General features: G+C 35.1%; 4 protein-coding genes and 1 long non-coding RNA gene across 10 annotated transcripts; 2 read left to right on the forward strand and 3 right to left on the reverse strand.

The window, feature by feature from the left end:
• Positions 1-363: 363 nt before the first annotated feature.
• Positions 364-1,640, forward strand: LOC100244380 (uncharacterized). The gene has a single exon (XM_002279401.4). The coding sequence runs from the start codon at positions 787-789 to the stop codon at positions 1,366-1,368; it is 582 nt and encodes a 193-aa protein (XP_002279437.1). The 5' UTR covers positions 364-786; the 3' UTR covers positions 1,369-1,640.
• Positions 1,641-21,553: 19,913 nt separating this feature from the next.
• On the reverse strand, positions 21,554-23,280 carry LOC132254844 (uncharacterized). Its single transcript, XR_009467228.1, has 3 exons — positions 23,198-23,280; positions 22,524-22,988; positions 21,554-22,434 (listed from the first exon to the last, which is right to left on the reverse strand). It is a non-coding gene; the product is annotated as an uncharacterized LOC132254844 (long non-coding RNA).
• LOC100258187 (WUSCHEL-related homeobox 7) lies at positions 22,610-23,288 on the forward strand. Its single transcript, XM_059741412.1, has 2 exons — positions 22,610-22,937; positions 23,086-23,288. Exons 1-2 carry the CDS (start codon positions 22,610-22,612, stop codon positions 23,286-23,288), a joined length of 531 nt encoding a protein of 176 aa, XP_059597395.1.
• A 3,052-nt stretch (positions 23,289-26,340) lies between these two features.
• Positions 26,341-34,090, reverse strand: LOC100249540 (eukaryotic translation initiation factor 3 subunit F). The gene is made up of 6 exons (XM_002279311.5): positions 33,685-34,090; positions 30,516-30,595; positions 28,812-29,041; positions 27,285-27,406; positions 27,086-27,199; positions 26,341-26,740 (listed from the first exon to the last, which is right to left on the reverse strand). Exons 1-6 carry the CDS (start codon positions 33,904-33,906, stop codon positions 26,651-26,653), a joined length of 858 nt encoding a protein of 285 aa, XP_002279347.1. The 5' UTR covers positions 33,907-34,090; the 3' UTR covers positions 26,341-26,650.
• A 930-nt stretch (positions 34,091-35,020) lies between these two features.
• LOC100254815 (uncharacterized protein YKR070W) lies at positions 35,021-48,938 on the reverse strand. Of its 6 annotated transcripts, XR_002031632.2 has the most exons (13): positions 48,702-48,891; positions 48,419-48,522; positions 48,048-48,083; positions 47,079-47,152; positions 46,908-46,948; positions 45,735-45,830; positions 45,436-45,637; positions 38,388-38,483; positions 37,870-37,937; positions 36,356-36,560; positions 36,135-36,218; positions 35,494-35,620; positions 35,021-35,288 (listed from the first exon to the last, which is right to left on the reverse strand). XR_002031632.2 is itself a non-coding variant. In XM_002279225.4 (12 exons), the coding sequence occupies exons 1-12, from the start codon at positions 48,788-48,790 to the stop codon at positions 35,238-35,240; spliced, it is 1,122 nt and encodes a 373-aa protein (XP_002279261.1). In that variant the 5' UTR covers positions 48,791-48,938; the 3' UTR covers positions 35,021-35,237. The 6 variants fall into 6 exon arrangements, 5 of the variants coding, with proteins under 5 accessions (XP_002279261.1, XP_010658468.1, XP_010658469.1 ...); XM_002279225.4 differs by lacking the exon at positions 35,494-35,620 and having other exon boundaries at positions 45,735-45,806; positions 48,702-48,938; XM_010660166.3 differs by lacking the exon at positions 35,494-35,620 and having other exon boundaries at positions 48,702-48,938.
• Positions 48,939-51,872: the final 2,934 nt, after the last annotated feature.

The following is a 51,872-nucleotide window of genomic DNA, read 5'->3' on the forward strand; positions in this document are numbered from 1 at the left end:
AAGATAAACACCTATAAAAGGAAATTTCTTTTCCATGAAAAGGAAACCTTAAACAATGAAATTTACTTTATTTCACAAAATTTCTCAATTATGAAAAGGAAACTATAACCCTAAACACCTAAAATTTATTTTTCCTAGATTTTCTCAGTTATCAAAACGAAACCCTAATCCTAAACCTTGAAACACTCAAAATTTATTCTTTTTATCAATATTTTTCTTAGCCATAAAAGAAAAAAACATAAGTAAAATATTGCCAAAAAAAAATTATTGTTAAAATCTATCTTCACTTTGGGTGATTCAAATTACAAATCTACGCTCACTTATTAAGTCCAGTCCACCACATATGACATTTTTGTCTAATCAAACTAACACTGTCCAACAGATAAAATTTTATTATTTGAATTTTCTGGCTCAATTCTACTTGCTCCGTGTCTTTCTAAATTCATGTCATTAGTAAAGTTTAATATGAGTTTACCGGGTAAGAAAGGGTTTTAAGTAAAATAAAGCAAAATTAGTAAGAATATGCAGGAAACGCATGCCCTAACCCCCTTTCTCTTCCCCCCTTCAGTGGGTAGAGTGCAATCTCTCAGGAACAAGAATTTTTCTGAATCAGAATTCCAGAAGTGCTCGCATAGAGTTTTTGCAGAGGAGATCGAGATGGAGGCGCCAATCTCTGTAGTCGAATCCGTGTTTCGACTCTTTTGATGGAACTCAGATTTCGAGTTGAGCTTGAGGAATTTGCAGAGCGATTGCTGATTTGTTTTAGTTGCTAATGAGAAAGTTGCAATGAGGAGAGGCTGGTGTATGAAGGATTCAATCGCTTTTGTTTGTGTAATGGTCACCGTTTGTAGCCTTATGGTTGTGATCGTGACAATGCTGAGACTCCCCGAGGTCTCAACAAGGCAAAACAGCGCAATCAGAGAGGGGTTCAATGACGAGAGCATAGGAAAGTTCGGGGAGATGATGCTTGAAATGTTGCCACAAGATCTGGCTTTCACGATCTTCGTCCCTTCAGAAAAAGCTTTCCAACGGGATTTGAGGCTACAAGTGAATCGGAGTCTGGCGGCAGAGCAGATGAACGATACCTACGCCGTGCTTTCTCGTGTACTTGGTTTCTCGGCCGTTCCCCGGCCGCTGTATTCCAAAACGATGCTCTTTGGAAAAGAAATGTGTTTTGATTCATTGTCTGGATTTGAATTGTGCATTTGGAAAGAGTCCGATGGAGCGATTATAGTGAATAGAGTTCGATCGGCACGGATGGATATGCGGAAGGGGGAGATTGTGGTTCATATTATGGATGGAGTGATCATGGACTTCGAATTTGAGCAATCATTTCAGCTTGATTATAGTGAAGAGGAAGAGCACTGAGCGGAACTCAGCTCTCTTGATTTCAGACGCATCCCTCCTTTGTACCTCTCACTTCACTCTTCATGCTATTCCCTTCTGCTTTTTCATCTTCCTGGAACGGAAAACCATAATCCAAATTTGAATTCAATAAGATGAGATGAATGATGCAGATTCTGTGGAAACATCAAAATAGATCTATATGTAATTACATTGAATGAAAATTAACATTTGTGGCTATGGAAGGATACCAATATTCACATTGCAATACTATATATGTATATAGTTCTTGATTATGTTTCTCCTAGCTGAATCACTTCAACTCCTCTCTTGGTGATTCTCGCTTGACTTCCCAGCCGGATCTTTTAATCAAAAACATTTATAAAACCTATGACCTTATACTGGCGTAGCAAAGCTACTATAGTATAGCAGTTCTAGGGTCGAACTCAGGGATGGGTTTTCACTCTACCAATGATAGACTCTAAATTAGAAATTGATTCTGATGATTTCCTTTAGCACAAACTTGAAGTTTAAAAGAAAATAAAATTGTTTTGAAAGTGGTGATTTAAACTAAACTCACATAGAACTACGTAAAAAGTGTAAGAAAGAAAGTCTCCCGGAGCTAAAGGTTGCTAGGTTCAAGTTCCAGATGCAAAGTGGAAAATTCCGGATTTTTCTCCTCGCATTGGGGATTTAACCTATAGTTATTTCCCGAACCGGTATAGGTTTGACAATGAAGTTTTAATCCATAAAAAGTCACTAGAGATGGTAGTCAAGGTCCATTAATGGCTTAAGACACTATGGGCTATCACCTTGAATCACTTTCCAATGGCTCGTACATGATAACTAATGGACTGATATGGATCTAGCAATAAGCATCCACAGAGACCTTAAGCTTACCATGTATTGGCCAGTCAAAGTGATTCGAAGGGATTTAAGGCAAAACCTTGGCTTTAAAAACCATTTATGGACTCCAACTACCTGAATTTAATGCACGGAAACTTTCCACCTTTTAATCTGGACTTTTCACCTAGCTTCCTTTAATCCAAGAAACTGTTGTTTAGCCTCTCATCCTCTGGGAAAACATCCTCAGAGGGTGTTTGGCTTGCAAGAAAATAGAAAATAGAAGAGAGAAAATAAAAGCAAAAGAGATCTCTGTATTTCACTAAGTAACAAATTTACAAAAGTTGGTCTCCTGGAGAAAGCTCCCCGAAAGATATCTTTTCAGTGATTACAAGAGAATTTATATAGAAAGGTAGTTTTACCCTTCCTTGGATACTTCCTAGCTAAGGAATTACATGGTTGGTTGAATACAAGGAGAAAATGGAAATTTAAACACAAAAATATCAGAAGAAAAAAAGAGTCGGCAAAAATATCCAATTTTCGCACGCTGAGTTCCAATTTCGCATGTTGGTTTGAGGTGTGCGAAATTTTCGCACAGTGGACTGAGGATTTCGCACCTTAAACAGTGGTGTGCGAAATTGTCCCTCAGCTTGATGCAGTTGTCTTCCGAAGTCCATATCTTCCTCATTTCAGCTCCAAATCATACGTGGTTTGAACCATTGGATTCTTGACTTTCTGAGCTTCAAAATGGTATATAGAATGTAAAGAATAGACTTCGGGAAGTACTCCAAAAGTGCACTAAAAGACTGCAGCTGTGTCCCCTGTTTTCATCCCCTGTTTTCTTCTTCTCCATTGTTTCTTCCTTGTAAACTTTGAACGATTAAGGCAAAGGATTATGAGGCTCCATAGCTTGATTTCTTCAAAAATCAAAGCTTCCAAAAGCTTTGCCATGAACTATAAATAGCTCTCCCTCATTCTTAAATTGCTTTGGTGGGCATAAAGCTATCAAAAAGCACCAAAACTTAACACAATTGTTAGAAATCTGATTGCAAGGGTCCCTAACATGTTAATCGAGTTAAAAGGTAATAATTACTACTCAAGAGTGTTTAAGAGAGCTAATTACAAGCTACAAAATAGCATGTTTTGAGTAGTAATCACTCCCCCCAACCGACATATTGCTAGTCCCTTAGCAATTAAGGAGAGAAAAACTAAGCAAACGTAATAATATATATAAAAGAGGTCATGCAATTCATTCCAAAAAATAATTGAGTGGCATGACTGATATCCAAACACCTCTCACCTGGTGAACTAAAGATACGAAGATTCAAAATGTAATAGGAGTTGTCAAAGCTAAAACTTAAACAAAAAGTACAAAGAGTGGAGATTATGCAATTAAGTATCAAAAGAATCTCTACTCTCAAGGTTCCGGATCAAACTCTTCCATAATGAGCTAAGTGTTAATGAGATTAGCTTCCGGATATAGTATGCACAACTATCCTCTCCCCCCAACCTAAGCTTTTCTCGGACATTGGCAAAATTAACCAACTCTTAATAGGTTAGGAACGCACCTTCTTATTCACAATTCTTTTTACTCACTAAACTTAACCAATTCACCTATGTAGCAAGCAGAGGATCGATGACTCCCAACCAATCAAGGTTTAGGGCATCGGGTTTTAAAGGGTTTCGCCACCCCTTCGGATCATGCTTAGGTTTCAAGGAAAGAATAGAAGCTTATTCTCTTTTTCTTTTTCTAAGACTCATTGGTCTTTTTCTAAGACTCATTGGTCTTTATGAGGTGTCCCAACACTATTAAAAAGAGGTTAAGTAATAAACCAAGTCAAAATTTTCCTAAGCTTAGAAAGTGAGAAAGTTTTACATCTTATATCCGGGATCTAATGTGCACAGTGTGTGTAAAGCTCGAAATGGAAGAAGAAAGTTCAAAATCAAAGAGGCTTCAATAGATTATCAACTTTGAAAGCATAAAACAAACTCTAAGACTTAAATAATTAAGTTAAAACTCGACTTATCCTATTTTATTTTTGAGAAATTATCTTTAACAACCAGAGAGAATGATTCAAAAAACTTTTAAAAATTTTAAATTTTAAGCAAAAATCAACTAAAATACCAAAATAACTTAATATTGACAACAAAACTTCCTTTCTCAATTCTCCCCCCCAACCAAGTTGAACATTGTCCCCAATGTTTCAAAAGCGATTAAAAATAAAGGGAGGAAGTGGTACCTCCTGAGTGAGACAAAGTCTGAGTGTAAAGGAGGTATGGAGTACCTTAAACCACATGTTCCAAGGACAAAAGAGTAATGAGAAAAGGGAATATAATCAAAAAGGATATATATATATATATATTACTTGTAAAAGAAATATACAATGTATGATTTCAAGTAATACTTCCAATCCCAATTTATAACACATGCAAAAGATGGGATTTACAAGTCTAAAATAAAAAACAAGTAAAACATAAAAAGATCAGATATGAGTAGGGTCATGTGATGGCTCTGCTCTGATCTCCTCCTCTGGTATAGGCTGCTCAGCTGGCAAGCTCTCCTCATCTGGCACTAGAGGCTCGGATGGTGCAGACCTATCATGCCCAAGAGGAGTCTGCATACTCAGATGCTGCTGAATCTGATGAAGGATCGTGGTATGCTGGGCCTGAGTAGCAATGATCTGATCCTGGTGTGCCCGAATAGTGGCCATCTGGTGGATAATAGAATCCTGAGCAGTGCTCAGTGTCCGCAATGAACGCTCTAAGCCTCTGAATTCCGTAAGAGAAACGGTGACAGTGGGCTCAGATGAAGGAGGAGGTGCTGGGGTAGCTGGTACGACTGGAGGAGCACCCTGAGTGATAGGAGAAATAGGATGTATAGGCTCAGGAATATGCTCTGAGGGGTGTGCTGCAGGGGCAGGAGGTGGTGTCTCTGTGAGAATCTCATCCTGCTGGGCCTGAGGTATCTGCTCATCTCGGGGTAGCTCTGGAGGTGCAGGCACAGCTGGGGCTCCCTGGGGTGCAAAGTAGGCTACCAAGTGATGCCATTTGTCGAGAGAGAAGTCCTCTCGGCAATGGCGGCGCCTCTCAAGACGGGGCTCTTCAGGATAGCCCAAGTGCTCTAAAATCTGGCAGAGGAGCCTCGGAAATAGTAATGGGATGCCATCTGCCCTCTGCAGCTTCTTCTGATGGACTTTCTCTTCAAAATGAAGAAGAGAAGTCATAATCAAATGATGAGGGCCGAAGAAATAGCCCTCAGAAATCCTGAATAATGCCTCAAGTATAGCTCCTCTCCTCTGAACTTTATGCTGAAGGGGGAATAGGTTGGCACGCAGGAGCACATCAATGACGAGCATCCCAGATGGAAGCTCTCTCCTAGTCAATACCGAGGCTGTAGAAGTCCCCCTGGACAAAATGCGGACCATGTCGCTCTGAGAGAATGAGGACCACTCCCTGAAGTCTGCCTGAAACACGGGCTCATAAGGTATACGGAGGGTCTCAGCAATGTGGCGAGCTCCAATGGCACCCTGGCGTCCGTCTATGGTAAATTGGATGAGGGTAGGATTGCGGAGACCTCGAGTAGTCATAGATTGATAAAAATCTATAACTACTCTGGGATAGTAGAATTGCCTAGGAGTGAGAAAAGACTCCATGTGATACCTCTGCAGTAGTCGGAATGAATCTCGGAGCTCTGGCTGCTGTCTGAGGGCCTCTATATCAAAATAGATCTCGGAGTGGAAGGGTCGATCTCTGCAATCCAAGTTACCCTCAATCGGCGGTCCGGCTATCATGGGACGCCTGATAATGGTCTCGGGAGTATTCTCTACAGGAATCTGAGGCTCCTCTGTAGCTGGCTCTGGCTGAGGTGCGTGGGATGGCTCTCCAGGACCCGAGAACTTGGTCCTCTTCGCTGGTGGCCGAGAAACAGGGCTCGTGGCCTGATCGACTGGTGGCACAGGGTCCGCGGGTGGCCTCCTGGTGGGGTATCGACGCTGAGAAGGAACTTCCCCCTCAGATGGGGGAATAGCCGGGGCCTGAACAGGTGGTGAAGGTGCGGCTCCCATGGCGACTCGTTGTGGTCGAGGTGTCGGTGAGGACGGGGAGGCGGAAAGGCCTCCTCTGGTCTTCACCATGGCCGAAATGAAGGGAGGTGGGTGTTCGGGATTCCAGAGGTGTCTTAGCTTGTGCGCGGGGGAGACTGTTGAGTTCCTGGGCTTTTGGACCTCAAGGGTTTATATAGGAATGAGGTTTAAGGGTTTCTGATATTTTAAAATTTTCCAAGGCAACCGAAAAGTCGTTTTTGGACGTTAGGCGCAATTTCGGGGGTAAAATTTTAATTTAAAAGTCCGTTTTAAATTTTTAGAACTTAAAATTTTACCGTGCTAAATTTTCGCACCTTGGTCTGCAAATTTCGCACCTTGGAATTGGGTGTGCGAAAATGGCACCTCTTCAATTGAAGATTTCGCACCTTGGAATTGGGTGTGCGAAATTTTCGCACCTTGAACAGTGGTGTGCGAAATTTTCGCACACCGTTTCGCACAGTGCGAAAATTAGCTTGGGGTGTGCAAAATTGGCACACGTGTGCCAGGAGAGGATTTCGCACCTTCCACAGTGGTGTGCGAAATTGGATTTTAGGAAATTCGCACCTTGAAAACGGATTTTGCACCTTGAAATTGATTTCGCACCTTGAGGTAGGGGTATGCGAAATTTTCTTCCTTTGGTCCAAGGATTTCGCACCTTGGTTTTGGGTGTGCGAAATTTTCGCACCTTGAAATCAGGTGTGCGAAAATTTGGCACCTTGCTCTGCTTCCTTGGTTTGACTCCCCTGTTCTGCTTTTGAAGAGCTCTCCTCACCTTTCATGATTTTTTCTGCAATTTATCATCAAAATTGACTTGAATTAAGACAAAATAAACTAAGCTTGAGGAAAAATTATAATAAAAAGAAATAAAATTAATGATATAACTATAAAACTATAACAAAAAATTCATGGACTTATTTAGCCCATGATACCCTGTTTTTACTCAGAGTTGTGGTGGTTCAAGGAGGTTGATCTCCTCCTTGTCTGTACTGTAAGGCTCTATGAATGGCTTGAGACGATGGCCATTGACTTTGAAGGTTTGATTGCCTGTGGAATTGAATATTTCCACCACTCCGTTGGGATGCACTTCATGAATTATGAAAGGACCCGTCCACCTTGATTTCAATTTACCTGGAAAGAGATGAAGTTTAGAGTCATAAAGTAAAACTTTTTGTCCTTTGGTAAAATTCTTCTGATTTACCAACTGATCATGCCATTTTTTCAATCTTGCTTTTGCAATTTTTGAATTGAGGTATGCATCATTCCTCAATTCCTCTAATTCATTCAAATCTAAACATCTCTTTAACCCGGCTCTTGACAAATCCATGTTGAGCTTTTTGATTGCCCACCATGCTTTATACTCAATTTCCACTGGAAGGTGACATGCTTTGCCATAAACAAGGCGATAGGGAGACATTCCTAGAATGGTCTTGTAAGCGGTCCTATAAGCCCATAAGGAATCCAGGAGCTTGATAGACCAATCCTTCCTATTCACATTGACCACCTTCATCAATATATTCTTGATCTCACGGTTGGCTAACTCAACTTGGCCACTAGTTTGAGGGTGATAAGGCGTAGCTACCTTGTGCTTAACCCCATATTTGGCTAGAAGAGTCTCAAAAGGTTTATTGCAAAAGTGGGTTCCCCCGTCACTTATAATGGCCTTTGGCACTCCAAATCTTGCAAAGATGTTGTCCTTGAGGAATTTAAGTACCACTTTATGATCATTGCTCCTACATGGGATTGCCTCTACCCACTTAGAGACATAATCCACTCCTACCAAGATGTAGGAATGTCCAAATGACATTGGAAATGGTCTCATAAAGTCTATACCCCAGACATCAAAGATATCCACTATTAAGATGGGGTTCAAGGGCATCATATTTCGGCGTGTTAGCTTACCAAGCCTTTGACACCGATCACATGCCTTACACATAGAATGGGCATCCTTGAAAATAGAGGGCCACCAGAAGCCTGATTGGATCACTTTCATTGCTGTTTTCTGGGAGGCAAAATGACCTCCACAAGCACTATCATGGCAATGGGAGAGAATTCCCGATTGCTCTTGCTCAGGAACACATTTCCTTATAATTTGATCTGCACAATATTTGAAAAGAAAAGGTTCCTCCCAATAATAGGCATGGATCTTAGCCAAGAAATGCCTCTTGTCTTGAGCACTCCACTCACTTGGTACTTCTCCAGTAACCAAAAAGTTTGCAATGTGAGAATACCATGGAGCTAAATCTACTGACATGAGAGACTCCTCAGGGAAGTCATCATTGATAGGTAGACCATGTGAGTCATGTGCTATCACTAGTCTGGACAAGTGGTCAGCTACCACATTTTCTACCCCCTTTTTATCCCTGATTTGGAGATTGAATTCTTGGAGCAAAAGAATCCATCTTATCAATCTTGCCTTGGCATCCTGCTTGGTTAGCAAGTACTTCAAAGCAGAATGGTCAGTGAACACTACTATAGAGGACCCTACCAAATAAGCACGAAACTTATCCAAGGCAAAAACTACAGACAACAACTCCTTCTCAGTAGTTGTGTAGTTTTTTTGAGCCTCATTCAAAGTTCTGCTTGCATAATAGATCACATAGGGCTTTCCATCTTCTCTTTGCCCTAAAACAGCCCCCATAGCAAGATCACTTGAATCACACATTACCTCGAAAGGTAATTTCCAATTTGGGGCTCTCACTATTGGTGCAGTTGTGAGGAATTGCTTCAATTCCTCAAAACTTCTCTAACACTTCTCATCCCACACAAACTTGGCATCCTTTACCAAAAGCTCACACAGAGGTTTTGAGATTTTTGAGAAATCCTTAATGAACCTCCTATAGAATCCTGCATGTCCAAGGAATTGCCTAATTCCTTTAACATTTGTGGGAGGTGGCAACTTAACAATAAGTTCCACCTTTGCCTTATCTACCTCAATGCCATTTTTGGAGATGATATGTCCTAAGACAATTCCTTTTTGTACCATAAAATGGCACTTCTCCCAATTTAGCACTAGGTCTTTCTCAATACATCTATGGAGAACAGCTTCTAAATGCATCAAACACTCCTCATAAGAACTTCCATATACAGTGATGTCATCCATGAAAACTTCCATGATGCGTTCGACCATGTCACTGAAGATGCTTAGCATGCATCTTTGGAAAGTTGCAGGAGCATTACATAGACCAAAGGGCATTCTCCTATATGCAAAAGTACCAAAGGGACAAGTGAAGGTTGTTTTCTCTTGATCTTCCAAATCAATTTCTATTTGGAAGTACCCTGAATAACCATCTAGAAAACAATAGAAAGGATGTCCTGAGACTCTCTCAAGGACTTGGTCCATGAAAGGCAATGGAAAATGGTCCTTCCTAGTCACTGAATTCAACCTTCTATAGTCTATACACACCCTCCATCCTGAGGTAGGACGTGTAGAGACTTCCTCCCCTTTCTCATTCTGGATCACAGTGATTCCAGCTTTCTTTGGGACTACTTGGGTGGGACTCACCCACAAGCTGTCTGAAATGGGATATATGATCCCAGCTTGAAGTAGCTTCAAAACTTCACTCCTCACCACCTCTTGCATGTGAGGATTCAGTCTCCTTTGGGGTTGCCTCACTGGTTTTGCATCATCCTCCATATAAATATGATGGGTGCACACCAAAGGGCTAATCCCTTTCAGATCAGAAATTTGCCATCCAATGGCTTTCTTACATTTTCTGAGGACTCCTAAAAGACTATCCTCTTGATCACTAGTGAGGGTTGAGGAAACTACCACTGGACATTTCTCATCATCCTCCAAGTATGCATACTTCAACTCCAGAGGAAGTGGTTTTAAAATAAGCTTTGGAGGGTCCTCCACAGCAACTCCTTCAGAGTCTTCATGGTTGAACAGTGGTAAGATCTCTTCCCATCTCCTCCAAGGAGACATAATGGCTAGCACATCCGAGGGTTCAGGGAACCCATCTTCAAGGACTTCCAGGTTTTCATTCAAGCTCTCCTCTAAACTCTTGTCACAGTGCTCTTCAACCAAAGTGTTGATCAAGCATACTTCCTCAAATCCTTCTTCCTCTTCAGGGTAAAGGTGCCTCTTACATAAGTGGAATATGTTTACTTCCAAAGTCATGTTTCCAAATGTGAGTTGCATCACCCCATTCCTACAGTTAACGATGGCATTTGAGGTAGCTAGAAAAGGCCTCCCTAGGATGATTGGCACATAATTTTCTTCCTTGACAGAGGAATCAGTATCAAGCACCACAAAATCCACAGGATAGTAGAATTTGTCCACTTGAACTAGAACATCCTCTATCACACCCCTTGGGATTTTGACTGACCTATCAGCTAAAGAGAGGGTCATGGTTGTAGGCTTTAATCCTCCTAGTCCCAATTGTTTATAGACAGAGTATGGGAGCAAATTCACACTTGCTCCCAAGTCTAGTAAAGCTTTTTCCACATGTGTCCCTCCAATGTTGACTGATATGGTGGGACATCCCGGATCTTTATATTTAACTGGGGACTTACTCTGGATGATAGCACTCACTTGCTCAGTGAGGAATGCATTCTTTGTCACCTGTAAACCTCTCTTGACTGTGCACAAGTCCTTTAGAAACTTTGCATATGTGGGGACTTGCTTGATCATATCAAGTAAAGGTATATTCACCTTCACTTGCCTCAGTACTTCAAGAATTTCTGATGAATTCTTGATTTCTTTCTTTCCATGTAAAGCTTGAGGAAAAGGGGGAGGCATATGTTTCTTCATCATATCCTCCTTAATCACTATCCTTGGTTCTTCCTCAATGCTTGATTTGGATGCACTTTTCTTCCCACTCTGCTCTTCTTGGTTTTTGCCCTCTTTAATCAAGGGTCCCTTTGATCTAATTTCTTCATCAGGGCCCACGTTAGGCAAGGGTTGATCAACCTCCTTCCCACTTCTCAAAGTGATCACAGCTTTGACCTCTTTCAAATTTGAAGACTCACCATCTTGGGTTTCAACTTCATGAACACCCTTGGGATTTTGGCTTGGTTGAGAGGGGAACTTTCCCTTCTCAATCACTGTGTTTAGGTTGGTAAGCCTAGAGATGGAGTACTGAATATTATCTATCTTCTGAGATAGATCATTTTGCATCCCCTCCATTCTTTTAATTTGAGAACTCTCAACATTTTCAATGTTTTGATGCAATTGGGAGTTGATTGCCTTTTGTTCACCCACAAAGTCACCCATGACTTTACTCAGGTTTACAATGGCTTGCTCCACTGAAGATGGTTGCTGAGGTGCTTGGGTTTGGCCTTGTGGTTGGTATGGAGGTGGTCTTGGTTTCCAAGAAAAATTTGGGTGGTTTCTCCAGCTTGAATTATAGGTGTTACCATAGGGTGCATTGGTGTTAGGCCTAAATTGCCCCACAACATTGGCTTGATCACCTAACATTTCTCTCACGGCTGGCATGGTTGGGCACTCATCTACCACATGATCACATGATTGGCAAATGGTGCATGGCATGGCATGGGCTTGAGTCTCGGAAATGGCTTGGACTTCATGCATCTTTTTCAACTCAAGTTCTTCCAACCTCCTTGCTATTGTTGCCACTTTAGCCTTCATGTCCACGTCTTCACTCAACATGTACATTCCAGCCTTTGGATTTTGGGTTTGTTGAGAGGGAAACTTTCCTTTCTCTCTTGAGTTGGGCTCATCCCATCCTCTTGACACCTCAGCCACATAACTTAAAAAGTCCATGGCTTCATCAGGATTCTTACTCATAAAATCTCCCCCACACATGGTCTCAAGAATTTGCTTCATAGAAGAGGACATTCCATCATAAAAATAGCTCACTAGGAGCCATGTATCGAAACCATGATGAGGACAAGCATTGATGGCTTCCATATACCTTTCCCAACACTCATGAAACTTCTCATTTTCTTTAGCAGAAAAATTTGAGATTTGTCTTTTCAACCCATTGGTCCTATGGGTGGGGAAAAATTTTTTCAAAAACTCAGCCTGAAGATCCACCCAATTCCTTATGCTTCTTGGCCTTAAAGAATTAAGCCATATTTTTGCCTTGTCCTTTAAAGTGAAAGGGAATAGCTTGAGTCTCATCAAGTCTATTGAAGCTCCTCCCTCTCTAAAAGTATTACATACCTCCTCAAATTCCTTAATGTGAGAATATGGATTCTCACTCTCCATTCCATGGAAAGTTGGTAGGAGGGGTACAATATGGGGTCTTATAACTAACTGCTCAAGAGGGGGCAGGATGCATGAGGGTGCACTCATCCTTGGGGGATGCATTCTATCCCTCATGGATAGGTATGCATTGGGATTACCCCCTTGACCTTGTTGAGAATTCTGATCCTCTGGTGGAGGGTCCATGATATTTACACAAATATCCAACTCTGTGTCTTGAGGATTCTCAATCCTTACTAATCTTCCCTCTTGGTCCCTAATCCAATAGGGCATGCACAAGTTACAATACCTGAAATAAGACAAAAACAACAAAAACAAAAGGAATCTAGAAAAAAGGTTAAAGTTAGGAAGAAAATGAAAATAAAATTAAAAACAGGAAAATGAAAGAAAATGAAATTAGTGAAAAAGGAATTCACCAAACTTGGGATGGAAATCACAAGTAGCCTCTAAAAGGTTGTATCACTGTATTGTGGCACCATCCCCGGCAACGGCGCCATTTGATTCTCGCTTGACTTCCCAGCCGGATCTTTTAATCAAAAACATTTATAAAACCTATGACCTTATACTGGCGTAGCAAAGCTACTATAGTATAGCAGTTCTAGGGTCGAACTCAGGGATGGGTTTTCACTCTACCAATGATAGACTCTAAATTAGAAATTGATTCTGATGATTTCCTTTAGCACAAACTTGAAGTTTAAAAGAAAATAAAATTGTTTTGAAAGTGGTGATTTAAACTAAACTCACATAGAACTACGTAAAAAGTGTAAGAAAGAAAGTCTCCCGGAGCTAAAGGTTGCTAGGTTCAAGTTCCAGATGCAAAGTGGAAAATTCCGGATTTTTCTCCTCGCATTGGGGATTTAACCTATAGTTATTTCCCGAACCGGTATAGGTTTGACAATGAAGTTTTAATCCATAAAAAGTCACTAGAGATGGTAGTCAAGGTCCATTAATGGCTTAAGACACTATGGGCTATCACCTTGAATCACTTTCCAATGGCTCGTACATGATAACTAATGGACTGATATGGATCTAGCAATAAGCATCCACAGAGACCTTAAGCTTACCATGTATTGGCCAGTCAAAGTGATTCGAAGGGATTTAAGGCAAAACCTTGGCTTTAAAAACCATTTATGGACTCCAACTACCTGAATTTAATGCACGGAAACTTTCCACCTTTTAATCTGGACTTTTCACCTAGCTTCCTTTAATCCAAGAAACTGTTGTTTAGCCTCTCATCCTCTGGGAAAACATCCTCAGAGGGTGTTTGGCTTGCAAGAAAATAGAAAATAGAAGAGAGAAAATAAAAGCAAAAGAGATCTCTGTATTTCACTAAGTAACAAATTTACAAAAGTTGGTCTCCTGGAGAAAGCTCCCCGAAAGATATCTTTTCAGTGATTATAGGAAGGTAGTTTTACCCTTCCTTGGATACTTTCTAGCTAAGGAATTACATGGTTGGTTGAATACAAGGAGAAAATGGAAATTTAAACACAAAAATATCAGAAGAAAAAAAAAGTCGGCAAAAATATCCAATTTTCGGACGCTGAGTTCCAATTTCGCATGTTGGTTTGAGGTGTGCGAAATTTTCTCACAGTGGACTGAGGATTTCGCACCTTAAACAGTGGTGTGCGAAATTGTCCCTCAGCTTGATGCAGTTGTCTTCCGAAGTCCATATCTTCCTCATTTCAGCTCCAAATCATACGTGGTTTGAACCATTGGATTCTTGACTTTCTGAGCTTCAAAATGGTATATAGAATGTAAAGAATAGACTTCGGGAAGTACTCCAAAAGTGCACTAAAAGACTGCAGCTGTGTCCCCTATTTTCATCCCCTGTTTTCTTCTTCTCCATTGTTTCTTCCTTGTAAACTTTGAACGATTAAGGCAAAGGATTATGAGGCTCCATAGCTTGATTTCTTCAAAAATCAAAGCTTCCAAAAGCTTTGCCATGAACTATAAATAGCTCTCCCTCATTCTTAAATTGCTTTGGTGGGCATAAAGCTATCAAAAAGCACCAAAACTTAACACAATTGTTAGAAATCTGATTGCAAGGGTCCCTAACATGTTAATCGAGTTAAAAGGTAATAATTACTACTCAAGAGTGTTTAAGAGAGCTAATTACAAGCTACAAAATAGCATGTTTTGAGTAGTAATCACTTGGCTTCCTGCCTTTTCCAAATTGTTCCTGATGGAAGATTGCTAGAAGAGGCTGTAAGCGTTTTTGAAGTGATGGAGCAAACCTTGGTTAACATGCTGTAAATTTTTATCATTTTGAAAAATAAAAGTTGAATCTCAAGATTGTAAAACATTATGTCAAAATCATTTATATCGATTTCCAATCTATCAAATTAAAGGATAACAGTTTCTGTTATACTCGGATTTTTTTAGTATTGTTTGATCGTTCAGACTTTGATCACAATTACAATTTTTCAAGTTTTTCCAAATAATTCTACATTATTTGATGATTTTAAAACCTTAATATTGAAGCTCTTTCTCCGGACGAGGAGACAATTACGAGAGCTGAGTGAATCTTTCTTGAGCTTCAAGTTCTTTACCTATTTTGGGGGTATTTGGTTTGAAAGAAAATGTTACAGGTTTTGGGCTAATAATCAATTTTTGAATAAGAAATTTTCTTTCAAAATGAGTTGATTTAGTGTGTTCTTCATCCTAACTCTCATATTCAACATACTTAGGATAAAATCCAAATTTCTTTTTGAGTGGATTTAAGTAAAAACCAAGATCAAAGCTTGGCGTGAATTCCAAGTATTCTCTAAAAGAATAAAGTGGGTAGTTGAAGCTTAAAGGTTCTAAGCAAGTGGTCTAAGAGAGGATGAGAGATTTGGATTAAGTAAATCCTTATACTCAATTAATTTTCTTCATAGTAGATGATTTGGTTGCTTGAGACCCGTGGTTTTTTATCTCTTTAAATGTTTTTCATGTTAAAATATTGTGTTATTGTCTCTATTCCATCTCATCTTTTAATTAGTTTTTCATTAATTTATGATATTTACAATGAGTTATTTTGTTTATTAATTTAGATATGCGCTAAAATTAAACTATTGAAGTTTCCAAGAATATGGTACATTTCAGTTTTTTATGTTCATGTCAAGGGACATAAGAAAATATGATTTTCTATTAATGCAATGTTTTATATATCATGATTAAAGAACGTTGATTCATTTGTATGTGATTTGCATTTAAAATTATTAAGAAATATATAATTATTGAATTAAATGTGTCATATTCTAGTCATTCTTCAACCCATTACAAAAATCGAAAGAAAGGAAAATGCTTATAGTTACTCCTACCAATTTTTCTATTATTTATTAAGTTATGTTGGGTTCTCGAAAAGTATTATCAAAGAAAGAAAAAAAAATATTAAGGAAAATGATTTTTTCATATTTGGTTTTATCATATAAAATACGGAAAAAAAATCAAATATAATTAAAATTATTAAGAAATTTATATATTTTTAAATTATTTAATCTTTATATAAAAGAGTTAAATTCATGAAAAATGTTTGAAATAGTATATAAAAATAATTTATTGATTTTAAATTTATTTACTATTTTTTTTCACTTTTGTTTTTCTCTTTTTTATTTCTATTCTCTTTCCCTCACATTTTCCTTCTAACTTTTCGCAACCAAACATAGTCTTAATGTTGGAGTAAGAGAAATAAAGATAGACAAAACCTATGGATTGTAGGTACAAAGAGAATTCAAAGGGATTGACATACTTGCTACCTTCAAATTACCACCTCAGCCCGGGCCGGACTGCATTGTGGCCAAAATTACTCCTTATATGAGTAGGCCAAGTCAAAACAATCCCGGCCCGCTCACTATACTTTCAGGCCTAATGGAGAATATTTTGGTTCAACTGTTTCTCAATTGGAATGGGATGTATAAACCCCACAAGCTCTGAAAGTGTTCTCTTTTAAATAATTTTTTTATAATTTTCTTATTAAGATAACGTTTTGTGAAAAACCCTTCTATCATTATGAAGAAAATATTCTGTTATAGAAATCTTTGATAATTACATAATTAGTTTTTTTTTTTTGAATATGATTAGGAAAAATATAGTAAAAAAAACAATTTTTTTTTTAAATAATTGAGGTTTTGGAATTTGATAAGTCATAAGGTGATGTTTGTTTTTTTGGCTATTTGACTTTTTCTATTAAACTAAAATAATATTTTAATATTAACTAACATAACTAATTTGAACATGTTGATATATAATAAAATCATAAATGGTTGTATACTTGACGTGTTTTCTGTTTTTCATTCTCTTCATTTTGTTTTCCAACCAACTAGTATCAAAGCTAAATTCATTGACTTAAAATCATAAACAAAGTTCAAGTTGAAAAGTTTAATGAAAGACATGATTTTTTATTATGGTGTGTTAAAATATATATCTTGCATATTTGATGTGGATTGTCCAAAGCACTAAAAGACAGAACACTTCGTAACATGCTATTACATTTCCTAACATTTCATTTGGTTTGCGGTATAACTTGCAACTTTTCCTCATGCTCCAATTCAAATTGTATTGCTCTTTCAATTGCAAATGTCTCATTTCGATATGTATTGGGAGGATTAAGAATGAAATGCAACTCAAATTCTATAGTTTTGAAAATAAAAGTGGACGAAATTTCATACCATCTATGCTACTTCTTCTATGGATGGTGTTGCATTGAAAACTTTAATGCAAATAATGTTAGCTTAAGAATAAAAAAATAAAACAATTCATATAAAGATGTACGAGGTTTTAATGTGGTTCGACTATTCATGTTTACATCTAAAGATAAGAAAGAATTATTCTATTATATCATAAATGATATTACAAAGGACAAAAACTAGATGTAACTAATTAGGAATCTATACTAAATAGAAATTTAAAACACTTCTCAATAATCTTCATTTTAAATCAAATTTCATTAAGTCAATCTTCCATCTCTTTATAATACACTTTTTATTTCACATTGCGAGACTCCTTCAATTAAAATTTCTTTTGTCATCATCTTATGTGTTTTATTCTTTTTGGCTCTTCCAAAAATCTTCATCTTGACCTTTGATACCTATTTGTTGACTATGCAAAAGCTTTGATACTAATTTGTTGTGACAACGAAAGTTTTAATGCAAACAATGCTAGTTCAAAAATGTAAGAATAAAACAGTTTATATGAGGTTTTAATATAGTTCAATCAACTATGCCTACATCCACAAATAAGATAAAATTATTTTACTAAACCATAAAGAATGTTATAAAGGATAGAAATCAAATAAAACTATTGATTTCTAAAACATCTCATATTCTTTTACTCATTGTATTTATATGAACTACAAATCCCTTCATTCCATCAGCGTCTCATACCATGTATAGTCTTTACTAATTCATTTCCATTTCATAACATTTTCCAACATAAAATATTCATATAAATAATCCTAATAACTTTCCTTATTTTATAAAGAAATCTAAAATTACAACATATTTACATAAGAAATATTCTACGTAATATTTTTACAAAAAGAAAAAAAATATAGTATTTAAGAATTTTGGACATTCTCCGATGGATGGCATAAAAGCAATTTGTGTAAATTCATCGAGGCAAAGATATGCGTCATTGTTAGGCCTAACTCCCCCTTGGTTCCTCTACACTTGCTTTTTGTGCCCCTGAAAAAGGGGCGAGTAGTCAATTCGGCCCACAAGCCTCCATGCCTAAGTTAGGTCGGGAAGCGACCTAACAATGATGCGTTAACAGAAAATTAATTGATCCATGTAGGAAAGGATTTTGATTGACGGGATTTTCGGGTATAAAGCTTAAATATAAGCTACTGTAATCGACTTTCTGTAGCAAGCTGAATATAACTTTTCAAAAACTTCAAGATTGCCTTAATTTGTTTTCCAAAATATATATATTATTACATCTAATACTTCTCATTTCCCCTTCCCCTTCCCCTTCCCCTTTCTTAAGGTCCCTTTTTTTTTTCTCCCCAAAAGGTAAAACCTAGACTAGAGCCTAAATTTTTTTTCCTTCAGAGCATAGCTTCCAAGCGATTCAACAAGTCCTTTTTTTTTTTTTTTTTTTTTGTATTTTAAGCCCAATAACATAATTTCCTTAAGTTGAACAGATCTAGTATTATGAAAAACGAAGGAGTTGATGTAACACCAATTCTTTTATACATGACTGGTAGTAACTAGAGGTGGAAAAAGGTGCTGAAAATGCGTTAAAGGAAAAAAAATTTCATTTAATCATGGTAAAAATTTGTGATAGAGGCAGTGATATAGTTAACATTTTCATACGAGAAAATGTTTGTAGAAAGAAAAATGATTTTCCCTTACCTCCTTTCTTCTCCTAATAGCCCCAAGTAGGTGAGAAAATTTTAGAGATGGCCTACAGTCTTTAGTATCCATTATGTATTGGTGGAGTTCATAAAGCAAAATCAACACTAAAGAGGTGACACGAATTCCTACTACTTTCAATGCTCAAAGCAAACTAACAAGTCCATGAGCAAAGGCACTTCCGGAATGAAGAAATTAGCACGAGGAAGTTGCATCGGAAGATAGCTAATTAATGCCATCTTACCTAAACGCCAATATATTAATTAACAAGAAGAGGAAGAAGGTCGAGTGCAACAGTTACCGACAAAGGTAGCGAAGACAAGAGAGAAAAGACGGAAAGCAGGGCGGCCTAGATTTCACGCGTGCCTATTTCTTCCACTTTTAGAGGCTTAGACTTCTCTCGTTTCTCACTGAATCACATTTCCAGTGTTTGTGCATGTCGGATCTCTCTCCACTTGTCTATCTTTAAACGCTAGGGCCGAGGAAGTGCTAGCAGTATCTACTTGGACCACTACCATACACAATGAATATCCAACACATGGCATTTCTTTACTTTAAATTCTACCTTACCCCTCCACCCTAGCTAGCAGTTTCCTACTAAGCTAGCTTCGTAAATCATATGGTTTTCTTCTTCCGTTTTGCATCTTCAAACGCAACAACTACCGAAACATTAGTCAATGCAATGCATGCACAGCATGATAGCCAAATCTTTTCTAATGCACGCCATTTCTTATTTTTCCCACCATTAACCCTAGACAAGTTCGTCTTTCCAACTTGTGAACAAGTAGTAAGGCAATCTGATTTAAGATTCTAAGTTTATTACGTTAGACCATCTATCAAGTTTCAGGTTTTGCCTTCTTATCATGGCCTCTCTCTCTCTCTCTCTCTCTCTCCATATATATATATATATATATATATATATATATATATATATTGATGAAAGAAGTTCGCTAAATGGAGCACATGCATGTGGAAATGGAAGTTGAGAGAACATTTAAAAAATTCTGTTTTTGAGAAAATATAAGCTACTAGGTCTGAGAAACTGCTTAGGAGTTAGAAGAGTTAGAAGAGAGGAAGATGTAGTGCCAAATGCTATCAGACAAATCAAACCTGTAGATGTCGTGAAGAAAACATCCTGGGGAATTGTAGAAAAAGCACGCAAAACAAATTGACCGTGCACTTTCCTCACTAAAGAACTAGATGTGAATCTATTACTCTAATCCATGTGTTCGGCCGGATTAAAGAATAAACAAAACAATTGGAAAGATGACTACTAATTAATTAGTATTGAAAACATGTCTCTCTCTCTCTCTCTCTCTCTCTCTCTCTCTCTCTCTATATATATATATATATATATATATATATATATATGAAGGGAAAGGGTAGCCAATTTGAACTCTATTATCTTGAAATTTTGCCACCAATCCAACGTCTTACACAAAGGAGATGTAATAATTTCGCTAATATTTATGCATACTTAAAGGGTATAGCCTAAGAGCATTAGTTTGATATAAGGTTATAAGTCAATGTAAAAGATTAAGTTCTTAAGCACTAATGGGCTCGTCTATGTGAGTGTGGTAGAGATTCAAACTAACAACTTCCCTAAAATCAAGGCTCTTGTATCATACTATCTTATAAATTTAATATCAAAAATTAAGTTATAAAGTAATAATAGATCAACAATAATATTGTTGATGTAGCTCCCCTACTAAAGCACCAACACAGACATTTCAAGCTATAGTCAATGCCTATGCACTTAATTACCATCCTGGGCACTGACAAGGAAGTGCATGCATTCATAGTACTTCATGCAAATGTAACTAGTTTTTTGGTCATGAAATTAACAAAAAGTCTATAATCATTCATGGGCGCTAGCTTTATCTTACTTTCTCCATTTATCGTTTCCCTATGGTTGGAGATTGATGTGCATCACTGTGTCAGTGGATGAAGATCATCACGACTCACACTCTTGATCAGTTTATGTTGTAAGTTGAGTGCTGCTGCATGGCATCAAAAAAGTAGTAAAATATAATGGTGGAATATATATCTCTAATCTTTCTTTTTTTAAACTTTTAATTTAGACAGCTTATATAAAGGCTTATGATCACCTGAAAATATATTAACGACTGTTGTGATAGTGATACATAATACATATAAGCCACTACTAGGGAGAGGTTAAAAGAATTCTTGTTCAACATTAACATAGATTTTGTTTGTATGTTAGTTTTCTTCTTTTTTTCCTTTTTTTCTTCTCAGCTAGAGTGAATGCAAAAATTATATTATTTACACTTTGAATTGTCTTTCACACTTCAAATTTTTAGATGAAAGCTTAAAATTTTTTTACTTATTTTTATGTTTGAATAAAATATTTAAAAATAAGATTTAATTTTAAAATAAATTAATTTTTATACCTTTTTGAAATAGTTTTCAATTTTTAGCTTTAACTGAAAATTGAAATATTTAAGCCAAAATCATAGATGTTAAAAAGTTTCATTAAATATTAAAATAAAATTCTTGCATAATTCAAAATAGAATTTGTATTAAAAACAATACTTTCTTCACTTTTACGTTCACAACATTTTCTTAACTTCTACATTAAATTCTTTTAAATGATAAGTTATTTGAACAAAATTATTAAAACAAGTATAAAAACTCTTGCAGAACTTAAAAAAAAATATCTTTCGGCTCAAAAATAGAATCAAATAGTAAGGACCAAAAAAAAAAGTAATAAAAGTTTTAGATAATTACAACTTATGATTTATCATCGCACTAAACATGAATTTGAAAGTTATTGTACATGAAATTAACTCTCAATTTATCTTGTCTCATGTCAGAAGTTGCATTGTTTCTCATGGTTGCCAATCTCTCAAGAGGTTTAAAACTGCTAAATACCAAGACTGGTCAAATTAGAGGATCAAACATGAAAACAGTTTACTTATCTATGATCAAAATAGGAATGAAAATCTGTCATTTTCAAGTTCATTAAATAAACCAAAAGATGAAGCCACCATGAATAAACAAAGGATAAATATCTATATGCATAGAACTGGTAGAGACAAGAGGCACAATACATAAGAAAAGCCAAATTGCTTACCTTTTAGTTGGTCATGAGTTGTCTCTCCCAAATCTCAGTTTTATGGCTTCATTGTCTTCTGATTTTTTGTCCTACATCGTTAAAAGAAGGTTTAACCCTACATCTTTTGTCTGCAATCGTGTGTCAGTAGTTTCGATCACAACCGTCCAGCTAAGATCAGACAATACTAACTTTGACTTTCCACTCACATCAATCTTCTTCCCCAATCATCCATTCAATTTGAACAAATGATCTTTAGCAGACATCTACTAGTTTATAGACAAAGCTTGGATGTACTCATATGTCCTCAAGTCATTTACTGGCAGCAAGTGCCACATCCGGATGCCGACTCAAACCTAGAGAATATTTATATAATGAAATTGGAATAAATAATTGAAAATGTGTGAAGCTTACCTCTTGTCTGCGCGCCGACCGAAACGTTGAACAGTGGCAGCTTTTGCGCATGTCTCCGCTCTCTCACAAAAAACCAGGCAAAAACAAAGCGATCGAATCCTCACAGTTCCATCTCACATTCCCTAAAATCAAAGCACCACTGGTATAAACAAAAGCCCGATTCTGCTCTTCTTCGATCTGCGATTCAATAAATAAATAAATAAAAACAACAAAAGATAATTACAACATTGAAGAAAATTTGAAATAAACTATTCATGAATCTGTACTATATATTATGCACACGAACTAGTATCTTTTGAGTTCAGAGGCTCAGAATCAAAAGTTGAGACTTGAGAGTTGAAGAAGATCGAATATGGACGAGGCTATGTCAGGCTTTGTTATTAAAGCTGGTGGAGGTGGCTGCGGCAATGGCGGTGGTGGAACCAAGTGTGGGCGTTGGAATCCGACTACTGAACAGGTTAAAGTTCTGACTGATCTGTTCAGGTCTGGACTCCGAACGCCGAGCACTGACCAGATTCAGAAGATCTCATCCCAGCTGAGCTTTTACGGCAAGATCGAGAGCAAAAACGTCTTTTACTGGTTCCAGAACCACAAAGCCAGGGAAAGGCAGAAGCGCCGCAGAGTCTCCGTTGATGAAAGCGACGCCGTTCGTCCAGATGACAAGATCTCATTTATAAAGCGTGCGTTGGCACCAAGCCTTTCCGGTTGGTTCTCAGGAATCTCAACTTTATCTGAGAAGAAAGACGAAAAACAAAACAAAATCCTTCAACACAGTTGAAAACTACTCGCTATATTTAATAGTTTCGATTTCTTTTCTTTTCTTTTCAGATTTTGCAGAGCCAAATCAGGCTTCGGAGCCTGAGAGAGTGATCGAGACCCTGCAACTCTTCCCTTTGAACTCCTTTCACGAATCGGAAACGGAGAAGATGAGATTGCTTACAAGCGAATGCAAGGAAACGGCGTCGTTCACATACACGATCGAGACGGAAATGGATCATCCGCCATTGGATCTGCGTTTAAGCTTCTTGTAAACAAATTAAGCTTGGAATCCGAAAAATGTGGAGAGATCATTGCTATGATTCGAACAATTTAGGTTTTAAAATGAGGAAAGAAATGATAGAAATTCAAAAATTAACATTCTGAATGGTTTTTGCTTTAAATATTAAAAAACGGTAGGACATTCTCCTCTGCATGCTCGTAAAACGTAGTTTTTTTCTTCTGTGTTTACTCTGCTGGATATTGGTTTTGTGAATTGCTTTGGAAATTTGAATTCGCTCTCACACAGTTATTTTAAATGGTAGAAGAAATGGGTCATACCTTGGGTCTGCTTCCATCTTTGAATTTCATGTCCTCAATAACATTATTATTATTATTATTATTTTTTCCTTCTGTGTTGTGAGAATTTAGGGTGAGGACTGAGGAGTGACACTGAAGGTTGCAGCTTTTGATTTTTCTAGAAAAATCTTTTTTAAGCTATAAAAAATTGGCTCAAGCTGCTGAAAGAATCAACTTACCTAATTTATTTGAAAATTACTTTCAAAATTTAAAATATTAAAATGTTTTAATATTTGATTTTTTTTTATATTTTCTGAGAGTCATTATCTTAAGGTCAATTTCAAAGTATTTGATATTCACCACTTTAATTTTTCTTTAACTCCTAATAAAAATTACATTTTCAAAGAAAGTATTTTTAAACCAAAGAATAAAATTTCTTTTTGAATTTTATTATTTCATTTGTGGCACAAATAATGAATATATATATATATATATATATATATATATATATATATATTAAAAGATTTAATATACTTCACTTCATCAATCTGTGCTTTGCACATTACCTTTAATTTTAAATCGAATAAATTACTTTTCAAACTTCTTAAATATTAAAACTATCTTTTAATACATGATGGTAGATTTATAATTTATATCACCAAAACAAATCTATTTTTTCCTTTTCCTTTGTTCTCTTGTCCGATATCTTAAATTCTCGAATATTCACACATTCAAAACCCTAAAATCCTGAAACTAGAGCTTTGTAAAGAAAAAATGCAATTGAAAGATTAATGGATCTTCCTCTTCATTGTTATTATGATAACTAGGCTCATATTTGGGGACTAAAGTGTATTAAACCCTTTATTAAATTGAAACTTTTCTTTACATGTTATTCGTTTAAATCCAATAATATGTCAACCTTATCATTCTACACAACTCAATATCACTCAAAACAAGTGAGCAAGAGAGACGGTTGATGTGTACCTAGGGGTGTGTTTGGTACGCCCGCAAAACATGGAAGGAAATAAAAATTGGAATGGAAGTCAATGATAGTACGTACCCATGTGCAAGAAACCGGATTCCAAAATCTAAATGGCAAGTTTAAGGTTAAGTGATGTTTGGGAAATATTTTGAAATATATATATATTTGACTATCAATCATTTCCAAAATTGATTTTTGATATTTTTTCTAAACAGATGCTATTTTCCAAAACCATATATTAATTATTTTCAGGTTTTTTTATTAAGATAAACTGTTTTAAGAAATAATTGCATTAATATAGAAAATAATTGAAAATAAAATATTACCTATAAAACTTATTATTAAATATTATTTAAAAACACTTTTAAAAAATTTTTAAATGTAATTGAAAAATCACTTATAATGTTTTCTTAAGAAACATTTGATAGGTGATTTTCTTAAAAATACTTGAAAGAAAAAACTTTTACTAAAAATACTTTGAATATAAATACAATCAAACACACTTGAGCAAATTGATGAACAATAAAAAATCAAATAAAATACCTATTGTAATCATTAATTTCAAATACACTATTACCAAAAATGTCATTTTTCATTCTTACTATAATATTAGATTTTGTAGAAGCATTCTATAGAATTGAAAAGAGTGTTAAAGTCGTAATTATTATATATTTCTTTTTAAATAATACGATATAAAATGTTTCTTATATTATTATATCACAAGATTATTAGCTTTCCTTATATAAGAAAAGTTATTAGGAATATTTCATAAGGGGAAAAGGTTATAATACCAAGATGAGTTATTAAATGAGGAAGTATATATGATATGTTCCAAGGTACAATAATTGTATATATTTTTCTATCCTCTGTACTATTCTTTAGGTATAGTGAAATACTTTTTTTGTCATCTATATTGGTAGGCATAGTTACTCAAATCATGTATCTTTATATAAGATTGTTTTGTCCTAGCTTCCATTAACAAAACAGACTAGTATCAAAATTAAAGTTACTAAACCTAGAATGACAACAAAGTTTTTTTTTTTTTTTTTTTTTTTGTTGATAAGTTAAAAGTTGATGGAAGAAAATTTTCAATTCATAAAGTATCGGAATACATGTATTATCAGTTCAACTGAGGTTGTTTGACAATGTCTAATGAAGAGAAAAATTAACTTATGGAGAAATTACATAGTGTTATATTGTAGAAAAAGATATAGATGTCAAGTTATGATTGAAACCGGAAAATCTATACATACAAAATCTCTTATAAATTACTTGTATTTGAAAAAATAATTATTCATTCTCCATATGAAAGAAGAAGGTATATCCACTAAAGATAATCCTAATGAATTCGATAAAACTGATTATGAATTCTTACCATTTTTTTACTTATTGATGATCTCTAGAACTTTTAAGAAAGATTATATAGATTATTGTGAAAAATTAATATATTATTTTATTTTTCTTAGTCATTTTTTTTCTTAATTTCTTGAGTCAGATTTAAGTTATGAAATGGATTTTCCACTTATCAATGACTAATTTCAAGAAATAAAAAGTCGTCAAACAATCCGCAGACCAATTCAGCAAAATCCATTCACAAAATCAATAATTTTCCTCGATGCATATGTGCTGGGCTGGATCAAGTTCAAGTTAGGCTTTGATTTCCCCAAAAGCTATGTTTCAATGATGATCCAAGGTGGAGGATCTTCATACCCCTTCCTGCCCAAAAAACCAGTAAAGCCTTTTGGGGCATTCTCAGTCTCAGGTGGAATTTGCAGACCTACATTCAAGGCTTCAAATCACCCCAACTGCATCTTAGAGAAATCATCTAACTTAGAGCTTATCTCAATCTATTAGAGGGAAAGCAAGATTATACCTTAAACCGTACAATCATATGCACCAAAACGGGCCTTTCAAGAATCTAACTAACTACCACAAATGCAATCTCGATGTATAATATACTTGGACTGCCTACTTCTCAAAACAATTAAAAGTACTACGACCTTTTCTGGAAACAAAATCATAATATCCTCAAAGAGTCAAAAGTTGTTAAATAAATTCACTAACAGTGACAACCTCGGCAGAGAAAAAATTGATTTGACAAATGGATTCCTTCAAACAGGGAGAAGTGGATATGGGTTACGGGATTTGAGCAGCTGTGTTCAACTTTTCCGCTAAGCTCAGCTGTGTCCTTGTGATGCTTGACAAGTACAGTAGGAGTAAGTGGTCCTACAAAAAACAGGAAAAGAAAATCATTTTTACGGTGAGATAAACCATGCAAATTGTGGGTTTTCAATGATCAAACACAACAATGGACAGAAGCAACAGAACCGTGTGTATGGTGCAGCAAAAAGAATTAGCACAACTAATTGCACCAGATACAATGATTCAAGCATGTTGAAGATGATAAAAGATAAATACAATATATTACAGGTGGTTAAAGATCAAGGGATCAACCTCATTTGCAAATGGTAATTCTCTTATGATAATCTATGAAATGGGGTTCCCACAATCTAGATGATGGGAACCAGCATATACGTATATATAAAGGTTAGAAAGATTTCATTGTCTTACCTGAAGGCTGTCATTCACCAGCCTATCAAAAGCTGGAGGTGAAATTTTGGGAATAGAAGCCACTGTATCTGCTATAAATCTCCCAATGTCATTATCTGGCACAACCTGTCCTTCCTGAGAAGGGAAATGGTCATGGAATCAGATGAAAAAAAAAAAACCTGGAAAATGTGAGTAATTCGGGCACAAGTATTTGTCTCACCACTACACTGTCAACGTATTTGTACACATCATCAATCAGAGCTAGTAGCCGTTCCATTGAGGCTTCCATTCCTTCCAAATCGCTTGGGAGTTTTTCAACCATTGTTGTCTTCAGGATGTCAACTGCCATTACAAAATTTACCAATTCAAATTTCTTACCATGAACCCAAATTCAATTGATTATGGACTCAACCAACATTCTAGATGGTTTGGGATAAGTGAAAAAAGTCAGAAAGGTGTCATCCAAGAAAAAATAAACGGAAAAATGAGAATGTTGTTAAAGAGAAAATTGTTAATAATAATTTTTTTATTAACAACTATTATCCTGGAAATGACACTGAAGAAAAATAATAATAAGTTGCACTTAACCTTCAGCATACAAGACAGCTTCAATGTTCATGCCAAATAGGTAGTAACATAAGATACAAAACATGATCTAGTTAGTGATTTCCAATGTCACACCAATTTCATATACATTTAATCGACACCTTCACATTGACAAGGTTGATCATATTCAAAGTGGATGATGGATGAGTGCATTAATGAGAAAGAAGAAAATTGGGTTTGTTTAAGATTCTTTTGGATCATGAAAACTACTAGGAAAAAGGAGGAAGAAATTTCAAGTTCTCATCTGGCTGTGATGAAAAATACAAAGAAAATAAAATATAAAGTTAACTCATTTTACATTTTCCTTTCCTTTTCTTCCCCTTTCCCTCTCCGTTCCCACATCTGAACAGAGCTTAAACTTTTACATTGAACTTATTAGAAAATATTAAGATCATATGAATTTGTCCTTGGTAGGTTTTTTCACCCAGGTCTAATTAGGAGTGTTCTCTTGGGTTGTAAGACAGCCTGCTGGGAATCTTCAGAATTCATTGCTGTTAGGAGCCTCATCTAACTTGCCCTCTACTCTAATTTCTTTTATTGTTTAGGAAGTGGTTCAGCTGTTTTTAGTTTTGGTGCTCTTTGAATACATCCTATGAATATGAGATCCACCCCCTTTTTTTGTTAGGTGCTCTTTAATGAAAATTTTATTTGCCTATCAAAAAAACCACAAAGCCTTAGAATTTTTTGTCTTGGACTTATAAATTTTTTTTTTGATAGGAAACGATAAATAGATATATTGATAGAAAAAAAAAGTACAAAAGACGGATGAGGAATCCTATCTTGGACTTATAATCCATATGGTGGTATTTCATAATGCTAAATATATGGAGCATTCTGCATTTCTGTCATCCTTGCATTTGTTACACACAACCAGCCACTGTTTTCTTTACTTTTTTCTAATCTAAATCCTGGCCCTAGAACTATTTCTCTCCTTAGGCCATCAAATAAACAAATTTCGGTCCAGAAATTATGGCAGCAACTTGTTTTCTAAAATTTCGGCAAATATTAACATTTGAAATTGCCTTTAATCCTTAAAATCACCAAAAGCCCCAAAACTATGGGCCAATAGAGATTGCAGGTTTATTAGAAAGCACAACTAGGCAAAGATTTTAGTGGTCAGACAGGTTAAATGAATACATACATCCAACTCGCTCTGCTTCAACCATACGTAGATCCAGAGGAATTTCTTGAAATTGAGCAGCAAGTTGTCGTTCTCCAAGGGACAAACTAACAGAAACAAAAGCCTTTATGGTAGCCTCCCCATTCCTGAATGTTGTATCAACAGTCAAATGAATGGGGTTTTGAACCTCTCTAGAGTAGAATTCATGGATTAATGCACTACCGCCAGTGACTCCTAAACCAGTTGAATACCTGCAAACATTCAAGGACATGCAATAAGTCAATCAACACTTAAAGACAACAAAATGAATTAGAAGATACTTCCACTACAGTAAAGTAATTATCCACTAAACTAGGTAATTAAAATAATTTAAATTTCTCAAAAATAATTTTTCAAGTCCATGCAACCAATACTGTGCTAATCAATCTGGAAAAAGTCAACATTGAGTAATCATGACATAAGACAGCACTGAGATAAAATGTATAAGAAATATGACAAAGATACCATGTGCACACACACAGATTCAAATACATGTGCGTGTGTGTGTGTGTGTGTGTGATCATTTCATTTGATTTTTGATTTTTTTTTTTGAGTCATTTTGTTGGGAAAAAACAAAAGGATTACAAGTGAAGCTTGTGTAAGGTTAATAAAGGCAGTGCTTTATTTTTATAAATAAAAGAAAAGCACTACCAAGTCTTTCATTAATATTGATAGAATAATATATTCAAGGATGGTGCATTTTCCATAACTACATTTCATGTCAAAAGAGGGAGTTGATGCAAATGATACCCTAGTTCATTTCAACCAAAAGAACTTAAGAAAGAAGAGGTCCATTCACCCAGGCATGCTCTCTCCGATATTTCTCAAGAATAAGAATGGCAAACTCTTGGGAGTGTTTTTTTCTGAGTATGGGAGGCTCTATGAGAAAACACCAGAATAACAAGTTTCTTGGTATAGATTTTATTAGTACAATCAATTTTCTAAGAAGGTTCCTTTACAAATGAGATTCCAAGAAATTGAGATGACCATATATGCATGGTTTGAGAAATGGAAAACATTTTAAGCACACGTTAATGACATGTTTTTATGTCACATAGAAGAAAACTGGGATAGTAAGGAGCTGAAAGGCAGCTTATGTTAGTCATTTGCAAATTGAGACAACTCTCCAAAATTCAATGACTAGGTCAGTAATGGTCAAGTCCGTGATGAACAGGATAGTTAATGCAGTAACTTTGTATCACAGAACAAGTTCAGATACACTGCTGGTGATGCCTATGTGTATAGATCGATATGTATTGGTATCTGATGATGCCTAAACAATGCTAACCCAACGTAAAACTCACCAAAAAACTTAATGAACTACTTTGCACAGAATAATTATCATCTATTATGACTGAAAGATAACTGTCACATACTAACAGTCTTAACACCCCATCTCGTATACCCAATACCTGATAATAGTAAAAGAATGAGAACAATCAGTAGATTTTCTAATAAACGACAACACAATCAGGATGGCCACCAATCATCCTTCCAACTCTCTTCCTCTCTCAAACTGAGTATATGAAGCACTAACTTTAGAACACACCAGAAAAAACAAAAGTTGCAGAAATACATAAAACAAGTGAATTGTGCTCACATCAGAACTCTCTTACTGCATTGCCTCTGACAAGGCTTAAATAATAATAAGCAAAAAAAACCAATATTAGTAAAATGAGAAATTACCATCCGACAATGACTTCCTTTGGATTCACCTTCTGGTGGGATAATAACATATTATGATGGTAATCGATATCCAATGCAACCTGCAACCATGATGAAAAGGGGAAAAAAAGAGAATAAGACAAAATCATCTTCCCCTTGATTTTACTAAAGAAAATAACTCTTAACTCCCTCCATCTACGCCCGTGAATGAATTTTTAGATAAAATGAGGAAACAATCATCAATACGGTAAGGTATGGGTTATTGAAGAATATAACTATTGGACCATTTAAAAGAACCAATGACAAACCTCAAAAGTATAAATGTAAGTGCAAGATCATCAAATAAAAAAAGAACAAATGATAATGAATCTCCCTTTTGGTAGGTGGATAATAAGAATAACTTTTTCAAGAAAATACAACTTATTTGATGATAAAGAGCTAATACAATCCCTTGCCATTAAAAAATAATAAAAAATGTTAAATACCCAGAAGACTTGCTTTGCAAACCATTACATCAAAGTCCATTATAATGAAGCCCTATTCTAAGCTATTACAAATTTAAATTTGTTCTCACTCTGAACCCCCTTTCAATTGTCAGGAAAACCTAGGCAACAAAAGTAAAACTTTATTTCATATGCTATCTGCAAATCATAAATCAAGTTTCTAAAAGAAGCAATTCATAACTTATCTTGAACCAAAATTAAATTTTGAACTTTAGTGTCAAAACCTACTCCAAATGACTCCCTCACTTGGCTTATATAGGGGGGCAGAAAGGTTCGGGAAGACTGGAGGACCCTACATAGCTCAAGAAGTGGGTGGAAGGTCCTACAGAAGTGTGGAGAGAGTTCTACACAGCTCCAGAGAAGTACAGGAAGATCTTGGTGATGGGATAAACGCAAACAATGCACAACCAGATTTTATCCCCTCTTGTGAGAACCTAATAGGAATCAATTTAATAGAGTAACAACAATTCACCCAATGCAACAAGAATATGAACACCAACAATTTTTAGCGTGGAAAACCTTCCCAAATGTGAGAAGTAAAAACCACGGGACCCTTAGGCCACTTAAACCCTCCACTAATATAATCAATAGGTTACACAATTCTCTCTAGATGAAACTAGAGATTTACATCAGCCATATCTCAAGACAATTAGTCTTGGAAAATATAAAACAACTTGCATAAAACAATGGAGAGATCTCACCAAAACAGAGTCACTGTTCCCGGACACAAATCACCACTGTTCCAAACTCCAAATCCAATCTCCACCGTTCAAAATGAAGATCAATGAGTTAAGAACGTGCTAACCAAAAATCATCTCGATCAGACCACGGATTAATCTTGATCAAAGCTGAAGATCAGAACTGCCTGGGTGAGAAGAAATTCAACAACAAAGACGCACTGTTCACGGACTGAAACAACAACCTTTCGGAACTCCAAATCCGATCTCCACCGTTCAGATTAGAGATCAATGAGTTGAAAATCTCTCCTTCAAATTTCAGGTCGATCGGACCACACACGAAGCGGGATCGACCGTTTGATGAAATCTGGACAGTAAAGAGAAGAAAAGAAATCAGCGTTTTTCTTCTCTCTAACTTCAAAAATTCAGTGACTCTTTTTCTTTTTCTCTCTAACTTTCTCTTCCTTTTTCTTCTTACTCTCCTCCTAGAGCTTTGGGTTATTTCCTTCTTGTGGAGGAAAGCCCAAAGCCCAAACATTTAAGGCTTCTTAGGCCTTAATGTATAAAAGGGAAGAAGAAACCGTTTTCTCTTCTCCTTCTTCATCTTTGCAGCCCTAGGAGGAGAGTAAGAAGAAAAAGGAATAGAAAGTTAGAGAGAAAAAGAAAAAGAGCCACTGAATTTTTAAAGTTAGAGAGAAGAAAAACGTTGATTTCTTTTCTTCTCTTTACTGTCCAGATTTCATCAAACGGCCGATCCCGCTTCGTTTGTGGTCCGATCGACCTGAAATTTGAAGGAGAGATTTTCAACTCATTGATCTCTAATCTGAACGGTGGAGATCGGATTTAGAGTTCCGGAAGGTTGTTGTTTCAGTCCGTGAACAGTGCGTCTTTGTTGTTGAATTTCTTCTCACCCGGGCAGTTCTAATCTTCAACTTTGATAGAGATTAATCCGTGGTCTGATCGAGATGATTTTTGGTTAGCACGTTCTTAACTCATTGATCTTCATTTTGAACGGTGGAGATTGGATTTCGAGTTTGGAACAGTGGTGATTTGTGTCCGGGAACAGTGACTCTGTTTTGGTGAGATCTCTCCATTGTTTTATGCAAGTTGTTTTGTATTTGCCAAGACTAATTGTCTTGAGATATGGCTGATGTAAATCTCTAGTTTCATCTAGAGAGAATTGTGTAACCCATTGATTATATTAGTGGAGGGTTTAAGTGGCCTAAGGGTCCCGTGGTTTTTACTTCTCACATTTGGAAAGGTTTTCCACGCTAAAAATTGTTGGTGTTCATATTCTTGTTGCATTGGGTGAATTGTTGTTACTCTATAAAATTGATTTCTATTAGGTTCTCACAAGAGGGGATAAAATCTGGTTGTGCATTGTTTGTGTTTATCCCATCACTTGGAGCATTGTAGGGATTCTACAGTCTCCCATATACATACTTGTACATAGGTAGTGTCTAGGGTAATTTAGAACATTAGAGGGAAAGGCTGACTTTGCAACGTCAAGTGTCTTGACTTGAATTGTCTAAGTGCAAGTCCATGACATTAGGCCTTGAGATTCCAAAATATGCAAATTCAACTTATTTTAGCCATTAAATGGATGAAACTTAGGGGACATCCCTTTATTATGAGAGGGAACTAATAGAAACCTAGGATTCAAATTCTAGTTTTTTTTATAGACAAGATTCAAATTTTAGATTTCTTTTCTTAAACCCGGCAACCAAAGGGAGGATCAATATTTCAATTTTGATTTTCTTTCACCAATTAGAGGATGAACAAAAATCAAAAGCAACTTTAAGAATATAAGTTTGCTCAGAAAAGAAACACTAAAAAATCCAGATTTGAAAAAACTATGGCAACCATAACAAAATACAAAGGGCAAACGGATAAGAATGCGAAGCTCCTGCATTCTTCACATCGCATGAATTAAAAAAAAAAAAAAATCCAAAAACAACCTAACAAAAATTAACCCAAAAAAGCGATAATTTAGCAAAGAGAAAAACAGACCTGATCGGAGGACTCATTGTGAGGAACAGCGTAAGAATTGCGAATATCTACGGTGCCATCGGGAGAGATCGAACCGAGGAGGGTTCCGATGACTCGCTCGGCTTGGTCAGGGCGTCGAACATAGCAATCGCAGATATTGAAGATCACCAGAGGGTGAACCTTCGCTGACAAGCTCGTTGAGGATGGGAAGAACTGCAACACTGCACTCTCGCTCGACGCCATCTCTGCTCTGATGGACAGAATGGGAGACAGTGTGGAGAAGGCGCGAGGGCTAGGGTTTCTTAAGATTTGGAAACGCGATAGGAACTGAGAGTTAGAACTTAGAAACAAGGAATTTTTTTTTATAATAAATTTGGTCTTTATAGTTTTCTTTTTAGAAGCCTAAATTTATTTTGACCTCTACTTCTTCTTACGCCTACTATTTTTAACATGCTCAAATAATAATAATAATAATAATAATAATAACTAAATAAATACAAATATTATTTGCTATAAAATTTTATTTTTAAAAATTATATCTATATATATAAATGTCAAAATTTTGTTAGGATATGAAATTTTAAAAGTTTTATTTAATGGGTTATTTGATTAAATAGGTTTTTTAAAAATCCAATTTTTAAATTTGACCTTTCACTTTTACAAAATTATCTTTATTATTTTTTTGTAAAAATAACTTCTTTTAAAAAAAAACCTATATATAAATACTTTAAATAATAAAAAATTGATGTCAAAATTTGATTACTTTTAAAAAAAATATGAAAATAATTAAATTCATAATTAAGAAATTATTTCATCCATTTTAACCAAATATTTATTTATTCATCTGTTTTTAAAATATAAGATAAGTTTGGATGTTATTGGTAAAAAAATTTATATTTTATATAAAAATTATTATTATATTTTATGTTTAAAATATCATGCAAATATTTTATATTTTTAACTATAAAAAAAATTGAATGAGCATTTCACAAACCGTATTTATTTATTAGTAAAGTAGTATATATATAGAGAGAGAGAGAGTTTATTTAAAGAAATGGAGGTCTAACTATGGAAAAACTGATTTTTTTTATTTTAATATTATTGAAAATTTCCCAAAAGGTGAGATGCATGTTAAGGGAAGATTTTAATATTTAATTTTAAAATTATTATTTCAAGTATTAAAACTATTTTAAGAGCATATTTAAACGTAAATAGATAGATATCTTTCCTAAGGAAGAGGAACGAAATGTGGCAAGCATTAAGAAGGCAAGAGAGCCTTATCAACCATACAGAAATAAGGGTTGAAATTTAGAACATCATTCCACATGCAGAGAGTTGGAGGGAGGGTTGAAGACGGTTCTCTCAAAGAGTTCTCGGGATTGATTGATTAAAAGAAGGTATTCTTAGACTCAAAAGACTCACGAAGCTCCAACCCCCATCAAAGACTCACGAATCCAATGTGAGGGAAAGAAAATAAAATAAAAATTTAGAAATTAAAATCAATAAATTACTTTCATATCCAAGTTCAAACTCATCTGACTTATTGAACTCTTTTGTACAAAGGAATCATCAACCTACTCCTTTTTCAAAATATAGTCCACTGCCTCTTCAACAGTATCAACAACCTGCACAAACAGTGTACAAGATAAATTTACTCTGAATTTGTGGAAATCCCCCTCTAAGGCCATTCTTAAAATTTAATCTAGTTGGAGCAACAGTTACAGAAACATAAAGATTTTTTTTTTTTTTTTTATTAGAGGCTAACATTTTATTATCATGAATTAGCCAGTAAGATTTGGCACAACAAGAAAACTATAATTGATTTCCTACCACAAGAAAGAAGAAGCCAGCTTCATCATATGATGAACAGAAATTGGTCATGAATATTTTACAGTGAAACACCTTCATCTCTGAACCAAGTTTAACCACAAGGACAACATCTTCTAGAATTCCAAATCTCACATGCCATGAATAAAAAGAAAGATGTCTTAGTTGATTGCCTAAAAATTAGTTCAGACTAGCCAAGGCTACATACCAATGTCCTATAAAGTAAGAGACTTAAACTAAAAAAATCTTAAATAAAATTAAGAGATAAATATTTTTATAGAAGAGAAGAGATTTTAGGATTGACCCCTTTTTTTTTTCCATATATCAAATAAAAACCTCTTCTTCACAAAGATCCTTTTACAGTTGTGTTTCACTATAAGATAATATTTGTGCCAAACGAGCCCTTGAAATTAGTACCTAAAGAATATTTGCTGACTTCAAATAAACACCTAAAAATAGTGTCATTTGCATGCATGATGGATTATAACTTGCATCTGTTCCTTATCAGTTGCAGCAAAAAACAAATAAGACCAAGGATTTTTTTTTTTTTTAACACATTTTTTAGTTTTAGGAACCCTTGTCACATCATAATGCCAAGCATAAAACTCAATATGCATCCTTTAGATCTCATTGTCCAACCTTACCAAATCAGCAGGAAACTCTGCATGGTTTTCCTTCCCCTTGAAAACGCCTGTTCTAGTCAAAATGGAAAACCAAGGATGCCCTGCCTGAGAATTAAAAGGCTGAAAGTAAATTTCTCAGCTTGAATAAGTAAAAAATTAATTGATTCATTTCAATATAATAATGGTGTGAAAAAATTATACATGTAGAAAGGTTCAAGAACTGTGCTGAGTAGAAAGCTAACCTTTTGGGTGCCTCTGATATCAACTAAAGGATTATCACCAATCATATACAAGGTTTCGAAAGAATTTGAATCGGTGTTTCCATTATCCATGAAATAACCATCATGACATGAAGGCTGAAGTTGTCTCAATATGGCTTCAGCATTTTTGAATACAAATGGATTCGGTTTTCCAAAAGATGTATACTCCAAAGCATTATGGTGAATTCTGCATTGCATTACCACAATTGCAAAAAATTAACAGTAGAACGATATAACACATTTTTTTCATGAAAATTGATATATATTACAATTCGTTTTTTATCTTAACCATATTTTACTATAAATGTACAATACACAATGCAATATGTAATACAAACATATAATGATGCATACATCTTTAACCATTTTTTACAATTTTTAAGAAATATCAAAAAAAAAATCTTAAAAGAATTATTGTATTAATTGTCTAAAATGTAAGGTAATGTTAGAAATTGATCATAAAAATGAGAGGGATGAAATAATCCTAGATAAAAAAAAACTACATTCTTCTTGTTGAAGGCAATATTGGACATTAATTAAATTTATTCTTATAATAAATACTGGGAAATTTTCATTTGAATAATTTAAATATTGACATTGAAAATGATGATGATTGGAAAATAAAAACTTTGATGGAATATATTAGTTATTTTTATTTTTATTTTATTATGATGGGGAAAGTATGATGACAAACATGAAATTTAAAGCTTCAGAGATAACACATAAAGACATATCAACAATACACGTAAGTACATATGCTGAGTTAAAATTTGGAACTAAAAATGATATTTAAAAATTCAAAAAGTTTATTTATGTGGATTTTGTGATGTTATGCATTAGAATCATATTTTGTTAAATTGAACTTTTTTAAAACTCTAGTATTTGATATTTTCATATGGTATGACATAGTTTTAAATCCCACTACCTTTCATAAAATTAATTATATATCATTCAATACTTTATGCTTCTAATATATGTATACATATATGCATATTTTTTCTATTTATTTTTCATTATATAAAAAAAAACTTATGATACATGATATGGAAAAATAGAAAAACAATACCCAATATGTTTTAAGAGTTAACAACTAAGTGCATAACCAAAAAATGGAAGCTTCCATGAAATGGGCAGTTGTCAATGCTACCAATCATAGGAAAATTCATAAGCAGTTCAGATATTGCACTATAATGTGCTATCATGTCTGCATGCTAAACATGGAAGAGGTTATTAAGATAATCTAGATGCCCACCTAGCAGGTGTTGTTGGCCCATAATAACTTAATCTATATTGCTTTTAAATGGACCTTGGGAGAAGTGGAGGATAATCAGAAATAGTAAGTGCTCATTTTGGATTTTTAAGATGTAGGAACATCTGACTGAACCAACTTTGATATATACCATCCAAGAGGATGTTCACTGATGTATACCAATGCATCTAATTGACACAATACAGGATTTCAAGGGTTACTATATTAAACAAAGCAGAATACTTACCTGTTGAAGATGCTTTCTAGTGCAATCCTGAAGGCACCCATACCAAGACGTTCAGAAGGAAAAGCTGCCTGCACTGAGTAGACACAATTTTGATCAACAAAAAAAGAAATGTAAACAAACAAATCCTCCTTCCCAGAGACCCAAATTAAAAGCTGCCAGAAAAAATTATCCATATAGAATCAGGAAGGAGACCACAAGTGGGGCATATTAGAGGGCATGACCAACAGTTTGACGGCTCTACCAAGTGGAATCCCTAGTCAAGTCCAACTGACAAGGTAGTCTTTAATGATGGGACACCACATATTCCTGCCTGTATCTCTGATTTCCATTTCAACTGTTAGGGATAATTCAAACAATCAGTAGTTTGAACTTTCCATTTTGTATAATGCCAGAGGTCATAGTTTCTTTTGGACTGACCCATCAAAATCTGGATTGCTGCTTTTACATGTACAGTTATGTACATCAATCTAATGCCTATGGCGAAAATATATCTACAGTTAATTTGTTAAGTTACCAACCTGATATTCAAGATCATCAGCAGCAAAATATAGAGGGGGTTGAGGCCCATTCTCCTGTCCAGGCAGCCCTCCAGATCTTAACACATCACAGAGAACCTAATGCAGTTCATCAATAGTTCAGACCTTTTGCATGGAAACAAATTATCAGGGTCATAGAAGAAGATTACAAATGCTAAGAACAGAACGCAAGTCTCAATTCCAAATCCAAGTTACTCATAAGAACAACAAGGTTGATGCTTCAGACAATATCTTAAAATGAAATTCATTTTTTATTTTTTATTAAAAACTATGATTCTCCAATGCTTCACTATTACAAACCTCACAAAGGACCAAATATGAATCTACTCTATGAGGCTTGATCTAAACTATTTTGGGATGGATGAACAAATAATATTTCATCATTCAACTGCATCTAGGACCAGACTTCCTGATGGGGGAAAGCCTTTTAAAGTTTATTCAAGGAAGAAAGGGAAGACCTAAGTAAACTTTAAGTAGGATTAATATTAATTAGAATTGAATAGGGATTGGTATTTATTGGAGTCTAATTAGGATTAGCTAGTTGAGTTATAATATAATTAAAATTTGAGTCATGATAGGTTATTAGAGTCCTAGTAGACTTTGGATGTTATAATTAGAATTAGAATCATAATAGGTTATTAGAGTCCTAGTAGACTTTGGATTTCTTAGAGAAGCCTATAAATAGGCTAATCAATGTAAATCAAATGAATGAATTTGATGAATAATATTATACTTTCCTTCATTGCAAAGTTGCAACCCTCAATGTTGAGACTCCATTGATTTTCTTCTAGGTGAGACTCCTAGAAGGCCTTAGTGAGACTCTAAGGTTTTTCATCTTTTCTTCATTGTTTTCTTCTTTCTCTCTATTTCTTATCTTATAATTTTCTCTACCATAAAATTTATTCCTTGTTCCTCTCCTTACACCCTAAAAATAAAACCCTAGCCCACTTACCCTTGAGTGTAGGCAACCATCCTAAGGTTGTCCTACATCAATTTTGGTATCAGAGCCAAAGTTCTTGACTTGAAGGCATATGCAATTAAGGAGCGGAGCAACTTATGCAAGCATGAGTTCCAAAAAAACTTCTAGCAATCAAGATGCCGCTACAATACGCTTGGAGGAAATTTCAGCCACACAATAATCCCATCCAGATGCTATAATACAACTAAATAGCAAACTTGATGAGATCATGAAGTTATTAGAAAAGAGTCAAGAAAAACGACCAGTTGAAGAGGAGATTGCAAGTCATCAATTTAGACAATCGCAAAGTCGATCACGCGAAGAACAAGACAATTTTATGATGGGGAATCAAAGAAGGGCCAAACTTTTGGAGCTAGATGATGATGTGACCAAAAAGGTACGTCTTGAAGTTGCTGAATTTTATGGAAAACTAAATCCAACAGCTTTTCTTGATTGGATTATGTCAATGGAAGATTACTTTGATTGGTATGCAATGCCCGAAAATAGAAAAGTTCGTTTTGTGAAAGCAAAGTTGAAAGGAGCAGCACGTCTATGGTGGCATAATATTGAGAATCAAGTTCATAGAACTGGCCAACCACCTATTGACACATGGGACGAGATGAAGTTGAAGATGAAGGAGCACTTTCTCCCAACTGATTATGAACAACTTATGTATACAAAATTGTTTTCCCTTAAACAAGGAACCAAGTCCGTTGAAGAATATACAGAAGAATTCCATGAATTGAGCATTCGAAATCAAGTGCGGGAAAGTGATGCTCAACTTGCAGCCCGCTACAAAGCTGGACTTCGAAGATTCAACTTGAGATGATAGTTGCACACACTTATACTGTAGATGACATTTATCAACTAGCCCTCAAAATAGAAGAAGGCCTCAAATTTTGGGTTTCCAGGCATCCAAGTTCACAAATTGGGAGCACTTTCTCCAACAGGACAGCAAGCAAACCTTTAAGCACATCAAACTTCAGAACTTCTAATCATGGGAATGGTGGGGGCAACACTCAACAAATTTCGAATGTGGCTCATAAGAATGATAATAAGGGTAAAAATTCAATGAGTAATGGAGATAGAAAAGTAGACGTGACTCCTTTATGCTTTAAGTGTGGTGGGTATGGTCATTATGCTGTTGTATGCCCAACCAAAGGTTTACACTTTTGTGTTGAAGAACCAGAATCTGAATTGGAAAGTTACCCAAAGGAAGAAGAGACCTACAATGAAGATGAAGTTAGTGAAGAATGTGACTACTATGATGGTATGACGGAAGGACATAGTCTTGTAGTACGACCTTTATTAACCATTCCAAAAGTAAAAGGAGAAGAAGATTGGCGACGTACTAGCATTTTCCAAACACGTATTTCTTGCCAAGGGAGATTATGCACCATGATCATTGATGGAGGTAGCAGTTTGAACATAGCTTCACAAGAATTTGTAGAGAAGCTAAACCTTAAAACAGAGAGACATCCAAATCCATTCAGAGTAGCATGGGTTAATGACACCTCTATCACGGTAAGTTTTCGCTGTTTAGTAACATTCCTTTTTGGTAAGGACTTTGAAGAGTCTATATGGTGTGAGGTCTTACCCATTAAAGTAAGTCATATTTTACTTGGAAGACCTTGGCTCTTTGATAGAAGAGTTCAACATGACGGCTATGAAAATACATATGCTCTCATACACAACGGACGTAAGAAGATCCTTCGTCCAATGAAAGAAGTCCCTCCAATTAAGAAGTCAGATGAGAATGCACAACCAAAAAAGGTACTTACTATGTGTCAATTTGAAAATGAGAGCAAGGAAACTAAAGTTATTTTTGCTTTAATGGCTCTGAAAGTGGAAGAATTTAAAGAACAAGATAAAGAATATCCAGCAAACGTACGTAAAATCCTTGATGACTTTTCTGACTTGTGGCCTGCAGAGTTACCTAATCAACTCCCTCCTATGCGTGACGTACAACATGTCATTGATTTGATTCCCGGTGCATTACCACATTTACCAGCCTACAGAATGAATCCAACAGAGCATGTTGAATTGAAAAGGCAAGTTGATGAATTACTTACTAAAGGCTTTAATCGTGAAAGCCTAAGTCCTTGTGGAGTTCCTACCCTACTAACACCAAAGAAGGATGGATCATGGCGGATGTGTGTGGATAGTCGTGCAATCAACAAAATCACTATCAAGTATCGATTTCCAATTCCAAGACTTGATAACATGCTAGATATGATGGTTGGATCAGTAATCTTCTCAAAAATTGATTTAAGAAGTGGATATCATCAAATACGTATTAGACCAGGGGATGAATGGAAGACATCTTTCAAAACTAAGGATGGATTGTATAAGTGGTTAGTCATGCCGTTTGGACTAACCAATGCTCCAAGTACCTTCATGCGGATTATGACGCAGGTATTAAAACCTTTTATTGAACAGTTTGTTGTTGTCTATTTTGATGATATTCTTATCTATAGTCGATCTTGTGAAGATCATGAGGAACACTTGAAGCAAGTAATGCGCACTCTCAAGGCTGAAAAGTTTTACATTAATTTGAAAAAATGTACTTTCATGAGCCCTAGTGTTGTATTTTTTGGCTTTGTTGTGTCTTCTAAGGGTGTTGAAACAGATCCGGAGAAGATCAAAGCTATTGTTGATTGGCCAGTACCAACAAATATCCATGAGGTGCGAAGCTTCCATGGAATGGCTACATTCTATCGACGATTTATTCGAAATTTCAGCTCTATTATGGCCCCAATTACTGAATGCATGAAACCTGGTTTATTTATTTGGACCAAGGCGGCCAACAAGGCATTTGAAGAAATCAAATCCAAGATGGTGAACCCTCCTATCCTACGCCTACCAGACTTTGAGAAAGTATTTGAGGTGGCCTGTGATGCTTCTCATGTGGGAATTGGAGCAGTTCTTAGCCAAGAGGGACATCCTGTGGCTTTCTTTAGTGAGAAGCTCAATGGGGCAAAGAAAAAATACTCCACATATGATCTTGAATTCTATGCGGTGGTGCAAGCAATTAGGCATTGGCAACATTATCTCAGTTACAAGGAATTTGTTTTGTATTCACATCATAAAGTCTTGCGATATCTTAATTCTCAAAAGAAGCTTAACTCTCGACATGCAAAGTGGAGTAGTTTTCTTCAACTGTTTACCTTTAATTTAAACCATTGTGCAGGAATTGAAAATAAAGTAGCTGATGCCCTTAGTAGGAAGGCCCTTCTCTTAGTAAACATGTCAACCACTACAATTGGATTTGAAGAATTAAAGCATTGCTATGACAATGATGCTGATTTTGGAGATGTTTATTCCTCTCTTTTGAGTAGTTCAAAAGCAACATGTATTGATTTCCAGATTTTAGAAGGGTACTTGTTTTATAAAAATCGTTTATGCTTACTAAGGACTTCTCTACGTGATCATGTCATATGGGAACTTCATGGAGGCGGAATGGGTGGACATTTTGGACGAGATAAGACCATTGCTTTGGTGGAAGATCGCTTCTTTTGGCCTAGTTTAAAGAAGGATGTTTGGAAGGTTATCAAACAATGTCGAGCATGTCAAGTAGGAAAATGTTCAAAGCAAAATACGGGGTTATATACGCCATTACCAGTTCCTTCCAAACCTTAGGAAGACTTGAGCATGGATTTTGTACTTGGATTACCAAGGACACAACGGGGCTTTGATTCTATATTTGTTGTGGTTGATAGATTTTCCAAAATGGCACATTTTATCCCATGTAAGAAGGTTTCGGATGCTTCTTATGTTGCTGCCTTATTCTTTAAAGAAGTAGTTCGATTGCATGGATTACCACAATCCATTGTTTCTGATCGCAATGTCAAGTTTATGAGCTATTTTTGGAAAACCTTGTGGGCCAAGCTAGGTACTCAATTAAAATTTTCAAGTTCTTTTCATCTTCAAACTGATGGACAAACAGAAGTTGTCAATCGCAGTCTTGGTAATCTTTTGAGATGCATTGCGAGAGTTCAGTTGAGAAATTGGGATAATGTCTTACCACAAGCCGAATTTGCTTTCAATAGCTCCACTAATCGTACTATTGGGTACTCACCTTTTGAAGTGGCATATGGGCTGAAACCTAAGCAACCTGTTGATCTTATACCATTACCTACTTCTGTCCGCACCAGCCAAGATGGTGATGCATTTGCACGTCATATACGAGATATACATGAAAAGGTACGAGAAAAAATCAAAATTAGCAATGAGAACTATAAAGAGGCAGCAAATGCACATCGAAGATATATTCAATTTCAAGAAGGTGATCTAGTGATAGTTCATTTACGACCAGAAAGATTTCATCCGAGCACATATCAAAAGCTTCAAGCTAAGAAAGCGGGTCCATTTCGGGTACTAAAGCGGTTGGGTGAGAATGCTTATTTGTTAGAGCTCCCTTCAAACTTGCATTTTAGTCCAATATTTAATGTAGAAGATTTGTATATCTACCATGGCCATCACAACGATGTAAGTGAAGAGTTGGATCTTCAATTACCACCTACTCTTAGCCCACGTCCTGAGATCGAGTATGTTCTTGATGATCAACTTGTGTCTACTCAACAAGGTGGATACCAAAAATTTTTTGTGAAATGGCGAGGCAAACCACATTCTGAGAATACATGGATTACGACAACGGATTTTCAGAAGATTAACCCCGATCTCTATGAATTGTATCAAGCATCTAACTCGTCGGAGCCGAGTTCTTTCAAGCCGGGGAGAATTGATGGGGGAAAGCCTTTTAAAGTTTATTCAAGGAAGAAAGGGAAGACCTAAGTAAACTTTAAGTAGGATTAATATTAATTAGAATTGAATAGGGATTGGTATTTATTGGAGTCTAATTAGGATTAGCTAGTTGAGTTATAATATAATTAGAATTTGAGTCATGATAGGTTATTAGAATTCTAGTAGACTTTGGATGTTATAATTAGAATTAGAATCATAATAGGTTATTAGAGTCCTAGTAGACTTTGGATTTCTTAGAGAAGCCTATAAATAGGTTAATCAATGTAAATCAAAGGAATGAATTTGATGAATAATATTATATTTTCTTTCATTGCAAGGTTGCAACCCTCAATGGTGAGACTCCATTGATTTTCTTCTAGGTGAGACTCCTAGAAGGCCTTAGTGAGACTCTAAAGTTTTTCATCTTTTCTTCATTGTTTTCTTCTTTCTCTCTATTTCTTATCTTATAATTTTCTCTACCATAAAATTTATTCTTTGTTCCTCTCCTTACACCCTAAAAATAAAACCCTAGCCCACCTACCCTTGAGTGTAGGCAACCATCCTAAGGTTGTCCTACATCACTTCCACTCACATTTTAGGCCAAAATAACTTCAATAAATAAAGGCTTTTTTGTTCAGCACGTCCGTTCATTTTATAAGGACTTCATTTGAAAAAAAAAAAAAGGGATTATTTAATAAAATTGGCATAGAGAAATATATCCCATGGAACATCTCAAAACCCACTTATTTAATACATGATGTGCATCCTATATGTGGATACCAGTGTTAGAATCATTGGAATTAATACAAATTACTGTATAAAAAATATCTTCCCTCCAAGATAAATTTACTGTATTCATATACTATTATTGTACTCCTAAAAAATGTTTAAGGAAAAAACTAAGGCCTACATCTTTCAAGATAACATGACTTTCAAGTAACAAGCTACACTGAATGAATAGAGAAACATTTTTCCTAGATGGTTATGAAAGCTTACTTCAAGGATCACCGAGGGAAATTATAGCTCAAAATTTGATGCTGAATATTGGTGGTAAAAGGAGTTGGAAGAATTTTAAGTTCACAAGTACCCATTACTTGTGTTAAAAAGCTCTCGTTCTTTACACTTTAAGTTAGTTAGCATAGTTGATGAAATTGAGCGCATAGCCAATGTACACATCAGCTACCAGATAATGAATTCTAAAGAAACATAACGAATGCAACAGTTTACTGGAACTCTGAGGGCAGCATGGTTTTATAGTAATTGTAATTTGAATTTTAAAGGCAAAGTTAACTGGCTCACAGAGTAGAAAAGAAAGTAAAAAAGAAATACCTGAATGTCCCTTCCCCAATCAACAGGATCACTGACAACAAATGCTGCTTTAACTCTGTCAGATAAAAGATCATATCTTGGCACCAAGTCCTTGGTGTTGGCTTTGCTATTAAATATCTTCTCTGTTGTCCAGTTTTTATATTGAGATACAGGATCGATGTTCTTAAAGTAAGATGCATACTCATCTAATGAGAGAACTTTTCTGCACATGAAATCAATTTAGCTTAGTATAAAATCTGACAAATTATGCCATGAAAATCAAGAACCAGTCAGACCAAGACATAAGTCTATGAACTTACTTGAAACCATATTCAGACATCACAAGAGCAGGTTCCCCCTTTCCAAGGGCAATGATGAGTTCATTCTCAAATCTGAAGAAGGAAATATCCATTGAACTAATCGCAAGATAATAAGTGAGTTTCATATAATATTGCAGTGGAACAGTTTTCAAGAATTTCTGTATCAGTGTAAGTTTCAAAAGGTCAAATAAGATGGTGATTCTTCGGGGTTCTATCCAAATGCAGCCACTTCATGACAAAAGCTGAAATTTAGGTCTGTTACCAGTTCTACCTCCTAAATTATCAAAGAAACCTGCACTGATTAATGGATGATGTCTAAAAATGTTATATCCTTCAAAATAAGTTTATTTAAGCAAAGCTATCTGAATCAACAGTCTCCAAGTCAATTCCTATAAATTCAGTTGGTCTTGAACATGACTATCCTTTAACATTTTCAATTTCTAATGAAAAGATTTCTTATTTAAGGAAATATTTGATTATCTTTATGATGATCAATCTATATAAAAGGATTAAGTCTAAATCAATCAGTTCTCTGAACACATACTTAATGATAGGAAAAAATGCATAAGAAGTTTTTAGAATATAACAAAATCTAAATTATGACATAATTGCTTTATGGCCATCAGAAATTTTCATAAAAGGATGATTTTCTTGCTAAGAAAGTCACAGGTATGATGGCCATCAGACTGGTCCAACTTCATCCAGTGAAAGCAAATTGGGAATAAGAATGAAATAATCACAAGCTCTTGAATTTCACTTTCCCAAAACTCAGCTACCCCTTTGGATCAGCTAATGTGTCAACTGACTCCATTCATTCATTACTAATTAGTAAGAGATGATGGGAAACTGGAATCATCTCAATAAATGCAGCCAATTTCTCAATACAAACTACGCATTTTTTAATATAGCCTTGCACTGTCCACTTGCATGTATTAGTCTGCTCAGGGAGATAAAGCAACAAAAAGAAATGAAATTAGCAAATGTTATAGGTGTGATTGCTCTGTTGCAGAGTCCTTCATTGGTTGTGAGACTAGGTTGATATGTAGGACCATTTTCAAGATTATACCACCAAAAAAAAAAACAAAAACCAAGTTTTTTGGAGAAAATAAATTTGGTCTTGAGCTCCTAAATGTTTAAATAGAACAAACTCACGTGAAATTAACATAAATATACCTCTTCAACAAATTTTTAAAAGGAGAGTGACCCTGCACAACCTGCATGAGGATGACAGAAAATTGAGAGCATGCCAAAATTTTCCAGTCAAACAATAATTTCTGGAAACATAAAAAAGAGGAATCTGGCATTATATTCTTCTACCAATTGAAAAAAAAAATTGAACACTACCTGAGAAGGTAAAATGTTTACTCCCAAAAGTTCACTTAATTCAGAGGCTCGTCTAGATTCTGGGATCCCGCCACCTATTCAATGGAATGTAACTATCAGTTATTCTACTGCACTACTAGATTTCACACTCCCAAAAGAGATACACATTTAAGAAAGATATAACATTTCCCTACCCTGGTCTCATGCAAAACAATTTCCCAATAATGCTCACTTGAGTTTGGTAAAGATGAGAATGCATGATTCTATTGAATGAATTGAGTTTCAGAAATGAGTTAGTATACAGATGCTTCTTTTAGAAATAAATGGGAGACACGCTCATATCAGACAAATAAGTAGAATAAAAAAAATAGATTACTGCATTATGAATCAAGCATACAGATGTCTAGTCCCTTCTTTGAACAATTAAAGGCAGTTTCTATTTAAATTGTGAACATTGAAACTTTTAAAAAAGGTTATCATTCCTCATGAAGACGGTTGGAACTCGGGTTTCAGATGTCTTTGTTAAGAATGAACTTGATAAGCAGGATTAATAACTGACAGAACAAGTTGTCCAGTTTGATAAGCAGGTTTCAGGTTGTATAGAATTTATGATTTATTAATTTGGCTATGTGTAGAAGAATGGTTCTGATATTTCACAATTTGAAAAATCTTTTTTTTCCTTCGCTTCTTCACCAATCTGTTACAGACCAAGTAATCAAAAATACGAAATAGAAAATCAAATGTGCTGTTGTCATTCCATAATCATTCAAAGTTCAGGAAATCATAAATAATTTGAAAATTATTTTTGAAAATCAGAAAAATATTTTGAAAATTTTATAGAATTATAAAGATGTATTCGGGGTGTTGTTCTCAGATGATAAATTGGGAATTTTTCAAAAATTTGAAAATAGTTTGAGAATTCTGTTTCTTGGAAATATGAATCAACTGAATGAGGACTATTAGAATGAAAGAATCAACCAAATGACTCACCGTTTGTCAAGAAAAGGAATGGAAACTTCAAGGCACCTACAAACCAGTGATAACTTCAAGTCACCATGACAAAAAGCCAAATGAATTGAATTAAAATGAATACAAAATAACGATATTTACTACCACTGATTCCGTTTGATTCCAAAGAAAATCTATTCGTTTACTTGGGACCCAAAAATACAAATGACTCCACTCAAATTGACCCTAATCCAAACATTTGGCTTACTTGAGCTGAGGCGAATTTTCGTTTTTTTTTTCCGAAAACCAAAATATATCATTCAAAAAAAAATCCAGAGTTTTCTCGGGAATCAAATGAAGGGTGTTGCCAAATCAATTCCAAGCTCTAGAAAGAGAGTTGAATGTGATAGTACCATAGTCTCTGTACAATCTTCTCAAAGCTTGAGGGGAGCCTCCAATGGGCACGCGGCCACGAAGGATAACCCCATCGATGTCAAACGCGATACCAAACGACGACCTGCAACCACCAAACACTATAAACCTCCATTTGCCTGTCGAGGAAATACAGAAAAATCATTTTTCGAAAAAGAAAAAAATAAAAACAACAGAACTATAGTTCTGATTTCTTTTACTTTTTCCCTGCATTTTCTCGAGGGTTGAATTGGAAACGATGGAAGAAGAAGGAACATTTCGGACCTGGAGTGAAGCTGGGACAAGAGACGTAAAGACGGCAATGGTGCTCTGTTTTTCCACCTCAACACCGTGCCAAACGGCCCAAACTTCATCGTTCGCCTTTCACTCCCTCAGCAACCTGCCCTTAGATATAAAAAAAAATGCATATCGAAAAATGAAAACGGGTAAAACACAATATCGCGATATTTATGATATTTTCTTTCTAGCGTTTGTAATGTGAGGATATCGATCATCCACCCATATTTATCTATGGGAAGATGGTATAAAGAGAAATTTAAAAAAAAAAAATCCTATTGATGATAAGTCCTTCTATTTATATTAATTTCTTATCAATTACAAATTTCCTATTAAAGTTTCATGAAAAATTATAACAAATTTTTTTGTTTCCTTTGATTTTTCTCATAATTTTTATCCAATCTTTTAAAAAAAAAATTTATAAATTTAACAATTAATATTTTACAAATTTATGATATTTTCATCATTAATATCAACATAGGCAAAGCGATTTGCACTCGAGTCACCCTAAAAATTTTCATCGTTTTAACTTATATATGTCCTTAGTGATAAAGAATCCCACCACACTTTTAAATAATTTAAGTATACTAGTTTGGAGGATGATATATTTATCATAAACCCCAAGATGTTAGTAACAATAGCAATCTTACGCGATTGATACAATGACAGTGAGTTATAACAAGCTATGAAACATTTCCAAATTGATATAGTAGCATGTGACTATGATAGCAAGTAGGGACTCGGCTTCCATTTTCAAAGCTAAATGTGTCATATGCACCAATGCTATCATAATTGATAAAGTTGTAGGATTTTAGGTGGCTCCCTCAACCTAAGGATGATCAACCCAAGAAAGACAAATGCAAATATTGCATGTATCATCATCACTCTTATGGGCATACCTTGGAATAATGTCAAAGCCTCGAGCATGTAATGGAAATGTATATTGAAAGGGAATAACTTAAGTAATTCTTGAGTGATGAAAGTCTTGATGTTTAAGAAGCCCAAAAGGTAGATTAGATTACAACAACCTACTAAAAAAAAACTATGTTGGGTGATCTCTATTAACCGTGTAGGAGTTAAAAATTGTCAATAACAACCATTGTCGAACATGTAAACTAAGTCGAAATACATCTCTAGTCTATTGCACCACATTAGTTAAGAGAATCCGATTTGATATTTCATGTCATCCAAGAGGGAAGTCTACTCGAAAAATGACAATGACACTCTTGTTATCAATTTGTTGGTTGCCAACTATGAAGTGCAACTCATATTGATTGATCCTGTAAGCTCCATCACTATTATTTTCTTATTAACTCACCAATGTGTGAGAATAAATTTAACGATACTGACTCCCTGACTCAAACTCTCTAGTAGGCTTAATGGAGTCATAGTAATAACCAAATGAGAAGTTATACTCTAGTAAGTGTGAGGGCTAGTACATTGATGATAGAAGTTATGGTCATTGATGTCACTTCCCCGTATATCGTTGCATTAAGAACATTGATACGTTTTATGTGTAGTCTCCTCATAGAGTTACAAAAAATTTTGGGTGAGTAATCAACAACAAGAAAGTGTTATTGTGATAATTGGAAGGGTGCTTTTTGAAATTTCTTCGTAAGTTCTTTAACTTTATAACAATTATAACTATTGGTGAGGAAGAAAAGGGAGATTTTCTTTTTATTTGACGAGATGGAATTTATCGACTTAGCGAAATATTTGTTCACTTGGTATATTTATATTGAAGCAAAACTATCATTTGAAGAAAAATTGCAACTAACAAAGCTCTTAAAAGAATACTAGTTGATGCTTGCTAGGAATATACCACATCTATCAAGAATTGACCCCTCTATTGTCATTTATCAATTTAACGTGAGCATGTAGTCCACTCTTGTGTAGTGAAATATAAGAAAACCCTCATTTGAGTATATATAGATTGTTAATCAAGAAGTTGGTGAATTACTCAAAACATGATTCATCATGGAGGTTCAGTGCCCCACATAGTTTACCAACACAGTTGTTGTCCCACGTAGTTAATTGACATGTATTTGTAGTTACTAAGGTGTGCTCTAAATATTACTTCTTATTTCCTCAAATAGACAAGATCATTGATGTGAATGTAAGATAGCATAGGTTATCTTTTATGGATGCATTTGCAAAATACAACAAAACCAAGATGATCTTGGGAGATGCCAAAAAGATTGCTTTTATCACCAAGAAAAACATTTACTACTATCTTTATCAAAGGTTAGTATCCCAATTATTATTTTTGGTTTACTTAACAAAACAATGGAGGCTTACATTAATGACATGTTAGTGAAAACTAGGGATGAAGCACACCATGAGGATTCAAGAGCTACTTCCACGCAATGCTTAAATATGGGTTGAAACTTAACCCTTATAAAATGTGTGTTTTGGGGTTGATAGTAGAAAGTTCTCATGCTTTATTATGTGCCAACGAGGGTCAAAGTTAACCTATACCAAATTAAAGCTTTGTTTTTAGGAAGATTAATAACCTTAAAATAAACATAGTGCAACATAAATCAATCCTACATAAGGTTTTTAAAGATCTTCAATGCATCAACGCCTTTATTGATTCGAGTTCGGTCATGTTTAGTGCTTATTAAAATTATTCAAACTAGTATAATTGTAATTTTCAATATAAAAAATACTATAAAGTTTATTTGGAATTTTGTTTTTGCTTATTTTCCAACAATTGTTTTAAAAAACAATTATATAAATATAAATAATAATTAAAAATAAATTATTATTGTACATACAAAATTTGTTAAAATTATATAAAAATAGGTAAAACTAAAGAAAAATAATGCAAACAAAAATTTATTAAAATTATTAAATTGTGAGGATGCAAGCTTTGTGGTAATATTCATTTACAAAATAATATCTCATTTTATTATTCCACCTTGATCATAGTTTGAAAGATGAAGAAAATGTTTTCTTAATTTCAAAGATCAATCGAAGACCACTGGTTCGCTCTAAAATGAACTCGTCGAATGACAAAAATCGCATGTGTAGACAATTAAAATGTTTTATTTGTTTTCAAAGTCAATCGAGGATTTAGAGTGACTTATTTTCGAATGACTTTATTGAAAGACCAAGAACACGTAGACTTGTAAAAAGATTTTGTGAAACATTTTATTA

This window comes from Vitis vinifera, chromosome 13 (genome assembly GCF_030704535.1).
Source record: "Vitis vinifera cultivar Pinot Noir 40024 chromosome 13, ASM3070453v1".
NCBI classification, from domain to species: Eukaryota; Viridiplantae; Streptophyta; class Magnoliopsida; order Vitales; family Vitaceae; genus Vitis; species Vitis vinifera.

What these genes read in the sequence shown, in the direction of transcription:
- LOC100244380 (XM_002279401.4), top strand. Translation starts at nt 787, where the DNA reads ATGAGGAGAGGCTGGTGTATGAAGGATTCAATCGCTTTTGTTTGTGTA.
- LOC100254815 (XM_010660166.3), bottom strand. Translation starts at nt 48,790, where the DNA reads ATGAAGTTTGGGCCGTTTGGCACGGTGTTGAGGTGGAAAAACAGAGCA. An exon ending in TTGTCCCAGCTTCACTCCAG is followed by an intron (nt 48,523 to 48,701) that starts GTCCGAAATGTT and finishes TGGTGGTTGCAG; the next exon opens with GTCGTCGTTTGGTATCGCGT. An exon ending in CTAGAAAGCATCTTCAACAG is followed by an intron (nt 36,561 to 37,869) that starts GTAAGTATTCTG and finishes AATGCAATGCAG; the next exon opens with AATTCACCATAATGCTTTGG.
- LOC100249540 (XM_002279311.5), bottom strand. Translation starts at nt 33,906, where the DNA reads ATGGCGTCGAGCGAGAGTGCAGTGTTGCAGTTCTTCCCATCCTCAACG. An exon ending in AATACGTTGACAGTGTAGTG is followed by an intron (nt 27,200 to 27,284) that starts GTGAGACAAATA and finishes TTCCCTTCTCAG; the next exon opens with GAAGGACAGGTTGTGCCAGA. An exon ending in TGGTGAATGACAGCCTTCAG is followed by an intron (nt 26,741 to 27,085) that starts GTAAGACAATGA and finishes TGTTTTTTGTAG; the next exon opens with GACCACTTACTCCTACTGTA.
- LOC100258187 (XM_059741412.1), top strand. Translation starts at nt 22,610, where the DNA reads ATGGACGAGGCTATGTCAGGCTTTGTTATTAAAGCTGGTGGAGGTGGC. An exon ending in CAAGATCTCATTTATAAAGC is followed by an intron (nt 22,938 to 23,085) that starts GTGCGTTGGCAC and finishes TTTTCTTTTCAG; the next exon opens with ATTTTGCAGAGCCAAATCAG.